General features: G+C 41.1%; 1 protein-coding gene and 1 pseudogene across 1 annotated transcript; both read right to left on the bottom strand.

The window, feature by feature from the left end:
• Window positions 1–9587: 9587 nt before the first annotated feature.
• LOC101957574 (MORN repeat-containing protein 4-like) lies at window positions 9588–10563 on the bottom strand (annotated as a pseudogene).
• A 28912-nt stretch (window positions 10564–39475) lies between these two features.
• On the bottom strand, window positions 39476–60854 carry Gja3 (gap junction protein alpha 3). The gene is made up of 2 exons (XM_005338621.5): window positions 60706–60854; window positions 39476–42035 (listed from the first exon to the last, which is right to left on the bottom strand). Exon 2 carries the CDS (start codon window positions 42016–42018, stop codon window positions 40702–40704), a length of 1317 nt encoding a protein of 438 aa, XP_005338678.1. The 5' UTR covers window positions 42019–42035; window positions 60706–60854; the 3' UTR covers window positions 39476–40701.
• Window positions 60855–72089: the final 11235 nt, after the last annotated feature.

The following is a 72089-nucleotide window of genomic DNA, read 5'->3' as shown; positions in this document are numbered from 1 at the left end:
GTTTTGAAATATTCTGAGTAGTTTTGTTCAAGCTGACTGAATAGGGGTCATCTGCAGCAGAGAGTACAGTTAAAAGACCAGAGTGGCAGAAGTAGGAAGTAGGGTTTGCCAGAAGAGGTATTGGGACAGAGGAACAGATGGCATTCAGGATTGAAAGTAAGGGAGAAGTGACTGATTATTCTTAAAATTTAAGTTTAGGGTGATGAAAGTTTCCACAAACTGCAAGAGGATCATCAGGAGGAAGACCAACTTGGAGGTAAATCTTAAATCCAGCTGTTGCATGTTGAGTTTGGGATCTGGGGTGCAATAGTGACACTCTAGGGAAAGACAGGAAGAGGTTGAAGTTGGTCACAGTGAGATGCAGACTTAGAAATGGATGAGACTTCAGAAAGATAATGTTTACAGTAAAAAAAAAAAACAACAACAACAAAGGACATAACTTTGGGGAATGCCCCAAAATACGTTTCTGAGAGCCTCAGAAGAGCACTTAGAAAGCAGGGGTGGGGTGGGGGTGGGGGGAAACTGATACCAGATGTCCGGTGGACAGTATGAACTTGGAGTTGAAAACACAGACAGGAGCTTGAGAAAGTCCCAGTAAAAAGTGGAGGAGTGAGAAAAGCTCGGTTTCTCTTTTGAGACTTTTATGGAAGTTGGTGCTTCAGAGTCTCTTATTTCCTTTAAATGAATTCATGAAGAGGTAGGGACCAGTAATGTGATTAAGAGTTGGACTCTTATATTTTTGTCCCGTGCTTGTCCCCAGAAGTGGGGATGGGTCCACTGGCTGCCTCTCATCACAGCATGGTGTAGAAACAAGTGCACTCCATCTGTGGATCTGCAAGATTTATCTCAATTACAGAAAGTTAACAGGAATAGAGTGAGGAAAAATTTGGATGTTAACAGACAAGCCATAAGAGAGGAGGAAAGAAACTTGAGTTTCCCTTCCTCCAACTGGTGCATTTCACTGACCCTGTTTGCCTTCGGCCATTGGCAGATTCCCCTTTCCCTCTACCTTCAGCTCTACCATCAGTCAATACCAGGTAACAGAAATCCAAAATACCACATGCTCCCATGGGCCAAGCCTAGAAACAGATTCAGAGTTAGATTACAAAGAGGATTGGCAAAACAACTACCTGCAAGCCAAATTCCACCATTGCCTTCTCTGGGTAAAGATATGTTGATACCCGTCATACCCCATTTATCTACATATGATCTATAGCTGCTTCCTATGACAGGCAGAATTGAGTAGTTGCTGAAGACACCATTTGGCTCACAACATCTAGAATATCTACCATCTAGCTCTTTACAAAAAGGCTTGTGGAATTGGGGTCATCAGCCAACTAGCCAGTTGTGTGCTCTTACTGTGAGCAGATGAGTCTTTCTCTTTCAACCTGAGCTAATTGTGGTAAAAAAAAAAAAAGAAAAGAAAAGAAAAGAAAAGAAAAAAAGAAAAAAGAAAAAGAAAAAGAAAAAAAAAAAAGCACCAGGAATACTTTTTAGAAGTCAGAGTTTTCCATCAAGTGGCTTTGGCTGGATTCCAGATAGTTTCTATTCATTTAGCAGCAGAGCTTGACAGGGCACATGGTATAAAAACAATTCTCAGACCTCACTTTTGTTTCTGCTCAATCCCTTGTCCTTTTAGCCAGCACAATAAAAGTGCTTGGGTCAGCAGGGTCAAGCAGGATAACCAGAGAGAAATGTAAAAAACGAGATTATAGGCTGTGATTACAGGCTGGGATGTGTGCTGAATCCCTTTTATCACGTGATCTAAACTAAGGCCACCATTTATCATAAAACAAACTGTCGGGCTCTCAGAGGCATGGAATAGATGACAACTGCATTTTGAAACGTTTTGTTCAAGTAAATGAAGCACAGTCATTTTGGAAAATAGAAAAGCAAAGCTGTGAAACTGTTGAAAGCATTTTCACATTTTCATATTTTTTTATTTCTGAGTGAATTGGGTTACTTTCGTTCTTCAGTGAGATGTGAAGTAGGGCTCTCTTACTAGTTTATAAACATCAAAGTCTTTTTATTTTGGGGATGGATGCATGGATGAAAGCCAATTAACATTTAGAGCGTAAGTCCACCAACCTATTGCAAATTTACTTGAGTAAAGTTAGGTAAGAGCAGTCCTTCCATGAGTGAGATATACCCTTGTGGGGTCCTGATGGCAGGGGTTAGAGGTGGGGGATTCCATATAGTCTTTTTGGAAAGTAGTTTGGCAATGTGCATTCAAATGTGTTAGAGATTATATCCTTTACTTCAGAGATCCCACTTTTATAAATCTGTCCTAAAGAAATAATCAGTGATATGGAAAGTATTTTTAAAAAACATTTATTTAAAATAGTCAAAAATTGAAAATAACTTAAATGCCTAACAATGAGATTCTGCTTTAAAAAATTGTGTATGGGCTATCATGAAACCTTTAGGATTATGGTTTTGAAGAAAATATATTAATACGGAAAGATATTCCTAATATAATAAGTAAAATGTAGAAGAGACAGATCTAATTTTGTATCATATACACGTAAAAATACTTCAAAGAAAATAAATCAAAGTGTTAGCAGAGCCTACTTCTGAGAAATAAGAATCGCTTTTATATTTTTTCTTCATATTTTGGTGTTTGTACTTTCATGATAATGTGTCTTTTTATGTTTCTTTTTTGTTTTGCTTTGTTTTTAACCTGGAATTTGTTGGGCTTGTAAATCTATGATTAGAATTTTTCATGAATCCTGGCAAATTATCAGTTGTAATCTTTCAAATACTGTCTCTGCTCCCTTTCTCCTTCCTTTCTTGTATATTGATTACACATATGTGAAGTTTTCTCTCCCTACTAGTCTTCATGTCCCTGAACCTCTTTTTTTCATATATTTAATGCTACATTCTGGATAATTTCTTCAGCTATATTTTTTTTTAGTTCATCAATCCCCTTTTTTAGCTGTACGTCAAGTCTGAGTTTTAAATTTCGATTATTATTATTTAATCTCTATAACTTCTATTCAGCAATTATAATTTCTTGCTCTCTGCACATACTTTCAATCTTGTCTTTTAATTCTTTAAATATATTATTTTCTGCATCTGATAATTCTCAAATCAGAACTTTTTGCAGGTCTGTTTCCCCTGTTTCTTGTTTCTATTTATTTTCACCCATGGAGCCTCATTTCTTTGTGCAGGTAACGAGTTTTATCTGTGAGCTGTATAAGGATAAATAAAAAATGAATTTTCTTGTCGATGAAAAAGAAAGACCATTACTTCTTCCACAGCTGTTCATTGGAAAATTCTTTGTGGGCTTCTTCGAGATGAAAGATGAAGGGAATTCATCCAGAAAAGATTTACAGATTCCTCTCCCAGTTTGGAAACAACTTAAAGGCAACTAAGCTTGAAAGGATCTGTCCATCTAGTGGTGTGAATTTAGTGAGCAAATCTGAGTGAGAATCAGCTTATAATTATAAAACTTATCTATTTGCCAAGACTTGGGCAGCTCTACCTGAAACTCTCCTGCTCTTAACCACTTGGGCAAACAGTTCACAGGATCTTTAAAAAATGAAAATATGCTCACTATTCAGCACAGCCATTGCATCTTGAGAACTAACAACATATGTCTCCACAAAGATTGTACACAAACATTCATTTATTTCTGTCCAAACTGGAAAACACATAATTGTATGTGTTAATTTGACTGGGCCCTGGGGTGCATTTGTTCAAACATTACTCTGGGTGTTTCTGTGAAGATGTTTACTATAGTTTAGAGGCTGTTTGTTCACTGAAGGTTCTCCTGTTGGACATTGGTGGTAATGATGGGAGGTAGAACTTTAATAAGAGGTGAGTATTTACCTTGGGCATTGTCCTCAGAAGGGATTAAGGTAGTCCTTGTTGAACCCTGAGGTAGTTCTCTCTCTCTCTCTCTTTTTTTATTTTAGTTGTAGTTGGGCCCAATACCTTTATTTTATTTTTACGTGGTGCTGAGGATTGAATCCAGGGCCTCACGCGTCCTAGACAAGTGCTTTACTGCTGAGCCACAACTCCAGCCCCCTGAGGTAGTTCTCATGAGAGCAAGTTGTTATGAGTGAGCCTGATCCCTGAGTCACTCTCTGGCTTCCTGTTTTAGCATATGATCTCTTCCTTCCATAGCTGCTTCTACGTCATGTTCCTACATACAATCCTGCCATGAGGGCCACATCAGAGCCCAGCTGATGCCATGTCATTGTACCTCCAGAACTATGACATAAATAAATCTTTTTTTCCTTGTAAAGTTATTCAGCCTCAGATATTTCATTATAGGAATGGAAAAGTACTAATGTAGTGTTTTGGGATGAAAGTAACATTTGACTAAATAAAGCAGATTGCCTTCACTAGTGTGAGTGGGCCCCATCCAATCAATTAAAAGCTTGACTAGTACAAAAAGCTCACCCTCCTCCCAGGAAAAGAGAATTTCTTCTATTCCACTGCCTTTTTTTTTTTTTTTTGTACCAGGAATTAAACTCAGGGGCACTTGACCACTGAGCCACATCCCCAGCCCACTTTTGAATTTTATTTAGAGATAGGATCTTACTGAGATGTTTAGTGCCTCACCATTGCTGAAGCTGGCTTTGAACTTGTGATCCTCTTGTCTCAGCCTCCCTAGTTGCTGGGATTACAGTGTGTGCCACTGTGTCCAGCTACTTCCCTACCTTTTAGCTGGGCCATTGGTTTTTTCTTAACCTCAAACTCAAACTGAAATACAACCAATTTCTGGTCCCGAGCCTACTGAAACTACAAAATTGGCTCTACTGGACCTTCAGTTTGTTTCAGCCTCAGTAAGTTTATGAGCCAGTTCCTATATGATAAATTTGTCCTTCCTTCCTCCGTGTCTATCTCTCTGTCTCTCTTTCTTCCCGCTTCATCCTGTTGATTCTTTTTCTCTGGAGAATTCTGACTGATACACTACACAAAAAATCATTAACAGGTGAATGAACAATGGGATTCTCAGCAGTTAAAAAGAGACAAACTACTAAAACTTGCAACAACCGAGATGAATCTTGAAAACAGTGAAAAATGACAGAATTCATAGAATGATCCAAATGGTAAACACATGAAATTCTAAAACATACTGATCTACAGTGTCAGAAAGTAGATTAGTTATTGCCTGGGGTTGTTGGTAAGGGAGAATTGATGAGAAGAAGCACAAGGGAAATTTTGGGATGATGGAAATGTTCTTGATTGTGGCAATGGCTACATAATACATTTGGCAAAAATAATATCAGTATAGTGGATTGAAAAACATAAAAGAATTACCCAGACTTGGCAAGTGAATGAGTTTCTCTAATAGCATGTTCTTTGATGTTCCAATCTGTGTCACATGAGGTTCAGGTGGTGCTATGGTTTCGTATGGTTTGTCTGCTCTGAAACTCATATTGAGATTTAATTCCCATTATGAGAGACTCAGAGGACATTTAGGAGGTGATTAAGGCCCTGCCCTCTGAAATAGATTAATTAGTTTATGTGATTAATGGATTAATGATTTAATGGGTTATCCTGAGAGTGAGTTTTCTATAAAAACCAGCTTAGCTAAGTCTCTTACACATTCCCTGTCTCTTGCTGTGGGAAGCCCTGAATGGACTCAGGATTCTGCCTCCAAGATGGCCATTACTAGATGCAACTCTTTGATCTTGGTGTAGGACTATGAGCCAAAATAAACCTCATTTTTTTAATAATTTATTCAGTTTATGGTATTTTAGTTATTAGAAACAGAAAACAGACTACTGCATGCCTAGACATGGTCTAGACAACATTGGTCCCAGCCTACCTGAAGCAAAGAGGGGAAAGAATTAGTGGTCTTCAATATGTCCTCTTTCCAGTTTTAGGCACCAATACCAACAGTCTCCATCCTCTCACCTCCCCTCACTGCATAAAAGTATGGAACTGAGGTTAGAGGTGCTAAGTGGCTCACTCTGAAGGTGACAATGACAAGTCGGAGTTAAGGTTGGTATTAAGACTTGGGTATTATGATTTGGATCTGGAATGTCCCCCAAAGACTCATATATTGAAGGATTGGTCCCAGTGCAATATGTTCAGAGGTGGGAAAACTAGTCCATCACTTTTAAACTACACCTCCCACAAAGTCTCAGAGAAGGGACACAATGCAGTTAAATTCTTTTCCAGGATATAACATGGGTGAATTTTAATCATTCTATGAGATCAAAACCTCATCAGCTTGGTCTTTATCATTTATAGGTTAGAAGGAAGAGGACAGTCATGGAGAAAGGAAAGGAATGAAGAAATTGAGGATGAAAGAGTAGCAGGACTTCTGGCTGCATGGCTGCTGGATCCATCTTTGAGGAAGACAGTTCTCGTAAAACTTGTTTGCAGCAAGGGAAAAGAGACAGAGATGGCAGGATTCACATTTCTATTCCAAGAATGAGTAGGAATATGTGTCCAAAGCAGTTCGGACAATTAAAAGGGTTTAACATCTGTACTAAGAATGATAATACTTTCTATGCCTGCATGTAATTTCTCTGACATCTAATAATTCAGAACAGAGAGAAGAATCATACTGAAGTACAACAAAACAGAACAGAGAGTTGGCTATCTGAGAAGTGGCAGTGTCCAGTTTGAGGGCCTACAGAAATGAAGATTGCCTCCCTTACTACTTTTTATGCTTGCTTTGGGGATGAGATAGGTAGAATAATTTCCCCTCCACCTCCAGAGACATTCAAATCCCAACCTGCAGAACTGTCAATATGTTGGGTTACTTAGCAAAGCAGTAATTAAGGTCTTTGATAAACTGAAATTAAGATAGGAAGGTTACCACTATGCACCCAAGGTAATCACAAATGTTTTTCAAAATGATAAAGGGAGGCAGGATAGGAGGTTGAATGTATAATATGAGAAGGGCTCAGCCAGCCATTGCAGGTTTTCAAGATGGAAGAAGGACCCCATGTCAAGGAATTCAGTGGCTTCCAGGAGCAAGAAAATCAACGAAGTGGATGCTTCCCTTGTTGGGTGTGTGGGAGACTCCCCAATGAAGTTAAGTTTCCTTCTTGCCAGAACATCATGGAATCCCTTACCCCTCTCCCTCCTCTCTGAAGAGCACCAAATTCAAAATTTTTCTCAACTAATCCCCACTGGACACAGTGTCCGCTCACTGTTCCTGAGTCACCCTGCCAATCAGCACCCACCACGTTGTCGCCCTTCTTAAGCTGAAGCTTGCAAGCTCTCAGCTCTCTGCCCTCTTCCTCTTCTTCCTCTCCCCTCTCTGCTCTTTCTCTCTGCCCTCCTCCTCCTCTCCTCTCTCTGCCTCCCCTTTTTTCCCCTTTGGGCAGCCCCTCAATAAAATCTCTTGGTTGAATCTCTGTCTCGGGTGAGTCACTTGCCTTTCATTCCTCGAGTTTCCAGAAGGACCCAGCCCTGCAGACACTAGGCAGCCCAGTGAGGCTCAGTATGGGCTTCTGACCTCTAGAACTGTAAGATACATATTTGTATTGTTTTTGTGTCACCAAGTGTGTTAGTCTGCTTTCCATTAAGTGACAAAAGAGCTGAGATAATCAACTTATAAGGAGGAAAGGCTTATTTTGGATCACAGTTTCAGAGGTTTCAACCCATGGTCAATTGGCTCCACTGCCTTTGGGCCTGTGATGAGGTAGCACATTATAGTAGGAGTGCATGGTAGAGAAAAGCTGCTCACCTATGGCAACCAGGAAGCAAAGAGAAACAGACAGTAGGAAGTTGGGGTCCCAATTGCTGCAGTTAGGCTGGGCACGAATAACCGAGCCGCCACAAAGCCTTGTAGGTTCAAATAGCAACTACTTTATTTCAACTCTCGCTGGCACTGCATGCACGCTTTTCCGCCAAAGCCACCCACACGGCCCTTCCAGAAACCCCCACACCGGAAATCCCTCCTCCGGCACTTCCCCAACCAATGGGAACTCTCCGGGAATCCCCTCGAGATCTCCAAAGTAGCAATCAATCCAGCATCACAGCAATTATATACAGCTTAACTCAAATCATCATCTCAATGGTTCGCTGGGTCACCTTTCAAACATTCCCTCTGGCAAATGCCAGGCGTCATTCTGACCTGTGATGGCTCTCAACACCCAATATTCCCTTCAAGGGCATGAAACCAATGACCTAAGTGCCTTTCAGTAAGCCCCACCTCCTAAAGCTTCTACCACTTCCCAATAATGCCATGGGCTGGGGCCACACCTTTAAACATTTAGGTCTTTGGGGGACATTCAAGATCCAACCCATAGCACTAAATGTGTAGTGATTTATAACAGCAGCAACAGAAAACTCATACAGATGACAATTCTGTCTTCCCCTGCCATTCCATTTCACTCTCTCTTTATTGTGGTAGGACTATTGCCAAACAACAGCTGGATATTCTAGTCACCACTTTTTTTTTAATAGGCAGATCTGGTGATTTGTTTATTTCTATGAACACTTGATTCTACAATACAGTTCACAGAATAAATAGAAGCACACGGTTATAATTTCTACCACAGTCTGCTGTTGAGGGAGATTCGGTGTGAGGATGGGTGCTGGGGGTGTGTCTGGGTCCTGCAGTAACTGGAGGCCTCATGATGAACTGAACAGGGATTCCACCTGCCAAAATCTGACCAAGGCCTGAAGATCAAGGCTCTTGGTGGGAGAGTCATAACAAGCCAAATGGGAGGAACGATCAATGCTCTTAATTCACCGCAGTCCCAGGGTGGGTGTGAGTCTACCTACACCCAGGGGTGTAGGTGAGTCTGATCTACTACCTACAGGGGAGTGCAGGCCTTCCCCAGCACTCAGTCCACTCCCCAGGAAGGCCTCGAGGCTGGATATGTCTGCCCCTTGACCTGGAGTGAGTAACAAATACAACTTACAAGGTTACTATTACATCAGTTTCTTTCTTGACTATGCCACAAAGGGATTCTGTCTGATAGACTCTAAGGACAGAGAGACACAAATGGAGATTGGATTATATGCCCTAACTTAGGTAAGAAACATGACTTGTAAAGTCAAGAAAGAAGAAAACAACACTCTTACCAGATCCTTCACAGGGGAAATAAGCAGACACAAAGAGGAGTCTGATCAGACAAAGTGGGAGTCTGGAGCCAGGATTCAAACTGCACTGAATGAGGGTCTCATGTACAGAGAAGCTCTGGCCCGACCTTCACAGGGTCACTGTACTGTCTATCTTGTTCCTCATTCTGCCAGGGCAGCACACAGCATTGGCCCTAAGTGGGGGCTAGGGTCATGTGCCCCAAACATAGGCAGAATGAGGAGATTCTGAATCACTTGGCAGTAAATGGAGTGAAGGGTGCAGCCAGTCTGTACTGGGTAACCCCAGGTCTCAGGAACAGGAAATGTCGGCAAGTAAGAAAACACAGCTCCTGTCTTCAGCAAATAAGCATCAGGAAAAGACAGAACTGCTTAACCACTGCGGGGTCTTCGGGCCAAAATCCTTAGCACTTTCTGTGATCAAATTGCTGATTGGCAGGTGATGGGGCACATTACAGGCTTTGGCTCCGTGGTCATCCTCATCTCATCTGAGATCTGGTTTATTCTGTTTATCTCAGGTGGTCATGGGCTTTACTGACACTCTTCCAGCTGTGCCCACTGCCCCATCAAGCAGTGAGTTTTCTGGTGGACTTGGAGGCACTCTGGACCCGCTGAACCACCGCGGAACACTTCTCCCTCCGCAGCAGCTTATTGTTCTCAAATAGACTTTGGTTGCTGGGTATTCCATGAGAACCATCAGGGAAAGTCAGCAGGTCAAAACCATCCACTCTGCCATTTTAAAATTCCCCCTCAAAGGTCATGTAGTCATGCTGAATGAAGACTCCGATGCCATTAAACTTGCCCTGGGCAAACTCCCCCTCATACCCTGAACCATCTGAAAAGGTCAGTACCCCAAAGCCATTAAAGAGCCCATTCTCCAAAATGACCCAGTTAGGTGCCACCATCTGCAAACAGCAGTTGACCAAAACCATGCCTGCGGCCCTCCTTCCACTCACCACGGTATTCCTCCCCACTAGAGTAGGTGAAAGTGTAAGGGTCCGGCGAACGTCAGAGAAAGAGACCACCAAGAGACCGACTCATGCAACAGCAAAAGGGGGTTTATTGAGAATCCAGCGCGCTGGGGCTCCGTGCTCACTCAAGAAGGGAGAGCAGCCCAGAGCCCCGAGCAGGGGTTGAGCAGTGCTTAAGTACACTTTTTTAGGGAGGGCGGGGACTTTACATACATCACAGTCTCCTTTAACAAATCACCATACACCGTGGGAAAATCAAACAACAACTCTCATACATGATTAGGCCATTCATTGGCGGGAACAGGTCGGGTGGGGGTGATAGGTCAATCCTAAGGAGGGGATACATTGAAACTGATTGGTTTGGGCCCTGAATGCCTAAGTGCCAAACTGCACAGGGTCCAGGTTATTTAACAACTAAATGGTCAGTACCGGGCATTGTCTTAACTGCCTCAGGAATTTCAGGTTCTGTGTGCAGTTCAGAAACTTTACAATACCTAGTCCTTTACTTTTTAACTCAGGCTTTGCAGCTTAGAAACTTTACCCTTTCAAAAGAACCTTGGGTCAGGGTCATGGTGACAGCTTACAGTAGAAAAAGATGAAATCTGGGTTTGCTCTCCAGGCCTGCAGGTTCTTCCGTTCACACAGTTCTGTCCTTCCCTCCAGACGCAGCCCCTCATGCTCTGACCGCTAACCCAGGTGCTCGCGCTCTCCCGAGACTCGAGTGGTCTAAACTTGAGTGCTGGGCTTGGTACCCTCCCCAGGCAGCCGCCCTCAGGTCAGGGCATCAGGATGAAGCTGCGCTGCCCAGCCCGGGTCACCTGCTTGGCTCCTCTCTCCCTACCTGGCTCACCATTCTCTCGCGGCCCCCTCTCACCGGTGCTGCCAGCAGAAAGGGGCTTGACGTTTCGGGACTACTGTCACGCCCCGACGTGGGGCTTCGGCGGCCGAGACCTCTAGTCACCACTTTTGACCTTTTGCCAACTGTAGGTTCTTAAAACCTGAGCAGTTCTGGACTCAGCTCTGACCCAAAGGCTTGTCTGCCATGGAGTAGATCCAGAGGGGCCACTCTGTCCAGATCGTTAGAGCCAACTTGGAGACAGTCTTATTAAAGAGATTGTGTCGTCAGAGGGAGCCTGGCTTGTGGTGCTTGAAGGTCTTTAAGAAAAATAATGCACCAGCACAAATATAATATCAGGAATAAAGATAAATATTTATTTGGAAATTAATGTAGTGAGGAGTGATAATGATTTAGGATGCCTCTGGTACTCCACCTGCAGGAAGGGAAGTGTGAATGGGGAGTCAAGTGAAAAATTTGAGTTGAACCCCTTGCTGTTAAATATTTTTATTTTTATTTTTTTGAAAAATTAAAAAAAAAAAAAAAACATCTGACTGTTGAATATATTGCTACCACCCCCTTGAAGGCCAGGAAAGAGCCCAGGTAAGTGAGATACTTGAAACTCAAGCTTATTAGCTTTCAGGTAAACCCTTCTAGGAGAGGGCAGAAGGGAAGTGGGTGGGAGGCAGAGGTACCGTGGACATTGCCAATCATAACAGACAATCCTTTGGTGGGTAGAGTTGAAAAAAACTTTCTCATATCTGTAAGTGACTCCTCAGTACCCACAGGTTTGGTTCCAGGAAACTCCCTCCCCATGACACCAAATTTTCAGGATGCTCAAGTCCCTTGTATAAAATAGGATAGTATTTATAGAACCTATGTGTTGGGAAAAGTATAAAGGGCAGCCGTACCCCAGAGAAAAAACCCCAACATGGCGCCTAAGGACCTCTTCTTCCTACCTTCCTCTTTTCTGCAGTGGCGCGAAAAGTTCCCGCCCATGTGAACTCTCCTGCCGGTGCCAATTTCAAATCTTGCTGGCGGGGAACTTTATCCCAATGAAAACTAATTCCTGGGCTCTGGAGCTGATATCTGGAAGAACTTGCCAATAAACGGGAGGCCTGCCATTTATCTAAGCCCTACCATCTCCCCCTTAGTTCTATATAAGCACATAGCTTTTTGCAATAAAATTGGAATTCTCCCGGCAAAGTGTCTTTGCGTGGGAAATTCTTTCACTATGCACATCCTTCGGTATATGAAAAATCATTTCTAGGTGGCATGTAATGTTTAGTGAAATGTAAATGCTATGGATATAGTTGTTATATTGTATTGTTTGGGAAATAATGACAAGAAAAAAGTTTACAAATGTTTAGTATAGATATAATTTTTGGAAGTGGGTTTTCTAAGCAAAAGCAAATTTAAGCAGGAGATGTGCAATGATAAAAGTTCCATGTCAATGTAAATATCAACACATCTCTTCTTCAATAGGCCCAGAGCCCTGAGGTTGAGTTTCTTAAGAATAGCCAATAGTGTTTGGAGTCTGTCACCCTGTTTACTTCTCTTGAAAAATGGGGACATCATAACTTGGTTGAGCTGGAGGTGTAAGGGTCCGGCGGAGCGTCGGAGAAAGAGACCACACAAGAGACTGGCTCCATGCAATTAGCAAAAGGGGATTTATTGGGGATCCATTCCAGCGCGCTGGGGCTCCGTGCTCACTCAAGAAGGGAGAGCAGCCCAGAGCCCAGAGCAGAGGTCAAGCAGAGCTTAAGTACACTTTTTGGAGAGGGCGGTGGGCTTTGCATACATCAGAACAAATCATCATGAGGCGCGGGAAAATTGAACAACAACTCTGAGACAGGATTAGTACATTCATTGGTGGGAACAGTCTGGGCAGGGGTGATTGGTCATTCGTAAGCGGGGTACACATTTAAACTGATTGGTTTTGGAGCCTAGATGCTTACGTGCCAAGCTACTTGGAGCCTTTAGCTATTAAACAACCAGGGAATCAATGGAGATATTTACTGGGCAGTTCCCGAATTGTCCTAACCACTACAGAGATTACAGGTTGGGGGGGGGGGTAGCAGAGGAATTGTAACAATACCTTATCTTTTACTTTTTAGCCCAGGCCTTGTAATTTAGAAGCTTTACAATGCCCAGTCTTTTACACTTTAACTCAGACTTTTGCAGCTTAGAATCAGCTTAGAAATTTTACCTTTACAGAAGTTCAAGGTCCTATTTAGGTTGTAACAATATCCATGCACTAATCTCACACTCTTGTCCAACAGACACTCCCTCCAGACGACTCCTTGTGACTTAATTTTTTATTATCAATGTATCGCTAGGACTCCTGGAGGCCAGGGGTTCTAAAGTATAACATGGAAGAATGAACATGGGGCTGGGGATGTAGCTCAGTGGTAGAGTACTCAGTACTACAAAAAAAAAAAAAAAAAGAAAGAAAGAAAAAAGAAAAAAAGAATGAACATTTCACCAGAAGTCCAGACCTTAGAGGGGGCAGCAAAGCACAAATCCCATGACACCAGTTGGCCTGGAGGTACATTTTCCTAGAGAGAGGCCACGCCTGTAATTCCATTGCTTTGGGGACTCAGGCTCAAGGTTGTCAAGCCTTTTGTCTTTCAAGAGTAGGGTAAATCCTTTTTCTTTTTTTTTTTTTCTTTTTGTGATGCTGGGGATTGAACTCAGAGCCTTGTGCATTCGAGGCAAGCACTCTACCAACTGAGCCATACAAATAACCCAATCAATAAATGGGCCAAGGACCTGAACAGACACTTCTCAGAAGATGATATATAATCAATCAACAAATATATGAAAAAGTGTTCATTATCGCTAGCAATTGGAGAAATGCAAATCAAAACTACTCTAAGATTTCATCTCACTCCAGTCAAAATGGCAGCTATTATGAAGACAAACAACAATAAGTATAGGCGAGGAAGTGGGGGAAAAGGTTCACTCATACATTGCAAGTGGGACTGCAAATTGGTGTAGCCAATAGGGAAAGCAGTATGGAGATTTCTTGGAAAATTGGGAATGGAACCACCATTTGACCCAGCTATCCCTCTTCTTGTTCTATACCCAAAGGACTTAAAAACAGCACAGTACAGGGACACAGCCACATCAATGTTTATAGCAGCACAATTCACAATAGCTAAACTGTGGAACCAACATAGATGCCCTTTAGTAGATGAATGGATAAAAAAATGTGGCATATATACACAATAGAATATCACTCATCACTAAAAGAGAATAAAATCATGGCATTTGCAGGTAAATGGATGGAGTTAGAGAAGATAATGCTAAGTGAAATTAGCCAATCCCAAAAAACCAAATGCCAAATGTTTTCTCTGATATGAGGAGGCTGATTCATAGTGGTGTAGGGAGCGGGATCATGGGAGGAATAGATGAACTCTAGATAGGGCAGAGGTGTGGGAGGGGAAGGGAGGGGGCATGGGGTTAGAAATGATGGTGGAACGTGATGGACATTATTATCCAAAATACATGTATGAAGACACAAATTGGTGTGAATATACTGTGTATACAACCAGAGATATGAAAAATTGTGCTCTATACATGTAATAAGAATTGTAATGCATTCCGCTGTCATATATAAATTTTAAAAATTAATTTAAAAAATGAGTAGGGTAAATCCAGGGCTGGAGCTGTGGCTCAGTGGTAGAGTGCTTGCCCAGCATGTGAGGCACTGGGTTGTATTCTCAGCACTCCATATAAATAAATAAAATAAAGGTCTATTGACAACTAAACAATAATAAAAAAAAAGAAAGAAAGAAAAAATTTGCTTTAAAAAAAGAGTTGGGTAAATTCTCAGACCTTGAGAAATCTGTGTTCTTTGAGGTCCTGGCAGCAATATTTTTTTTTCAGACAGGTATCCATATGTTACCCAGGCTCAGAGAGGTCATCTTAGGCATATAGCTGTCTTTTCCTTCCTTTCAGCAGTCACTTATGGTGGTGGTGGTGGGGAAGCAATTTTGGTGCTGACAGAGCTGAGAGCTGTCTCTGGAATGGAGATCTCCACTAATATATAGGTAAGTACTCTGTTCTGGGGGGCATCCTACAGCTATAGCTAAGCCTTAGGATGACTGCAATGCTGACCAACAACCCAACTTCTAACATAGTGCACCCCAGCAAGAACCACCCAGGGAAGTGCCTCCATTCCCATGAAAATGATATGGGATAATACATATTCATTATGATTGAAAGGCACTAAGTTTTCAGTAATTAGTTATGCAGCAATAGATAACCATAAACCATGGAAAAGTCAACATGGCATCAGAGGTAGACAATACCTGGAAGGGTACAAAGTGACCCTTTTCTTGGGAGATCAGGTTGATCAGGGAGTGGAAACAAGAAAACCTCTTGCAACCAGATCAAGCAGATCCTTCTGCTGGAAGGAGTTCCATTCCCTTCTCCAGGGCTTTGGTGTCATGCTGTTCTTTTTCCTTTGGTCAGAGGAGTCTCCCAAAGTGCTGAAGTCAACAGAATTGGCTTCCAGCTCCTCTAGCCTGGGAGCAGAGGTGGACTGAGATGGGCAAACCAGTTTAGTCCCAGAGAGCCTCTGGGGGCACCAGTTCTTGCCCTTCCCCCAGTTGTCTCCTCCTCCCTGACATGTCTGTTCCCCGGCTCTGGATCCACCACAAGGCCCCAGCCCCCAGTTTGGTGAGGAAGGGAGGAGGCAGGTCCAGGACAGTTGAAATTGTCAGGAGAGCGGTGGCTGCTCTATCTGCCAACATTTACCACACTGACTTCGTGTCTTTTAGCCCCATTCACGCTTCTTCCATTCTTGGGTGCAAAAAGACGTTTCTTTCAATTGGGTGCGGCGGCGCACGCCTGTAATCCCAGAGGATTGGGAGGCTGAGGCAGGAGGATCATGAGTTCAAAGCCAGCTTCAGCAAAAATGAGGCACTAAGCAACTCAGTGAGACCCTGTCTGTAAATAAAATACAAAATAGGGCTGGGGATGTGGCTCAGTGGTTGAGTGCTTCTGAGTTCAATCCCCAGTACCCCCCAAACAAACAAAACATTCCTTTCAAGTTTGCAGCAGCTTTGGGTATGGTTCAAAAGAACAGCTTGGTGCATTTTCTGTTGGGGACACTAGGGATGAGGTGGGTGAGAGTGACACAAATGGTTACTTCCATGGCTTCTCTGTAGAATCATTCACAAGGAAGAGTGTGTTATTGGGATATACGAGGTGAGAGTGATCTTTTTCTTGTGAGCTCAGGTTGACTAGGGAATGGAAAAAAGAAACTTCATGAACCAGACTGAGAGATTCCTCTGCTAGAAGGAGCTTGCCCCCTTATTTTGCTCATCTTTCACTTGGCTTCTGGGATGTCACATTCTCTTGGTTTTCCTCTTAGATCATGACTGCTTCTTAATTACCTTTGCTGGGTGGTCTTCATGGTAACCTTTTGGGCCACATGCCCGAATGTAGCATCCTTCTGCATCAAATCAGGGTTACTTCTGTGAAATCCATAGAAAGGATATAGCAGATATAATGGTGAGTGGCTCTTAAGGCTAGGTCAAGAAAGGGTTTGCAGCCTTATTCTCTTGGTTTGGTGCTTTAGGGAAAACCAGCTACATGTAGCCCTATGGAGATGCCTTCGTGAAGGGGATCCAACCACCAACAGCTAGCACCAACTTGTTAGTCACAAAAGTGAGACACTTTTTGGCCCATGGTGGTGCCCAACCTGCAGGTGGAGCCAGACTCACTAATCTTGCAGCTGCTCAGAGACCTGGAGGAGCTGGAAGTGAATGCCTGAGTGGAGAAGGGCTGGCTCTCCCTGGAAAAGACTCGCTATGCAATAGGTGCCAAGTCAGTAGGGCCCTTGCAGTTGCCTCTCTCATGGAGTCCCAGGTCTGTGTGTGTGTATGCTAGTAAGACCCTGGAAGGACTTCAGACATTCAAGGTGGTGAGAGTCGATGCCCTTCACAGTCTGTGGCAGGCCGAAGCCTGCTCCCAGGAATTGACTGGGGTGAAAGCCAGCTCCCATGCCCCAGGAGAAACTTCAGCACCTGGAGCCTGGGGCTGCCTTATCTGTGTCCATGGAGGCAGGAACTCAGCACAGCTGTTCATGGATTTGGCTGCCTTTTCTCAGGCATTCTTCCTTCACAATTAGCCCCTGTTTCAACCTCCCCTCCAGCTAATGCCCCCTCCTTAAAATGTCCTTGGTCTTCATGTTTTCGATTTTGTTAGATGTGAAGTTCAAAGTTTTTAATCCTATATTCATAATATGAGCTATAGATATTTCTTCCTAAACTGAATAATACTGAAAGCCACTTTCTTTGGAACCACTTCTAGGCCCATGTTCTCATAGGACACCCTTTCCCAGGGGACAGGTTCAAGGCTGTTTATGTTAATGAACAATTAAACAGCCTCATAGATTAGCCAACTATAGTGCCATTCCTGGATGATGAAACACTGCAGTGAAAGACAAAAGATAGGGCTTCAGGGTCACCAGATACACAAAACTGATTGGATAGAGAAAAAGATAATACATGGCCAATACAATATGATTACAATATGATTCCAGTCAATAAAAATAAAAACACCTACCTGGGTGTGATGTGTGCCCGCCTGTTGTCCCAATTACTCAGGAGGCTGAGGCAGGAGGATCACTTGAGGCCTTGAGTTTGAGACCAGCCTGGCAACATATTGAGATTCTGTCTCAAAGACAAAACAAACACCTGAATAGATGGGTAGCCCTTAGCAGGTTCTAAACCAGGAAGTAAAAAGAGGTTTGACCTTGATTTTCAAGGGATCTTTAGGAAGAGACTGACTGTGTTTCAAAAACCTGCCTTTATCTTACCAGGAGTGAGACAAAGACTTTCTACATTTGTTGAAGGGCCAGTTGTTTTTCCTGTTCAGAAACTTTTGTATTTCACTTTTCTACTGGGTGATTTATCTTTTTAGCAATTTCTAGGGACTCTTTCTGGTCCCTCCTGCCATTGGCGGGGGGGGGGGGGAATGCAATCCTTTGTTCATAATATGAAATTAAATATTTCTCCCCAGTTTGTCTTTTAACTTTGCTTCTAGTGTTTTTTTTAATTTTTATCTTTGTAGTTGTAGATGGACAGCATGCCTTTATTTTATTTGTTCATTTTTATGTGGTGATAAGGATTGAACCCAGTGCCTCGCAGGTGGTAGGCAAGAGCTCTGCCACTGAGCAACAGCCTCAGCCCCTGTAAAGTTGTTTTTTTTAAAAAAACTTTTTCATTGTAAAATAAAACTACATCAACTGCACAGAATAATAATGAATGACTAAAATGAAAGCTATAGTAACCTTGAAAAAAAAATGAGACACTTAGAAATGAATCCTTCATCCTGGTGGAAGCTTTGGGTAATTACACTTCCAACTGATTTGCAGCTGCCACTTAGTGAGAGCCAGAGTTGCCCTGCCAAGTGATCCCCAACCCAGAAAACTAGAAGAGGTGATAATTATCATGGTTTTAAGCCACTAAATTAGGGATGATTTGTTATGCTGGAGATGTTGTAATTCTGGATAACTAATGGATAACTAATATGCTGTATTTCTTGTTCTCTGACTGTTAAAATGCAATAGAGCTCCATCATTTATTGCATCTGGTTGCTGAGGCTTCTCAAATTTTATCAGAAGTTCTAATGTCTCCCCAGAACTACAGATGATATATCCAAATTAGATGGATATAGATGTTTGGATGTCTAATAAGCATCTCAGATTTAATACCTTTGAAGTCATGCATTGATCTAGTTTTTCAGGCCAAAGCCCTTAGAGTTATCCTGGACTTCTCTGATACTCCATATTTCTTTTTTTTTTTTTTTTTTTTTTGAGAGAGAGAGAGAGAGAGAGAGAGAGAGAGAGAGAATTTCAATATTTATTTTTCAGTTTTCTGCGGACACAACATCTTTGTTTGTATGTGGTGCTGAGGATCGAACCCGGGCCGCACGCATGCCAGGCGAGCGTGCTACCACTTGAGCCACATCCCCAGCCCGCCACATCCCCAGCCCGCCACATCCCCAGCCCACCCCATATTTCTTTTATATATATATATATATATTTCATATATATATATATCTTTTAGTTATAGGTGGACACAATATCTTTATTTTATTTTTATGTGGGGGCTGAGGATCAAACCCAGTGCCTCACATGCAAGCTGTGCACTCTCCCTCTGAGCTACAATCGCAGCCCTCTGATACCCAACATTTTTGTTAGCAAATCCCATTGACTATTTCCAGAGAATATCCAGAATCTCTTCATTTCTCATCATTTCCATACTAGTCAAACCATCATTGTCTTTTTTTGTTCTCTTTGCTTTCGTCCTTATTCCCATACACTCTAGTCCTCATATAGCAGCCTGTATGACTCTTTTCAATGTAAATAGGCATATTCGCTCTCCTACTAAGAAGTCCATGGACTGCAGTATTAAAAAAAAAAAAGATGCAAACTCTGTATACGCATCAACCTTTGGCTCCCTTCCAACTTCATCATGGCACATTCCTACCCTCATGGGATGGCCCAGCCACAAAAGCCCCCTTGCTATTCTTCAGGAATGCTGAGCACATTCCTGTTTCAGTCTGGAATGTTCCTCTTGTAGATACTCACCCAACTCTCAGATCTTACCTCCTGGTCTTGCTGTAATTATCTCACCCAACTACTGACATCTCCTGACAGTGTATATTCATCAGTTTATTGTCTGTATTCAGTAGAATGTAAACTACTTCAAAAAGTGGGATTTTTTTTGTTATTGTGGTAAAATATACCTAACATAAAATTTATCATCATTACCTTTTTTAGGTGTGTGAGCCAGTGGTGTTAGCCATTTCACAACATTGTACAACTGTCTCCAGCATCCACTCCCAGAACTTTTCCCATCTTCCCAAACTGAAACTCTGTACCCATTAGATATTAACTTCCCAATCCCCTGTCCTAGTACCTGTCAATAATTTTAAATTTTTTATCTCTACCTTATCTACTTTAGACACTTCATATAAGAAAAAATCATACAGTATTTGTCTTTTTGTGTTTTTTTTTTTCCCACTTAGCATTGTTAGGGAACAGACCAATGAGGACAGTGTGAACATGAGGTTAAGACAATAATTCTATAAAATGGGCCCACTGTGATGACCCCCCTATGCTTTCTCTTCCAAGAAGCAATTTACCTGTAGCCCTGCCTGACTTGAGCAAACAGGATATGTCACATTCCTCAGCAAACTACCTGTTCACTGCAAAAGTGCAGGCCCCCAAATAATGTTGATGGGAGGAACCCAGGAGACTTTTGTAAGGTCCTGAAACTATGGGAGACTAGGATAGTTCCTCTTAATCATAAAATCTGTCACAATGTATGGTTAAGAATCCAATTATAACCAGCTGGCACGGGCCAAGGTGACCTACAGTTGCCATGACAACGGGGACTTGAAAATCTGATGTTACCCTACTGTCAGTCCAAAGTCAAGAGGTGGACCTGAGTGGGACTCTGGAAACTTCTCTGGGATCCCCAATAAAACTCAAGTGCAGGCACAACGTGCCTCTCCTCTCCAAGAGGACCCACTCTCTTCCTCCAGAGTGTCCCCTTTCCCTTTTCCTATCCCTTCAATAAACTCATGCCTATTACTCTAAGCGACATGTCTAAAATCTTTCTGACTTGGTCACGAGAATTGGGGCTGGAAGTGGATCTTCACATTGCCTCAGTTCTCAAAAGACCCCAGTTGTCTAACAACATAATGTCCCCAAGGCCCATCCATGTTGTAGCATGTGTCAGGATTTCCTTCATTTATAAGGCTAAAGAATATTCCACTGTTTGTTCATACCACATTTTATTTATCTATTGACCCACTGATGGACACTTTGCTTCCACTTTTTGGCTATTGTGAATAATGCTGCTATGAAAGTGAGTGTACAGACATCTGTTTAAGACCCACTGTTAATTATTTTGGTTATATGTCCAGAAGTTGAATTGCTGGATCCTATGGGAATTTTGTTTAATTTTTTGAGGAACCATCATGTTGTTTTCCATAGAAGATCTATCACTTTTTATTCCCACCAACAAACACTTGTTGTTTTGTTAATTTTTAATTTTTTTTTACAGTAGTCATCTTTGGGAAAAACACACTCAACACTGACACCAGAGGTGTGGGCTTATCCACACCCAGCAATTCTCTAATTGGCCAGGCTCAAGCTGAATGTCTGTTGGGGCAAACACTAATCAGTGCTTAAGAAGTCTTGTTGTTTCTAAAGGTGAGATAAGGACTCCAGAGAATATGATAATGAAAGAAACAGAGGGAAAACTGACCACTTCCCTTGTCTCCAATCTTTAGGTGGGCATCAAAGCAGAGTGACCTTGCTTGCAAAGTTAAAGAACGTACTCATAACATTTGAAGAAATTCATCCATGCAGTGAGCATTCAACCTACCCCATATATTACCTCTGTTCACAGGCATGGCCCTATATTTTGTCCTATTATATATGAGGAACACAAATATAATAAAATGTCCAAACCCTCTACTGAGTCCTCCAAATGTTTTACAATTCAATTCAGTTCTGACACTAATTATCCCAAGTGAGCATATAGGCCTAATGTGTTTAAGGGCTCGGTCCCACAGACTGCCCCTGATTCAGAGGCGGCCAATTGTGTTTTGGGGTCTCCCATACTCTTGACCAATTGGCTATAAGTCAATAGTTTTCACAGCTTCTCTTTGTTTAATTGTATGCTGGAGTGACTCAGGAAAATATTTTACTTACCTTTAACCCATTTATTATAAAGGATACAACTCAGGAATAACCAGATGGAAAAGATGCAGAGGGCAAAATATGGGGTGGTGGTGGGAGTGCTTTCTTAAAGTGTTCCACCCTACCAGCACCTCCTTGTGTTTAATAACCTGGAAGCTCATCAAATATCCTTGTTCGAGAGTTTTTATAAAATTTAATCTCTAGTGCTCCCCTCCTTATCAGAGACCAGTGGATGGACTTGAAAGTTCTGAGCCTCTAACCACTTCTTTCTAGTGACCAGCCCCATCCTGGGTTACTCAGGGACCCCCACTCTAAGTCACCTCATCAGTGAAAACTCAGAGGTGATTTTGAAAGGGGAAGTGCTTGTTATAATTAAAGTAAGAATCTCCTTTCATTCAAGAAATTCCAAAGATCTTGGGAGTTCTGTGCCAGGCACTGGGAACAAAGATCAAACATTTCTTATTATAGCACATCATCCTAATGAGTTGTTTTTTTTTTGTTTTTGTTTTGTTTTAATACTTTTCAGTTGCAGATGGACAATACCTTTATTTTACTTACTTATTTTTATGTGGTGCTGAGGATGGAACCCAGTGCCTTACATATGCTAGGTGAGCTCTTTATCACTGAACCAAAACCTAGCCCCAAGTGTGAGTTTGTTTTGATTTGCATTTTCCCTGATGGTCAGTGACACTGAGCAATTTTTTCATGTGATTATTGGTCATTTGTATCTCATCTTTGGAGAAATGTCTAGTCTAGTCCTTTGCCCATTTTATTTAGCTAATTTTTTTATTGGTGAATTGTAGGAGTTTTCTATAGGAGTTGAGTTATTCTGTTGCTGTTGAATTCTTTATCTATTCTGGATATTAGCTTCATGTTAGATGTTTGCATATATATATATATTTTATTCTGCGGGCTGCCTTTTCTCTATGTTGGCAGTGTTTTTGATATACAAAATTATTAATTTTAATGAAGTCCAGTTTATCTTTTTTTTTCTTTTGTTGCCTGAGATTTTGGTGTCATAGACAAGAAATTATTGCCAAATCCAGTCATGAAGAACTCCTGTTTTCTTCTAGTTTTAGATATTTTGTTTAGGTCCTGGATCCACTTTGAGTTAATTTTTGCATTGGGTGTGCAGAATTCCCCCCCCCCCTTTTTTTTGGCATGTGAATATATAATTTTTCCAATACAATTTGTTGAAAAGACAGTGCTTTTCCTAGAGACTTTGTTTTGTTTACTCCCATATCTCCACAGTCCAGTGCAATCCATGACAAGTAGTAGATTCTTAGTGTTTGTTGAATTAGGAACAGATAAAAAGTTTTGGTCTTTGTGAACCTCTGCCTCTCCCATTCCACAAAGTCAGATGACTGGATGAAGCTGACTCCCAGTCTCTTTCTAGAGCTATGTGATTTTAAACCTATGAAATTCTTTTCAGACTAGAGAGAAATATTTGAAGAACCTGCTGGAGGTGGTGGAGAACTGAAACATTTAAATTGATTTTCATGATATTCTATGTTGCAAGAGGGATATTGTGGGACAGGTCCTTCCTGTCCTGTTCTCAGTAGGTTTAATTAACTCAGATCCCTAGGAAGGAATCATAACAGGGAACTTCTCTGTTCTTTATCCAGAGAATATCCCAGGAGGAGGAATTTTAAAAAGAACATTAGGAAGATGCACATTTTAATCATTTATCCCCCAAAATCTTGGTTCTCAAGGTGGTGCTTCTGGGAGGCAGTGAGATCTTTCAAGAGGTGGGGTTTTGTGGGAGGTTCTTAGGTCCCTGGGGGCATTCCCTCAAAGGGAATCATGGAACTCCAGCCCCGTCTGCTTCCCTCTTCTTTTCTGTTCTCCTTCTTTTCTACTTTTTGGTCATGACATGAGTGGTTTTGACCACCATGTACTTTCACCATTACGTGCTGCCTCTGCACTGGCCCAGAAGTCATGGGGCCAATTGATTATGGACTGGAAGCTCCAAAAGTATAAGCCAAGATAAAACTTTTCTCTTTATAAGTTCATTATCTCAGGTGTTTTTTTTTATAGTAATGGAAAACTAACACAAGTTTTCTTTTTGAAAAAGTCATTCATCTGTTGGAGATATCTCTGTAGAAAAAATAATGACATCCAACAGGGAAAAAAATGGAAAAATTAAATGGAAAATAGAAGTCTTGTGTAAGCAAAGTCCTTATTTCAAAATAGATGTTTAATCTGTTTTGGCTGAGTCCAAGACTAGATGAGATAACTTTTAGTATTTCCAATCTAAGGACCTCCAAAATATTTTATAAATATGAAAACGTATGGTTCGTTGATTCATTTATTCAATGCGTGCTTATTGAGAGCTTGTTATGTGCCAGCCCTATGCTAGTCTACGTGAAGTGCTGGGAAAAGAGTAGTTAAACAAAGTAGATCAGAATTCCTGCTCTCTGAGAGGGAATAAGTATTGGGAAAAAAAAGGCACTAATCAATATAAATCAGATATGCAGTGCGCTGGATGGTGACAAGTGTGGTGGAAAAACATTTTTGAGAAGAGGTGGGAGAGGAGCTACAATTTAAAATTGGGTGATCAGGGAAGGCCCCCTTGAGAAGGTGACATTGAATCAGAGACCTGGAGGGGAGACACGGGTGTCTTGGGGAGAAGAATGGTCCAAGCTGAGGACCTGCGATTGCAATGGAGGGACAGTAGGGCTCAAAGAAGCCTGGGACTTCCGACCAGAGTGCCTGATAGACCTTTGTGAATTCTGTCAGCTTTTACTCTGAGCGAGTAGGAAGTGCCTGGGGGAGGTTTTATTGAAAGAGAGTTGTGATTTGACTATTTGCTGCTGTAATCGCAGTAGACGTTCAGGAGACCAGGATGTGAGCAGGATCCCAGTTGAGTGAAAATAGTGCTTGGAGCAGTTCCTTAATATTGAAGGTAGCAGGAAGGGACTGCATCCTGGATGCAGTGGGCAAACAGACTGAGAGGGTGGCATTGGTTTTCCGGCTCAGCAGATGTTTTTCTCAACATCAAGATGGGTTTACTGCCTGGACATTTTTACGCAATAACCCTATTCATTTAATTGTCATCCCATTGGCTATATGTTGCCTGAAAATGAATGAAAATAGACCTGTGTTTTTAAGCCTCTTACTGTTTATGTTTTGCTATGGTTTTAACGTGCCCCACACGGTTCACGGGCCGCCAACTTCATCTCCAATGCAATGGTGTTGAGAGGTGGGGTCTGAGAGGTTCTGAGACTCGCCCCCATGAATAGATTAATGCCAATTATGAAAAGGCTTGAGGCTTTTGAATCCTGCCCCCTTTATCTTTTGTAGGAGTCAAATAAAGTTCTTTTATTTATAAATTACCTGGTCTCAGTTATTCTGTTATAGCCAACAGAATAAGCTACATTTATATTCATTCATTAGCTTTCACACTTATTCACCCATCCATTTATTAATTCAGCAGATATTTATTAATCCCCACTGTTTGTCAGGCACACAGTATACTAAAATCACCCTGAGGGATAAGATAATGCAGACTGACTGTACACTTCCATACTAAAGATGGTGCAGCATACATATTTTTAACAAGATTTTTGTTTCATTTATCACTTGGTAGCTATTATGGATGCCAGAGAAACTAACTGAAATCATACAGTTCTGTATAGGTAGAAAATTATCATCGGTTGCAGATGTATGTGGTTTGGACTACAGAATTGCAAAAGTTGACTAGGAAATGCTATGTATAAAATTCATTAAGTATTAATTAGGTAGTCCAATTAATAGTAAATGTGCTATTGAAATTAAAAAAATCACAGGTTCATGGTTCTATTCTGTTCAACATATTTTACCAATGACTTGAATAAGGACTGAGAAAGTCTCTTTACTTCATATTCCGAGGATACCAGCTTGATACAATGCATGATGTTTTCGAGTTTCCAAACTTAACTAGCCAGTGGGGGCTGGTACCTATTTAACAAGATGATTTAGTGACAATAATGTGGGATTTTCATTTAGGTTGAGTGATTAAAGCCCATTGAAGGGGTCCTGGAATGCAGAGGCCTCTCTGCTTAGCTGTTCATGTGAGAAAATCAAATGAGGCAGTAGAAGTGAAAGCATGTGTAAACTGTGAATTTACAAAAGCTAAGTATTTTGTCAGCAAAAGTCCTGGGATTTTGTTGTCTGAAAGACTACCATAGGACAACATTGAGACTATGGCAGTTGGAAAGCAGTGACCAGTACTTCACAGATGTAGAGGGAACAAAAGAAAATCAGTACTAGGTAAACCCCATGAGTAATTATTGCAGTGATGGATGCCAAAATCAGGGTGAATGTTAAAATCAGGCTTTATATTATCTCAGAGTATTTCCTCAAGTTGTTAATTTTACAGTGGCAGGTGCTCCCTTAACCAATTTTAAGTCAGATCCATATCATGCACCACTTGGTGCAGTGTACTGAGAAAGGTACATGTCATTTCTGCAGGCGACTTGTCAAAAATGTCAGAGTGACAATACCCTAAAAAGGAGGCATGGTAAGTAGCCCGGAATTATCTAGGTTGCAGGAACAGGCATGACTCATTTTATTGTGCTTTACCTTATTATACTTCTCAGATGTTGCATTTTTTTTTTTTTTTTTTTACAAATTGAAGGTTTGTGGCGACTCTGTTGAGTAAGTCTATTGGCAACATGCTTACAAAAGCTCAGATGATTGTTAGCAGTTTTTAGTAATGTAATATTTTAAAGTTAAGGTCTGTACTTTGTTTTTTAGAAATAATGTTGTTGCACTCTTAATAGATTGCAGCATAGTGTTTACACGAATAATGCATAATTACATAATTTTTATATGCACTGGGAAATCAGAAAACTTTGTGTGATTTAGTTTATTGCAATATTTACTTTATTGTAGTGGTCTGAAATCAAATCTGTCATTAGTCTGAGGTGTGCCTGTACATCTGTGTCTGTCCCTGACTAATGGATAATGGACATTATTCACTGTCATTTTTTCAGTTTGGCTCTTCTCCCAAATGCAGGCCTGAAAGCTGTTTTTAAAGAGAACTTTTATGGTAAGTAGGGACTCTGTGTATGGTTGTGCAGGTTGTTTACTGTGAATCTCTGGAGTGACAATGGTTCTCTGATTATGGTACTTATACCAGTAGCATTGTCATTACTTGTAAGCTTGTTAGAAATACAGATTCCTGGGTACCATCCTGATCTGCTGAACAGAGACTGTAGGGATGGGGCCTACAAACCTGTTTTTAATAAGACTTCCAGGTGATTCTTGTACAAACTGAAATTGAACAACCACTAGATACTATGCAATGGAGTCTTTAGCTTTGCAAGTGTTGGTGCACATAAATGTAGGTAGTAACGCCACTTAGGGTCATCCCTTCAGGCTACAATCACCATCCAGTGATTTTAGATTTCCTGGTGTGGCTGTTTTCAGAAGGACTGCACCATAGTGAGGTCCAACCATGCCAAGCTCTTTCTGCTTGGCTTCCATGATTTCACTTAGGGTCTATCATTGAGGAGTGACAGATCTTCCTGCTACAACCTTACTGGTCTCCGCTCATCTCCCTCCTCTGCTTCTTCCCACCCACAAACTGCCTTTCTCTGTAGCAGGAACTGCTTCTGCAGCCTTTGTAGCCCCAGGAGGCTCTGACAATAACTACCATGTAGTGAAGGATCCCTGAGTTTGCATCCAAGGGCCTGAACCTCCATCTGGAGCCTGCTCCTTATCAACTGTACTTATTAACTAAAAACACTGCCTTACTGATGACATATTCCACATACTGTTGTGAACTAAAATAAATGTTTAGGTCAGATCTTGAATTTCTTTGATCTTTCAACTGAAATATCAGGATGCTACCCTTTGTTTCTGTGGGTTCTAAATTGGGCATGGCTGGAGGCTGCAGTCGAGTCCAGTCTGGGTCCTGGGGAAGCCAAGTGGGTTGGGTCCCTTGAAGGGCATCTCCTGAACGGGCAGCAAGGCCTGCTGACCTGTCCATCATGGTCAACTGGGAGGCCAAGTGGGTGAGGATATCTGTAAAGTGACTTGGGGAAAGGCAGCATGCTCCTCTTCAGGCCAGCAGAATGGACCCTCTGGAAGCAAGAGCTTCCCAACTGGGTGGGGGTTTACTACCACTGAGGTATTTTCTTTTTAGATAGCTATTGTGGGTACCAGGACCTTCCTTTCTGATTTTCTAAAGACTTTGCCAACTTGGAGCCCAGCGGGCATTGGGCATCTTCTCTTGGATATGGATGATATAGGGCAGCCATATACAATATGGATGGTACAGGACAGCCATAGGCTCTCTCCTTGACAGCCCAATGTTGCTAGCTCCTTCTGCAGCGTCCCCTGGGTTGTCAGGCCTTCAACTAGAGTGGTTCTAGCATGTGAATCATTCTTGAAAAATGTGGCTCCTTATCCTTGTCACAATCAAGTGGGTCAGACTTGGGTGCAGGAAGAGTGGGAGGGCCTCTGGTTCCTTAGTCCTGCTTGGAGACCTGGCCTCTATCTTGCCAGCTGCATGATCTCTGGGTTTATGAACCCCCATCGAGGCTTTGCCCATGTGAGTCCTGTACTAATGCAGCTTGATTTTTTTGTACTCAAGGACAGGTTTAAACTTTGATCTCCATGTCGACTCCATAGTTGGATTCAGCCTAATAATCCAAATGGCAAGGTATGTGGACTTAAGAGTCTCCCATTCAGCAAGTCCCTTCTACCTTAGTGGTACCTGTCTATTTAATAAACTGACTTTCATTATCTTCCTTCACATTATGGACACGACATTGAGGAAGGACGGAGCCAAGCACACTGCCTTAAGGCAGGTCATGAACAGTGCCTATCTAGCCTGAATTAAGGATCACCACTGTTCAGGGCTAATTAACTGCTCTTGATTGTGTCCACATCCTAGTCCCTGGAATTTGGAAGTATCACTTCCTCTGACAAAAGGGACTTTGACAATATGACCAAGTTAAGAAGCTGGAGGTGGGGGGGGAGCATATCCTGGAATACTGAGGTAATTACAAATCTCCTCCTCAGAGGAAACAGGGAACTTTGATAGTGAGGTGAAATGAACTTGGAGACAGAGACTGGAGTGGTGAGGTAGGAGTGGAGGTACGCTCAGCTCTGCAGGGAAGACTCAGGGAGCCAGCCAATTCTTCCTGAGACCTCTGGAAGGAACCAGAGTGATCACAACTTGACTTTAGCTCTATGAAGCTGATGTTGGAACTTTACCTCCGGAACTAATGGAGAATATATTTGTGGTGTTTTAAGCCACTTACATTGGTGGTCTTTTGTTATAGCAGCCACGAGAAATGAATCCGCCACACCCCTAACTATCATTTATTAAGGGATGGTCCACCCAGGCATGTGGGTGTGGTGACATATTTGTCTACCAGGATGTCTTATTGGACAGGTGGTCCCAAACCTGCTGCAATTCAAGGGCTTTCTTCTGTCTTTTCCACAGTTGTGTTTCTGTTTGTTGTGTTTCGTGGTGCTGGGGATGGAATCCAGGGTTTTGTGAATGTTAGGCAAATATTCTATCATTGATCTATATCCCCAGCCCCCCTTTTCACACTTTGATGTAAGATAATTGGCTCCTAATGGCTCCTCAGCTTCAGATTCCCCCAAACCTTGTTTCTCAGACTGAGCCACAACCATTAAAAAAGACTATTTAAAATTAAACATTGAAATGATAAATAAATGAAATTAAAGAATCAATATTTTGTGTGAACTTTAGGGTTTGTATTGACTGAGAATATATATATACATATACACAAATATGCACAGTTCCTTTGAAATCAACTTTATTGGCCCATAAGTTTATTGGCAAATAAGTTAAGGGTGCAGTTGGATGAAATGAAGTTTTGATTTTTTGTTTTTCAGGTACTGGGTATTGAACGCAGGGTTGCTTTACCCCTGAGCTACATCCCTGGCCCTTTTTAATGTTAAGACAGTTTCACTAAGTTGCCAAGGCTGGCCTCAAACTTGGGATCCTCCTTCTTTAATCTCCAGAATCTTTGGGGTTATATCCACACACCACTGCTTCAGGTAAATGCAGTTTCGAAAAATGTCTATGCCTATATCTCCACTACTGTCTTTGTGGTGAGGACCGAAGCATCTCTGAAGGTAAATCTTGAGTACACATGGTAAGAGAAACTTTCAGACCTCAACATGGATCTCTGTTATTACTTATTGACTTTTCTGAAGAAGAGAAAAATGGATCTTTCTTTTCATTCCACACTGCCATTCTCTGAACATTTAAATCTGGGTGCAGAACCCATGACCCCAATCTCCCATCATCTAACAAACGCCCTAAGACAGATCAGATCTATCTTCATGGTGCTTTTGAACAATAGATTTGGAACACATCCAACGCTGGCAGCAGTGACATTCTTAGCCAGCAGCTTCAACCTTCTGCAAATGTGGAAGCATGTTTGGTTTTGTATCTTCCGATGTTTTGTCTGGCTTAGGCTCTAAATATTTTAAGAGCAAACCTGAAAGTACAAGGAAGAGGATTAGAGTACACCACACACACACACACACACACACACACACACACACACACACACCACACCACACACACACGGGCGGTAAATGCTAAAATGCAGGTGAAAATGTGTTTTCTGTTTTTGGTCCTGGGGATTGAATCCACTGAGTGACATCCCAACTCTTTTTGTTTTTATTTTGACACAGGGTCTTACTATGTAGTCCAGGTCAGCCTCAAACTTGCCATTCTCCTGCTTCAGCTTCCTAAGTAGCTGGGATTATAGATGTGCGCCACCAAGCCTGGCTCCAATGTGTTTTCTGATGATTGCACCTTTCTGGATGATTTCTAAGGGATATGGAAATGAAAATCCATAGCTCAGGGATGCTCGTAAGACCACTCTGCTTCCATTTGTCCAAGCAGCCAGTAGCACACGTGCTTGGTCAGTCCTTACACTCTGCCTTTCAGCGCCCATTCACACTGGACAGGGTGGAAGGCCCCAGAGCTGTGCCTCCTACTTTCCTGTTCCCACCTCCCTCTTCTCTCTTTCAACTGATGCTGGCCTCCAGGCACTGCTAGTGCACCTGTCTGCCAGGCTGGGGCTTGGATCAAGAAAATCCTTCAGCTCCCTGAGCTTTTGTGTAAGAGATTTACTTTACTTTGGGGATGATTTTTCACCTGACCCACATTTGTTTTGCTTTAAACTTTCAGGGAAAATTAGAAGGAAGGGTACCTCCTATATTTTGTAAAGAGTACTTTCATATCTGGAGGCCAGAGGAAGCCCTTTCCTATATTACTAGACCACATAGTTTGTGATTCTGAGGGGAAGCAGGAAATCCCAGATCTCCTTTTGTGTGCACCATCCATGGTATTGCTACTCATAGGTAGATGAATAAGTTCCAAGTTTTCTGGGAAAGGTAGGCTCATTTGTGCCTATAGCCTATTTGTGGTGTGATTGACAGACCTGTTACAAACTAGGAGAGCTGAAGTTGCTAGTCACCAATGGTCCACAGTATTCACAGGGTAGGCATTCATTCATAACATTTATTGAAAACCCACTGTGTGCCAGGCATTGCTCTATAGTCTGGGCAAACAAAAATGTCATGAGATAGAGATGGGGGAAATAGACAATACATAAAATAAGTAAATTCTATAGTTCATGAGATAAAAATTTGTGTGCTTGCTATAAAGGAGAGAAAGGGGCAGGGCCTGAGAAGGTTTGGAGAAATTTGTTCTCCCATATCAAAATCTTGCATTACTACTTAATGTGTTGAGAGAGTAAGGCACATGGTCAGCAAGACCTTGGAGGACACTGCTGGCTGCAGGCTGAGAGTCACCTTCTCTGTCTCTGGCCCATGAGGGATAGAAGTGCAGGTAGCCAGCTGGGGTTCTTGCCTTTCTAGAAGGAGGTCTGCCAGATCCTGTCAAATCCTGAGTCACACCTTACCAAGACTCTTGCACTGTTTTCCTGTAGCTGCTGTAATAAATCACCACAAACTTATTGATCTGAAATCCGGTATCAGCATTGGGTCCAAATCAAAGTGTCAGCCAGAATGCATTCTTTCTGAAGATTCCAGGTGAGAATCCTTTTCCCTCCCTTTTCCAGCTTAGTGGCTACCTGTGTCCCCTGACTCTCAGAAGCTCTTCCTTCATCATCCAAGCATGTCACTTCAATCTCTGCTTCTAACATCACATTGCCTTCTCCTCTGCTGTATGCAAATCTCTCTCTTCTTTTTTTAAGGACTATGTGATTCTGTGTCCTGCCCACTCAAATAACCCAGGATAATCTCTTCATCTAGGATCTTTAGAGTAATTATATCTGCAACGTCCCTTTGGGAATGTAAGGTAACATTTACGGTTTCCAGGGATTAGGACGTGGATATGATCAGTGGTCATTATTTAGCCTGTCACATCTTTTATACTTTCTAAAAAGTCCCCCTGAAACTTGAGGATACCTTATAAAACTGCAAAAGCTGCCCTAAGCAAGCTTGTAACCAGGATCTAACTCCCAGCTTTGGGTACAATTTCTTACTATTTTGGTGCCATGTTGCTACCTTGTTCACAGAGTGGGTCATACTGGCAGCACTTCCACAGGTACAGTGCTGTGGCACTTAGGAGATGGTGACCAGTGGGCAGGTGACCCAAAGTGCAGCCCAACCCATTAGCTCATGAGTCTTCAGTAATGAGCGGTCCACACATCAGAGAAACAATTCCTTCCTGAATTGAAAAATGACATACATATAGACATCCAAGGGAAAATAATGTTACAGTAAGTCCTCTAAGGTGTCACATACATAATGTGTGTATGTGTGTGTGTGTGTGTGTGTGTGTGTGTGTGTGTGTGTGGCAGGGGTCAGACATTCACTCTGGTTCAGAGATACAAAGTGTAGTGCATTTCCTTTTAAAAAATACTTTATTTTAAAAAATTTTGATTGTGTAAAATACACATAACATAAAATTTACCAGCTTTTTTTTTAGGTGTACAATTCAGTGGCATTAGTACATTCACATTCTTTTGCAACCATCACTACCATCCATGTCCAGAACTTTTTCATCTTCCCACGTGGAAACTGTGTACCATAAATGTTAACTCCCATTGCTCCCTCCTCCCAGCACTCCCTGCTTTTTGTCTCTATGTTTGACTACTTTGTGTGAGTGAAAGCACATAGAATCTGTCCTTTTGTGTCTGGTTTACTTCACTTAGCATTATGTCCTCAAGGTTCATCTATGTTGCAGCATGTGTCAGAATTGCCTTCCTCTTTAAGACTGAGTAAAATTCATAATATAGATACACATGTCCTTTATCCATTTATCCACGGATGAACTCTTGGTTGCTTCCCTCTCATGGCTACTGTGATTAATGCTGCAGTGACTATGGGTGATCGTAGCTTATTTTCTTTCACCACTCTGGTTTCCCTGGTGTGTGTGTGAGTGGGGACAAACTGTAAACCTGTCAATCGGAGGTATCTCCAACCTACCAGCATCTTCCTTTAGGGACTCAGGGGACTCTGGGACCCTCTCTTACTTGGTCTGACTATGGAATAATATCAATTTGATTCTGATATCACAAAGTATCCTGGCCATCATCTCCATTTTATGGAGGGAAAACAAACTCATAGAAAGCAACAGGCCAGCAGTCACTCAGTTTGTGTGGGACAGACCTAGGTCCAGGCCTTCATGGTTCCAAAGTTTGGGACCCTTTCAACATTTACAACGCAGTGCTTTTTTTGATTTTACAATCTTTAGTAGTTATTTTTAGAATTGGATAGGCCTGAAATTCTGAAAATGCAATGAACATATTCATTGAACATATTCACACCAATGAACATATTCATTACTATTCTGTCTCCTGATGGCAACCCTCTGCTATGGTTTTTGGTCATATTAAATGGTGACAACAGCTGAGAGTGACAGATAGGTGCCTTAGGATCTACCTTGATGACAACCCCAATATTGGTTGGCAGAGAAGCTGAGGGAAGTGGGCATATGTGTTCTTTAAGGAAACAAGCCTGTTTCTTTTCTTAGCAAACAGACAAATCTATGGATGTGGATGACTTCCAGGTAAGTAGGAGCCTTCGAGGGTGGCCCAGGGGCGGAAACACCCTCCTATCCCAGGGCCTTGCCTAGCCCAAAACTTTCAGGAATACCCTCTGGCACTGCTTTGGGAGGCCAAAGGAATTTCTTTTGAAAATTACTTAGAAACAGCCTTTGGGTAGACTTTTTTTTTTTTTTATCTATAGACCTTTTAATTTTTCCCACTAAAAATGATAATAAAAAATCATAAAATGACTCAAAAGAAAATTTCAATGAGGGCCAATAGCAGTATTCTGGGGCAAATTTAGGGCTTTTGAGCTGTTTTCTTTATAGGAGCAGCACCCAGCTGGACGCCTTCCTCAAGCCCACCTGGAGGCGGCAGCTCCTGGGAGTTAGCGGCCCCTATCCACCTGCTCCCCGCTCCACCTGCCCTCCCAATAGTCTGCTTGATTTCCCTACAGAATTTTAGAGTGAATGAAAATAAGAAAGGGGGTATTCATGGGAATTCATGATATGAAATAAAAAGAGAAGGAGGCTTTTGAGATGAAGAAATGATTTGCCTTTTGCTCTGTGTGTTCGGATTCATTAAGCTGTATACTTGGATGTTGGCCCATCATAAGTGTGTATTTTAGTTCAATTTGAAATTATTTTTGCCTTTGAATATATGTATCTTGATATTCTAACTGTGGTAAAATTACATATAAAATAAAAATAAGAAACTTACATATAGAACTTACCACTTAACTCTTGTTAAATGTGCAGTTCATGTACAGAGTAACTATCAGCACCCTATATCTCTGGAACTTTTCCATTTTCCCAAACTGGAACTCTGTACCCCGTAGACACTAACTCCCCACTTTTCCCTTCCTCTCAATTCTCGGTGGCTTCCATTTTACTTTGTGTCTGTGGATTTGACCCCCCTAGGTGACTCATAGATATGAAATCATATACTATGTGTCCTTTTGTGACTAGTTTCTCAGCAATATCCTCAAGGTCCATTCATATTGTAGCATGTGTCAGAATTTTCTTTCTTTTAGAAGTGACACATTATTCCATTGAATGTTTACAACAGTTTTAAAATAAAGTGTAAAAATGTGTGGACATAAGAAAATTTGGGGCAGACTGATGATTATTCTACTTTATCTATACCAGGGCTCCTGTTTATTAAGCATTGCTATGGGTCAGGCACAGAAAGAAACTGTTTAAGTTCATTCTCATTTATTCCTGGCAACTTTGTTTTTCAGATGAGAAAATTTGCCTATAAAGTCAAAGAGATGAAATAACTTGCCCAAATCCCACAGCTGAAGAGGAGGGATGGAGAACTCAGCTCCTTGTCTAGGATCCGAGAGGTCCTGCCTGACTCGGGGTGGAATGGTCTATCATACAGGATAATTAGGATCCCCAGAGAGAGGATGCCTTTGAATGGGAGGACCATGGTCATGATAAAGTCATATTCACACCTACATGTGCACCCAGCGATGTCACTCTATTTTTAGGCCATTTTGTTCTCCTTATCTGTACTTGATGCTGCATTGTACTATCTTTGGTTCCCTTGCAGCAGTTTGGCATGTGTGGGAAGTATAGGGTTCACTTCCTCTCTGCCTGTGCATGAAACACCTTCTTTCACTGCCCAGTAGTTACCCCTAAACCAACCCCAAGGAGGTCCTTCTTCCTCCCCTTTCCATCTTCCCCTTGTGTTTTGTTTTTGGACTGGGAATTGAACCCAGGGGTACTTAACAACTGAGCCATGTCCCCAGAACTTTTTTTTTTTTAATTTGAGGCAGGGTCTCTTTAAATTACTTAGAGTCTTGCTGAATTACTTAGGGCCTCACTAAGTTGCTGAGGCTAGCCTCAAATTTGTGATTTGCCTGCCTCAGCCTGCCAAGTTGCTGGGATTATAGGCATGTGCCACCATGTCTAGCTACCATCTTCTCCTTGGAGAAACCATCTAGACCTGTTACTCCTACAGGTAGAGCCTATATCACCACAACTCTTTTCACTCTGGTCTGTCTCATCTAGGTGTGATGTAGTGTTTGGACATTCGTCCTGAGCATTGTCACTAAGCCAAGCCACTCTGACCACTGAGATCTGACCAGGCCCACCAAGCAGGGCTTAGGGCTCACTGTTTAACTTACCACCACAAAGTGAAGTCTGCCTTTCCTAAGCTGTCCATTACAACTGTTTTTTTTTTTCATTTCTTGTCTGAAATATGAGAAATACTACCAGTTTTTGTTTGGTGGAGCTGAGTTTCTGAGAACCTTCAAAGTAGTTAGCTGGTATTTTTTGGTTACTTTGTATCTCTGGAAATCAGTGCACACATAGCAAAAACAATGTTCAGTGGGAACTGTATTTCAATGATCAATATGGGAAATCAGACACATTTCAGGTATTTCCCATAGTGTCCTCAAGGCAAAGATATAGCTATACAAATATTTATAATTATATATAGAAAAACTTTCTCAGGTACCACGAACTCCTACTTTGCTAAAGAGACCTCTTACTCATAAGCCCCATAGAGCTCAGTAGTACCATGAGTGAAGGGGGACTTTAAGGATCAGAGAGAAGGTGAACTTTTTAATATTATTTCTTCAGATTAACACACTATAATAGTGATGCTAGAAGAACCCTTGGAAGATCCAAATTTCAAGTTGGTAACAGCCTGCAAAACCACAGAACAGTCATAGCAGCAATTTATTAAGCTTCTACAGGAAAAGGCTCCTTGTCCTAAGAAAATAAAAACTATTATTTTGAAAATCTTCTCAGGGAATCTATCAATAAAAACAGTTGACCAACTCCAGAACTAGAGATTTAAATTTACCCACTTTTTATTACTTATTTTAGAAAATGCTTATTTCAGTTACAAATTAATCTGGGAAAGACATGGTTATGGCACAAAAATCAAGTTTTAAGTATTAGTAAAGAGTTTTGTAAATATAGGAGCTAAGTTAATATTTGCACAACAAATATCTTCAGATATAATACTTTCTAAAAAACAGTTCACTGCTTTTAGTGCCATTTAAATCCCTAACTGGCCATGAAAAAGCCTTGTTATGACAGTTGATAATGTAAAGGGGAACAACAACAAAAAAAGCTTGAGGCTTTAGGATTCATAGAGTGAACAGACACAATGTAATGCAGAATTAAGAAGAGAAATAAATTCCCTTTTTTCTTCTGCAATGCTAGTGATGCAATCCAGGGCCGTACACATGCTAAGCAAGTGCTTTACCATTGAGCTACATTCCTAGCCTCCATTCCCTAATTCTGAATGTACATTATATTTAAAAGATATTTAAAATACCCTGAACTCATGGTAGGAATCTGTTGATCTCTGCAAAAAAACAGTAACCTTCTTAAATCATGCAATACTCACTACAAGTATTTATTATGGTAGAGATCAGTGTATTAATGTTATAAATATCAGAATGAAAAGGTCAATAAGAATTAAAAAAAAAACTTCATTCAGTAATACTTAAAGTTTAAAGGAAGTGTTAGTAATCATCATCAGCATCAGCCCAAACTGAAAAAAGACCTAAACCCCATTATTTTATCATCATCATCATCATCATCATCATCATCATCATCATCACTGGGGATGGGCCTTGCACATGCTAGGCAAGTGTACCACCATTGAGCTATATCCTAGCCCACAGGTTATATTTAATAAAGAGATGCTCGAATTATATTCATAGTTCTTATTCTAGGTATTCTTATGTAAGAATCCTATGATTTATTCACTTAGTTATCCAGTAAAGACAGGGTATATCAGGAACATGCTGGCTTAGCCAGGCATGTCAGAACACTCCAGTACAGTAACTCCAGAGTCTGAGACAGAAGGATCACAAATTCGAGACCAGCTTTGGGCAACTTTGTCTCAAAATTAAAAACAAAAAGGGTTGGGGATATAGCTAATCTCCCATACTGCAAAAAAAATAGAAATAAAAATAATCAAAGAAATATGTTAGCTTGGTCTCCCCCCACCACCCCTTTTTCTTTTCTTTTGAAACTTAAACTATCTTTTTTTCTTTATCAATTTTTTGAGGAAAAAATACCAAGAATAATTCAGTATGATAATAATAGAGGGGCTGGGATTGTGGTTCAGTGGTAGAGCACTTGCCTAGCACATGTGAGGTTTGATCCTCAGCACCACATAAAAATAAATAAATAATATAAAGGTAAAAAAAGATAATATAAAACTTAGAAAGGAGAAAGTAATCATAGGAAATCTTTCAGAATTAAAAAAAAATGGATTTGAGTCCTTTGACAATAGTGAGGTTTAACATTTTGTAACCACCATAGTTGTGCTTAGGGTTAACTGATGACTGTGCTTCTAAAAACAGGGATGTAAGGAGTAACTGTGTTGTAATACTGCAGATTAAAAATCATTTGTATGTAAATATGATAGGTATAGCATCTGAATTTTAAAATAAGTTTAGAAATTTTAGAGTTTTTCTATTAAATCAAAGGAAAATTAGTGTCAGTGAAATTTCCAAACTAGTATAGAAAAAAATGTCCAGAATCTTGGCCACAGGGAGAGGCAATTTCTATTTTTATTGCACATTTCAATGCTTAAAATGATTGGTTAAATAGAGAGCAATTCCACACTGTCAAGACTCACTAGGATCATGGATACTGTATTCTCAAATAAGAACACAATATAAGACACACTTTCATTTCTTTATAGGAATTGAAATTAGTACACTAACTTGAAAAAATATCATAGGCAATGTTCTACTGCAAAATTCCACTTCTTTACAAATTAGTGTTTTTAAAGTAGGTGAATCTAATTTTACATCCTATCCATGAACTAATGGGCCAATTAGACTATGATCAATTAAACAATACTGGCATTTGCATGAACATATTGCAAACAGAATTCAGTTTCAAAATGTAAATAAACAGTTTGAGTTCTTACTCTCTTCTCCACTCCCACCTGAAATCAAACTGTGGATAAATAAGACACTTATTATTAACATTTTTATGGTAGAACTTTACTAAATAAGCATTTGCATCTACCCTGAGTCATACCTATGGTCTCTGATGACTGCAATTGCATTTTTTTTTTTTTGGTGTGTGTGTTGGAGGCAGTGCTGGGGATCAAACCCAGGGTCTTGTCAACCACCTAGTTACATCCCCAGCTGTATTACTGCATTTTCTAAAAGGAGCAAAGATTTTTATCAGAATGCTTTTCACATTAGGATTTTCTAGCAGCCCTTCACTCAGGATAGCTAAGTCCTGTTGCCCTAAAGCTAAGGTACTCACTGCAACGTGATGAGTTAGAACTTATGCATCTAGAATGGCCCTAGATATTCACCAGGCTAGGAGAATTGCGAAGAATGATTTAAATAATTTTCCAAAGGGCTGAGCTCTGCTTTCAGTATATATATGGAAATCTAGCATTTTCCAAACCTAGGCAATTAATTGTCCAGGGCATTCTAGGGCAATAAAAACACACTAATAAATCGTGTTGATTCCTATGCAAACGAGTTGCAAACATGAATCAGAGTGTTAAAAAAAATCATACTCTTTTCATCAGATTGTTAGTGGATCACCCTTTATGATATAAAACAAAGTATGTTGTAGAGTATGGCTTCACATGAATCACCAGGAAATTGGTTTATAAAAAGAAATGAATTATATGGAAAAATATATGAACTTCTGCTGAACAGGGCTAAAGATACTTGCTAACAATACTCAGTGGAAGTTGGAAGTGAAAAGTGTGAGTAGAGAAAGGCTCAAATGACCATTGCTCATCAGTTTATAAACATATTGTGATCAAGACTCTATAGCAGTGTGTGCCGTACAAAAATTCTGACATCTTCAAGCTGGGCCCACACACATAAATAGCTTCCCTGTCAGGACAGCTCTCGTATGGGTGGGAAATAAGATGTATACCCCACAATCAGCACACACTTTTACACAGGCAGTAAAACCCAGACACTTTTATTTAAACTTTAGAAAGCAAACAGGCTACCCACAAAGAATAGTTAGGAAACTCAAAATGTTTTATTTTGTACTGTTTTCTTTAAAAAAAAAAAGTGTAGATCTTCATTGATTCATCTGTATAAATATTTTTCCTGGCAACAGTAGTTAACTTTTAACCTCCCATTCAAAAACTTCACAACTTCAAGTATTTGAAATGCACTTAAATTCCCCCCTGCTTTTTATTTTCTATATTACGTTCTCATCATGATTAACTGACTCTTGAAGTTGAAGAATTTCTTTTAAAAGGAAGTTCAAAAATCTTTACTAGTATGTACTAGGACAAATTAGCATTCTCTGTGTCAGTACCCATTTTAACAGTACTATTTTTCCTAAAAGATAGAAAGTGGGGGGAAAATAGGCATACCTGTTCCATCCAGAGCAAAGCACAAAATATCATTTAAAAAATAAATACCTAAGACATTCCTGCCACACTTCCATGTCCATTTCCTCAGCTGTTGAAAAATTTTCTCAAGTGGCGCTGCATCTCCACCTGCCTTCTACCAGCAACCTCTGTGGCTCTGTCTCACTGAATCTGACTCTGGAGGGTAACTGCTCTTTGTCACTTGTCATGAAGCTTGTAGTTTGATATCCTGGGCTTCACATCCAATTTCAGAAACTCAAATGACACTATATGGACTCACTCTAAATCTTTTTTTAGTGCAGTTTGGCAAATATCCCAAATGAAATTCAACTCTAAGTTAAAAGTATCAAGCAGAGATAGAGCTAAGTGTGTCTGTGACTTGCTGGGCTGCCCAAAGGCTCTGGTGAGGTTAGGAATAGAAAACCTAATTGTCCCTAGCTGAAGGGCTGCAGACACCTGTTGCTTTGTCACAACCGAACAGTTAACCACAGAGACAGCAGGAACCCAGAGGCCTAACAGCAACCAGGCTGCTGGGCTGCTGTGAATATCTTTAAAGGCCAACAACTGCCCTCAGCTTTGCCCCACCTCACAAACTCAGAAACGTTGGAATCATCTCCACTATAACTCAGGGTTAAGAACAGCAAGCATTAAACACGAACACCTGATAGATTCTGCTCCACATCTCCCTTCTGGGACTCCAGCGCGCTCTTATTTTCAGGCTCTTTCTACCTGCTGATTTGAACTTTGGCTTTGGTTTTGGTTTCTAGAAAAAAAAATGTATTATAAAGCTGTCTGGAGAGACCACCGCTAGATGGCCAAGTCACCTGGCCTGGCCCGCCCACTGCTGGCCTTGCTGGACCTTCCTGGGTCTGTAAGGAGCAAGGGAGGCTCATGCATCTCTGCTGTGGTGGTCAAGGCCTGCTCCTCTTCTTCGGGGGTCACAGCCAAGGCACTCTCTTCCAAGCTGCTGCCGCTCCGGTCCTCCAGCAGCTGGGGTGCGGTGCCCCCTTGCCCAGCCTCCGGTGGGAGCCGCTGGCTGTTGCTGCCTGCGGGGCTTGGGGCTGCGGGACTGGACGCTGCGGAGGAGGCTTTCCGCGCCGGAGTCTGATGCTCAGCCGCTTGGTTGGCCCAATTCTGCTCTGTCATCAGCAGGTGTTGGTTATTGTAGAGCTTGGCAGGGTGGCCCTTCCCTTGTGACTCATTCAATGCTACCATTTTGAAGTCTGCTGCTGGTGGCGGGGCTCCGGGGTACCCTGCTTCGCCGGCCTGTCCCAGGGGAGAGGCATAATGCGTGTACAAAGGTGGGAATCCAATAGTGACCGTGGGTGGGCGGGAAGCGAGTGGCAATGGCTCTGCGGCCACCAGCTTGGATTCGGAGGTGTCTGGGCCGAAATGATCAGTCACTCCTTGTTTGAATTTTTTCCAGCCCAAGTGGTAAATCTCCAGCATGTTGAGTACGAGAGAGGCACAGGCCACCGCTAGCATGAAGATGATGAAGATGGTCTTCTCGGTGGGTCTGGAGATGAAGCAATCCACCATGTTGGGGCAGGGCCACCGGTCACATCGGTAGAGCGGCTGCAGTTGGAAGCCATACAGAAAGTACTGCCCAGCGATGAAGCCCACCTCGAAGAGCGTCTTAAAGATGATGTTGAAGACGTAGGTCCGCAGCAGCGCCCCAGCGATGCGCACCTTGCCCCGGTCGTCACGCACCACAGTCTTATCCTGAGAGCCAGCCCCATCTAGAGACTCCTGACCCCGCTCCAGGTGCGGGTTTTCTCTCCTCAGCAGCTCCTCCTCCCTCTCTTTCTTCTTCTCTTCCATGCGCACAATGTGCAGTACGTGGCCCAGGTAGATGAGGGTGGGCGTGGACACGAAGATAATCTGCAGCACCCAGAAGCGGATGTGCGAGATGGGGAAGGCCCTGTCGTAGCACACGTTCTCGCAGCCAGGCTGCTGGGTGTTGCAGGTGAAGTCGGACTGCTCGTCACCCCACACCTCCTCCGCTGCGGCCCCCAGCACCAGGATTCTGAAGATGAACAGCACCGTCAGCCAAACCTTGCCGATGACCGTGGAGTGCTCCTGTGCGTTCTCTAGTAGTCGCCCCAGAAAGCTCCAGTCACCCATTGCTTCAGATGGCTAACCTGTAAGGGAACATGGCGCATTAATACGCGGGTTAGAGTAGTTGAGCTGCAGAGGTCAATCACCCCAGGGCAGTCACGATGAGTACTAGAATTGAGTCGTATCAGCTGTACTCCCACTTCCAAACACGGGTAGCGCTGGGGAACTCTCCTTAAGGATGTAGGTACACATGTGCATAGTCAGCTCTTCACATCCTTAGGTTCAACCAACCTCAGATGAAAAAATAATGGGGGTGGGTGGCGGGGGGGAAGGTAATTGCATCTGTCCTCAACAAGTACAAACTTCCATTCATTCATTTTTTTTTTTTTGGTACCTGAGATTGAACCCAGGGGCAATTAATCACTGAGCTACTTCCCCAGCCCTTTTTAATATTTTAACTACAGACAGGTCCTTGTTGAGTTACGTCTCTCTCTCTAAATTGCTGAGTCTGGCTTTGAACTGGAGATTCTCCTGCCTCAGCCGCTGGGATTATAGGCATGTGCCACTGTACCTGGCTGTCATTATTTCTTAATACAGTATAACAACCATTTCCACAGTATTTACACCACATCAGGTCTTCTAGAGATGGTTTAAGTATACAAAATGGAATGTGTAGATTCTATGCAATACTAAGCCATTTTATATAAGGGACATGAGTTTCTGTGGAAGATAGCATCCATAGGGGTCCTGGATTCAATGGACACTGAAGTACTGGATGTTATTTCCCTATTAACATGTGGAACAGAATTGAATTAATATCTACAGCACTGTGCAGTGGTCACAAGTAGTAACTGCTGGCATAAACAAGATAACCACGTGTTCCATTCCTTATTTCAGAGATGAGGAAAGGAACGCTAGAAAGAGAAATGATTCACCTGACCTTTAACTCCCCACATCTTCCTCCACAGAAGCATGGTATCCCCACAGGAGCTCTGGACTCTACCTGCAACTCAGACCAGCTTCAAATTTTCACCTTTGTTTGTGTGAATTAGAGCAAAATTTTCCCAAATTGTTGTTATTCCCATGTCACCTTCAATAATGTGTCATGTACTGGTATTATAAGTCATGTGTCATATGTCACCTTGCCATATTAATCTACTACCACTCTTATTATTTACTTTTTTTCTTAATAGCAACTTTCTTTTTATGCTTAAATTTAGCTTAAATAGGAAACTCTACATCACTTCTCTAAAAGGAGGTACTGATACCATAAATGGAAGGTAGCTTTAAATACATTGTTGACAATTGTTTGCTCTAACTTCCCCTCACAAACAACCCCTGAGTATAAACTCTTTATTTATTTAAAGAGGGAGGTTAGAAGTATTAGAGGTGTGTTAAAGATACAAAGGGGATTGGTTCCAGGATCCTGAAAGATACCAAAATCTGTGGATGCTCAAGTTTTGTATATAAAATGGCACAGTTTTTGCACTGAACCTGTACTCATCCTCTTATATACCTTAAAACATATCTAGATGACTTATAATACCTAATAGGTGTAAATGCTATGTAAATAGTTGTTGTACTGTTTAGGGAGTAATAACAAGAAAAAAGTCTGTACATGTTCAGTATAGACCCATTTTTTTTCCCCCTGAAATATTTCTGATCCTTGATTGGTTGAATTCACAGATGTGAAGCGCTGACTGTACTATAATCAAACTGAGACCTTCAAGACCGCTGTTAGGATGAAAACAGAATTAAGGGATGGAGTTTCTCATATTTGATTCCATATCAATGAATACACCACCTAAAATCACCTCTCCTATTAAGTGTAATCTTTTTTTTTTCTATTTTCAATCTTTTTTTTTAAATTTTTTTTATTGGTTGTTCACAACATTACAAAGCTCTTGACATATCATACTTCAAACAATAGTTTCAAGTGAGTTATGAACTCCCATTTTTACCCCAAATACAGATTGCAGAATCACATAGGTTACACATTCACATTTTTACATAATGCCATACTAGTGACTGATGTATTCTGCTACCTTTTCTATCCTCTACTATCCCCCTCCCCCCCAACTTCTCTTTCTATCCCATCTACTGTAATTCATTTCTCTCCTTATTTTTCTTCCAATTCCCCTCACAACCTCTTTTATGTAGTTTTTTATAACAATGAGGGTCTCTTTCCATTTCCATGCAATTCCACTTTTCTCTCTCTTTCCCTCCCATCTCGTGCCTCTGTTTAATGTCAATCTTTTCTTCCTGCTCTTCCTCCCTACTCTATTCTTAGTTGCTCTCATTATATCAAAGAAGACATTTGGTATTTGTTTTTTAGGGATTGGCTAGCTTCACTGAGCATAATCTGCTCTAATGCCATCCATTTCCCTGCAAATTCCATGATTTTGTCATTTTTTAGTGCTGTGTAATACTCCATAGTGTATAAATGCCACTATGGAGTATTACACAGCACTAAAAGTGTAATCTTTGTGGTCCCTACAGAAACTCAAGTTAGACACTTGGGCAAAGATGGATGGAGTGGTGGCTGGGTGCCAGAGGAGGTACCAGGGATGACAGGTCGTGATGATCCTTCCAGGACCAGGGCTGCAGTCCTTCAGCAGGAAGTCACCCAATAGCACTAATAGGCATCCAATGTGTCCCTCGTGCTGTGCTGGGAACTAGGGAAACACCTCCAAATGCAGCCAAGGTGCTAGAATGGAGCCAAATAAACAGGGGAGAAGCCACTAGGCCTAGGTCTTCTGGGCTGGAAAGCCAAGGGTGCTGGGTAGGGCTCATAGGTGTGACTACACCTGAGGACAGGAGAGCTGCAGGCACACTCTAGACCCCCTCAGCAAGAGTTAAGTATGTGTCTGGGAGCAGGAGCTGCCTCTCTCTGAGCCTGCGGAAAATAGGTGACAGTCATGAAGGGAGGTAAGACATGGACTCTGTTTTAGAAGGCAGTAGCACTCTTCAGACACAGGGGATACATATTAGGTGTCCCATGTCATTGCTGCTCAAATAGTCTGGGCATTGTGACTGGAACTAAAGAAGAGCTTCAGCGTTCTCAAAGCCACTCTTGGCAGTAAGGAAAGCCATTTCAGCTGTACGAGTACGCCTAGGTTGCCAATGGAACACATTTTAAATTTTAAAATGTTCAAAATATTAATTTTTATGATTAGGATTGAAGGCAAATAAAACTTGCTAGAAATCTGATGAATACCTGTCTTTGAATACATTTTCAACTCTTTGCTTATTCAGTCGAGATCTTTAGAGAAATCTTACTCTTCATAGACTCTACAGTCTCCTTGTCCCATATTGTGACTGGTATAACTGGCATCTTCTTCTTATTCTTCTTCTTCTTTTTTTAAAAAAATATATTTTTAGTTGTCAATGGACTTTATTTATTTATTTATATGTGGTGCTGAGAATCGAACCCACAACCCCATCACCTTAATTTAATTAAAAATGCAAAAGAGAAGGCTGACAATGACATAGACTTGTCTCACCATAAAAGGTGCTTTAGACAGGAACCTGAATGTCAAAGCAGGCCTCTTGATCACTTAATGATATCAAGATTTCTCTTTGTATATTTTCCTTAGTGATATCCACATGGGGTGATTTCAGTTAACAGAAAGTTGACTCTTCCAAGAGCCTGCTGATGTTTGGATTTCTACTGTGAGAGTTTTGTCTCTAGTTAAAAATGTAAATACGCCAGGATAAGTCTCAGTTTGATCCTGATAAATGGGTTTGGGACTATAAGATGGGTAGCTGCCACTGGATCAAGAATGATGACTATTAATGTATATGTGGTCATGGCAGTTAACACATGACTAATTTGAGAAAAATTAATATATTGTATAAATTCTATTCAATTCGTAACTGGTATCATTTTGCACATTCTTAGAAGGTGAAATGTTTTACTTCTGAAACTTAATTATTGTATACGAAACAACCCACTTTTGCCCATGAGGTATGTCAGGGAACCATTCTAGGTGACCTCCTGCTTCTCCTCCAAGCTACAATTCTCTTAATCAGTCCTCACAGGCATCCCTAGAAGGACAGTCACTCAGCGCCCTTAAGATGATCATGAAGGCTCCTTGCTGTGGTTTTTATGTGGTACCAAGTGTCCCCCCAAAGTACATGTGTTGGAATCTTGGTCCCCAGGATGGTGCTACTGGAAGGTCATGGTTCTTTTAAGGGGTGGAGCCTAGTGGGAAGTCCTCTGAAGGAGGATTGTGGGTCTCCCCCCTCTCTCTTCCTCCCCCCCCTGACTTCCTTTTAGCCATGTAAGATCCTCCTTTCACACAGATATCTTTTATTTGGTGAAAGAATCACCAGAATTGAGCTAATGCCAGTGCCATGTCCAAAACAGTGAGTTAAATTAACTACTTCATAAGTAGCCTGTGTCAGATCCTTCAATATGGTGACAAAAAGCTCACTAAGAAGCCCCCAGTGGTACCTCTGCCCATAGCCCTTCTTTCTCCGCAGTCTGCTGAGCTCTTTTAACACATAGCCCTGAGCAAAGAACTGTCAAGTCTCTGACCAACACTGCATAGGACAAAACCCTGGTAGCATGCAAGACCCATCAGGACTGGCCACAGCCCTAGGCACATCAAACTCCTGCAACCTCTGAAACACCACAGTTATGGCTTCTGCACATGATGTTTCTCTAGCCATACCCATCTAGAGCCCAGCCTGCTGAATTGTCCTGATTTCACATTCCCCTTAAAGGTGGCCAATGCAGACCTACACCACTGCCCTGGGCACTCTCTTCTCCTGACCATGCTCTCCTCTGTTTCAGGAAGTTCCCTCCATCTCCTACCCATTCAGGCTAACATCACAGGTGTCTCCTTTCTTTGCTGTCCAAGGATAGCAGGGTCTCTGGTCTCCAAAGATCCCTTGACTGCTGCAGGCTTGTCTTCCTTAACTCTGGTCCTGAGGGTGGAACTGGCTCATGCACACCTCCCTCTTGACATCTGCAGCCAAACTGGAAGATGTGCATTTCTGGAGGTGTGTGAGGAGAAGCCAGTGTGGGTATCTAATGCTTCCAGCCACCCTCAGATGCACAAGCAGTTTTGCACTGTTTGCCACGGTGTCACCTGTTTGTTGATGGGCTCAATCCAGGGGCTGATGGGCTCCCCACCCAGCATTGGTGGCACACAGGAAGGAAGGAGACTTTGCTGTTCGTCACAGACTGGACAGAGCTGCTGGCATTTCCCTGTGGAGTCAGAGAGGCAAAAATATTCTGCAACGTTCAGAGTGACCTCACAGCCAGTAACTATCTCAGCCAAAATGTTCATTGTGTGTGCACCTGTTAAGGAACACAGGGCCACAATCTACTTATTTCGTTGGTAAATCAGAAGAGGAAGGAGAAGCTGACGACTTCTACAGTGTCTTATTACTCTAGTGTCTTGTTACTCAGCTATTCTGGCTTCACCCTTTCCAGGCTTTTTTCGGTCCAAGTGTTCATAGTATCCAAATATATGCCGCTGGAATTGCACTGTGACCTTCTGGTGCAGCCTGTAAGAATGATGCTATCTGGATGATCTGCCTGTGCTTTGGCAGTGGTTACAGCTCATTAAATGTGAGAGACGAACAATTAAGAACATGTCTTAAGTGGGAGCATCCAGCAATATACTCTGTATGGTAATGTACAGTGGTAAGATTTTTCTGGAAAAGAATTTAGTAACATGGATGAGAGATGTAAAGTTATAATACCTTTGACCTTGGATTCTACTTGTAGGGCCCAAGACTAAGAAAATCACCAGTTATGTATATAAATGTTTGTTCATGATTTCTTGTAAATGTTACTTACAAGAAGGAAGAGCTGGAAACAGAAATCTCCCCTAAAAGATGACAGTCAAATAAATCATTGTGGCTGGCGGTGGCTGACCCAATGGTTGACAACCCAGGTCCCAGTCATCTCTTCTCCTTTGCCTGCCTATAATGTGACTAGGAAGAGAAGTCCTTGCTTCCCTATCCTCCCTTCTGGCTAGAAGTGACTATAAAATGCATTTTGTCCACTGAGATATAAGAATCCTGCTGGAAAACTGGTTTTCAAAGAAAAAGGCAGATGCTATTTGCACTGTTTCTGTATCGAGTACATATGTGATACCTGGAACTGGGCAGCCATCTTGCAAACTTGAGTCAATAAGCTTGAGGGAAGAGTCAAGAAAGTCCCAAGGCATCTGCTGGGACAATGTGGAGGTGTTGAATCAACTCTACCAGCCACTTTCAGACTTTTTTATGTTAGGAGGAAAAACTACATTTATTTTAGTTAGATATTTTTGTGTTACTTGCAGACAAAATAATTCCTAATTGATATACCACCTTAAATTTCTTACAGAATAAGACTGGGCATACAAGAAAATATATGGTTGACTCATAATTACTAAGATATAATATGATTCATAACTATTGAAATATATTGATATCTTGTTATAGTAAACATAATTTCAAAGCACATTAATAATTTGAAGAAATACTGATGCTACAATGATAAATGACAAAAGACTCATACAGTACTATGGTCTAATATCAGCTGTTTTACACATACTCACACACGCATGTAGAGAAAGGAAGAATGATACTGAAATGTTAACAGTGGTGTTTTTGAGAATGGGGTGATTTTTATTTTCTTTTCATATATATCTACATTTTCCATCACTACATATCACATCATCATAAAAGTTTCATGACCATGGCTTATATTTTTTGAAGTTCTAGGTTTTGAAAAAATCAGCTGATTCCTTTTTCATTGTTCATCATGGTTTCTACTTCTTTCTGCTCTTTAATTGTGTCAATAGTAAGTACACAAAAGACAAATACAATACACTGTGCACAATTAGCCCAGTATTAGAAGATAATGCTTCTGGGATTGCTGAGGCACATAACTAGCCCTGACAGGACAGCAGCTATGATTGATGACACAGAGCTTAAAGTGAACTCCATCCTCCTGCCTGACAGTCTACACATTGGGAGCAGTATTGGGGGGGGGGATGCAGTTTCCCCCACAGAACCTAAGTGTGTCCCCTTATACTCACTGGTGAGCCTCACTGCTGCACTTCACAGGTTGGGTTTGGTTTTGTAAAATGCATATGCACATGAATGACAAATTTAACCAGAGCACTATTTGGATTATTAACAATCTGGATAGAAGTCAGATTAAATGGGCACCTCCAAAGCAGAAGTGGCATCCACCTCCCTGCACAGTATCAGATTTCAGGTGGTTCCAGATGACAAGTAGAGGTTCTAGAGTTTTCTTTTTTTTTAATTAATACCACTTTCAAATCTTAGCCTTCCAATGAATCCCACCATCATGTACATCTATAATGCACCAATAAAAATGTGGGAAAAATAAAGAAATCACATCTCTAGTATTAGTCAGATAGAAAAATCAGTACAGCTATGATTCACAGTGGCTCAGCAAGAATACTTTAGACAGGATCTTCAGAAATTGAGATCAAGGGGAACTAGCACAGAGGTTGGGTGAAGGGAATGCCTAGCACCCACTTGGAGGAGAGGGTGCTATGATTTGGATGTGGTTTGTCCCCCAAAGTTGTGTTGGGAGTTTCGTCCCCAGGACGGCAATGTTGGAAGATGAAGTGAGGCCTGGTGGGAGGTTCTTAGGTCAACTGGGGGTATGCTTTTGGAAGTGACTATGAGATCCTAGCTGCCAAACATGTTTTGCAGCCAACAGGGTCCTTGAACCTCCAAAACTATGAGCTGAATAAACTTCTTTCTAAGTAGTCTACCTCAGGCATTTCATCACAGTAATGCAAAATGGACTAGTACAGGTTTATTTTCATCTTGAATGGAAAACCTCAAAGTGTGACTGCTAACTTTGTAAGGTTCATGTGATCTAACAACAGAATACTGCATCCTGCATTATTGAGCGTTTTTAAGATAAGGTCATGTGCTGCCATAACCTTTCAGGCAACAATGGATTACATATATGATGAGGTTCCATAAGCTTATACCACAGTGATACACTTGATGATGTTCATACGATGGTGGAAAAAAAAACCCCAATAACATTGTCAGAATGCAGGAAGTAGTTAGGAGGAGGGTCTGTCTGTCTGTGGTTGGGGCTTCATGGGAGGGGGTGTGAAGAGCAGAGAAAAAGTCCTTTGGACGAAATTGGCAGAAAACAAAAAAACAATGAATCAAGATATCAGAAAGGACTCATGACTTGGATATGCAAAGGTGGGACTTCAGGGAACAGTCCCACAGCCAGGCACCGTGGGAAGGGACCAAGGTGAATGAAGACCAAGCCCACTGGTGCCAGATGGTGCCAACAAAATGGTCTCCTTCCGTGTGGGCCAGATGAGCTTCCTCAAAGTCACAAAGTTTGGATTTTGTTAGGTTCTTGGAAAATATGCTCTGTGAAATTATTTTTTTATTTTTGGCATCATCATTTCCTCTTTTTCAGTCATTGTAGGAAAGTTAGTTAAAATTTTTTTTTCAACAGAACGGGGAAATAGGCTTTTTAAATTTAGAATAATTTTAGAATTAAAAAATTTTCAAAAATATCATACAGTTTCTACATACTCTTCATCCAGCTTCCCCAAATACAAACAACTTGATAACTGCCATAATATTATTAAAATCTATGACATTAACATTGGTGAAATACTTTTTTTTTTTGTAGTTGTCTTTTTCTGTGTGGTGCTAGGGATCAAACCCAGGGCAAGTGCTCAATGCACTGAGATACACTCCCATCCTGACAAAATACTCTTAAAGACATGATTTAAATTTTGGCAATTGTCTGAATAATGTCTTTTTCTGGTTCACCATACCACATTGAAATTTAGGTTTCCTATCTCCCAAGACTTCTCTAGTCTGAGAAATTTCACCTTTTTCTTAACCTTGAAAAGTCTGAAGAATATTGAACAGTTGTTTTATAGAAACATCTCTCTTTTTAAAAAAAAAAAAAAGAGACAAGAGTGTTGCCCAGGCTGGCCTCAAGAGATCCTCTTGCCTCAGCCTCTTAAGTAGATGGGAAGTTCAGAAACTTCTAATCTTAGAAGAAACGGTCAGGTAACTCCTGCAGCTTCTCAAATCAATAGGGAGCCAGAAAACCAGCGATGGGCTCAAGGGCAAAAGGGCACCAAGGACAGGAGAGCCAGCATACCTGTGAGTCACATTTTACGTATCGGAAGGCAGCCTTGAGAGCTGTGAAGAGGGGTGACTAAGAGTGTCAACATTCTCTGCAGTGTTCAAGAATGAAAACAAATAAAAGGCCCTTTGATCTCACAAGAGGGAGACCACTGTTGGTCCTCAAGTGACCAGTCTCATGGGAGGGTAGGGACAAAAAATATAGGAGAAGAGTTAAAGAGGAGGAGATGGGGGGAGTAAAATTATATCCAGAAAACTTGCTCAATAAATCTAGAACTCAAAGGAAGAACAGTCCACGTGGATTAAAGGAAGGTGCAGGGCCTAAGACAGGGGAGTTATGGGTATTAGACATCAGAGAGTGAAATCACAAGAGAAGATGAGGATAGGGAGACACAGCAGCTTCCTTCCAATGACAGGAGGGAGGTGGGAGGGCGGCTGTGGGATGCAACCTCCTCCAGAGTGCTAACAAGACTTCTATCAGCGAGGTCAAAAAGGAGGTCACCTCCAGCCAGGGCAAGACTCAAGCCCCTGAGAAGACAGAATGTCCCATGATGGGGGCCAGAGAAGATGAGAGTATAGTTCCACCTCCATTCCCTTCACGGCCAGACACCGATCCACAGGCAACATGCAGTCCTTCGACATGCGCAACCCAAAGGATTCTCTGAGGACTTGGTATTGAATTAAACAAGGGCTCTGTCCCTTGCCACTGAACACTTAGGTGTGTGTATGGGGTGGGGGAGGCAGACACACAACCCATACCTTGTCCGATATGCCAGTGCCGTCTCTGGGGACACAGAAAGGAGCGGGGTACAGATGAGGGCATATGGTCAGAGAGGAGCAGGGGAGGCTCCCTAGGGCAGTGGGCAGGGGGTGAGGACACGAAGACAAAGGAAAAGGGAAGCCTCAGCTAAGGAGGCAGAGTATTCCAGGCAGGAAAGGGGCGAGGGTGAGCACAAAGCCTCCGTGAAGGGACCACGCTGGTATCCAGAGAAGCAGAAAAAGTGGTGAGAAACAGCAGAACATGCACGAAGGGTGCCCCCTCGGAGAAATGCCCACGGGTAGGGTGGGGTGGGGAGGGGAGACCAAAGAGAACTGTGTTCATGCCTCCCTTTAGAGAAATGGAACTGTCTTTTTCCAAGATGGGGAAGGCAGAGGAGGGTCAGGTTGGGGAAGGGCATGGCTATCAAGGGTTTAATTGGGATGTGTGAAGTTTAAATGCCTCATAGACATGGAAGTGTGGGGGCTGAAGGTTCACATCTGGGATCTGTTGTCAAGCAGATGGTATTTTAAACCCTCAGACTGCATGGAGATCATCTAGGGCAGCAGAGAATAAGAGGGGCTGGGGTCAGAGACCTGGGGTTCTGGATCATCTGCAAGGAAAGCACAGAGGGGCTTATGAGGAGCGGCTCATCAGGAAAGCAAGTTTGCGTTAAGACTAGAGTAGAAACAGAATCAAAAGATTTAATCTGTATTATACTCAATATCTTTTTATAACAATATCTTTTTAAAAAACATTTATTTTTTAGTATAGGTGAACACAATACCTTTATTTTTTAATTTTTTTTAATGTGGCGCTGAGAATCGAACCCAGTGCCTCACTCGTGCTAGGCAAACACCCTTCCTCTGAGCCACCCAATACAACAATATCTTGACAAAACACTGTTACTGGGTTTACAAATTAGGTAAATAGAGTATAATGTAATATAATGAAGTAGTATAATGTGGAGTAGGGCTGGGTAGATTAATTTTGTATTGACTGTGTGTGATTGTCTGGAATATTGTTGAGTGGAATTGTGAGGCTTAGCCAGAAAGAGTTCTATGTTCAGTTAGTAATGTCTGCTCAGGTTTGGAGTGGAGGCAGCGGTGACTAATTTTTGCTATCTAAAAGGACACAGTGGGCTGAACTAGTCATAAATAATATATGTGGATAAATGGGCTGCCCTAGTTATCTTTTCAGCAGTGGAAAGACTTTTCCATTAGCTTATTTCATCTTTCACACTTAAGACAGTATAGTTGACCCTCCAAAACCAACCAGGAATTCAACCAACCTCAGATCAAAAATATGAATTAAAAAAAATTGCATCTGAACTGAACATGTATAAACATTTTTCTTCCTTTGATTCTCTTATACATTTGATAACTACGTACATAAAATTACACTGTATTAGGTATTAATAAGTCACCTAGAGATGACTTAATGTATATATAGGAGGTTGTGTACAGACAGGTTCTATTCAAATACTATGCCATTTCACATAAGGTACTTGAGCATTCATAGATTTTACTTTCTGCATGGGATGGTGTGTATGTTGGGCAGGAGGTTCCTGGGACCAATTCCCAGTGGATACTCAGGAATAACTTTACTTGATATATGGTAGGGCGAGTCCCTCAACCTTGTTCTGCATATGACATTTGGTTTCAGTTTATCAAGTTACACAAAAATCCAAGGTACAATTTTAATTAGAAATGCATTAAATTAATAGACAAGTCAAATTTACCTCTTTACAATCTAATTTCCCCAGCAAGGGGCACAACTATGTCACCGGTGAGGAACTTTTTAATATCATTCAATTGTACTTTGGATCTTGACCTTGAAAACCTTATACATCTTTTGTAAGGTTTATTCCCAGATGCTTTAGAGTTGTTCTAAAGAGTTTTTCAAATTTTATGATTGGTTATCATTGATACCCAGAAACATTATTTTTGTTTTTGAAAGCGCTGAGAATGGAACCCAGAGTCTCATGCATGTTAGGCACTACTTTACCACTAAGCTATACCCTCAGCCTGATCATTATTTTTATACATTAATCTTGTATCCAGCAACCTGTTAGAAGGCACTTAATATTTACAGTGGAATATTCCTTTGAATGTTCTATGTAGACACACAATTATAACATCTGCTATTAAGCATAAATGTATCTCTTCCTTTTCTAACATTAATTCCTGTTATTGCTTTTTCTTGTCTTCCAGAGCCAGCCAAGACTTCTACTGCCTGTAGATGACATACTTTCTTGTTTCTGGTTTTAACACAAATAATTCTAAAATTTTATCATTGACCATGATGATGTTTTAACATATATCTAGCTAAGGAAATTTCTGTCGTCTTTTCTATAGACTTTGTGCTATTTTTGTTTTCTAAACCATGAATGAGTACTGGATTTAGTAGAGCACTATTTCCTAGTATCTATTGTGAGTTGATCACCTTAGCTTTGCTGGTATAAGTTCTTATCATGATTTAATTCTTAATACTACTAGAATATTTAATTTGCTAAAACTCCATTTTGGATTCTTGTTTGTTCATACCTAAGATTGAGCTCAACTTTTTTTTTTTTTAATTTAATGCTCTGGCAGGAAATTCCCATTCAGAATCAACTGATTTTTTTAAACTATCATCAGATTTTGGCATGCAAGTTATTTAAGACTGAAAATTTTTAAATTCTTTAAAGAAGCTCATATAAGAATCCTATAAAACAGTTTGGGACATTTTTAATAGGGCTAGGAAGATGATTTGTTTACAAACTCAATTTCATGAACCATAACTGATATACATAAGGTTTGCTATTTTTCAAGTTAATTTTGATGATTTGTATCTTTTAGAAAATTTTCCATTTCATCTATTTCAAATTTATTAACTAAAATTCCTTGGCATTTTCTTATGCTCTTTAAAACCTATATCTGTACTAGATTCCTTTGTTTGGTTCCAAATATTACTTGGGGCTTTAAAAATATTAGTCTTGTTAGAAGTTATTCTTTTCTTTCTTTTTGGTACTGGGGAACAAACCCAGGGCCTTGCACATGATGGGTAAGTGCTCTATTACTGAACTGAATATCCCCCAGCACAGTTTTTCTTTTTTTAATTTTTTAAAAGAACAAACTTTGATATGTTTAAAAAGGAATGACAGTTTACTTTGTTGGTTTTTTCCCCCAGTGTCTTACCATGTATGCTATATTCATGGCATAGAATAAGTCTGCGAAAAATTCCTATGGATCTTTTAAACAGATAATGCCAATTTTAGTATTTCCCAGGATTACTATAAAATACCCATATATAATTTAAGGGCCTCCTTTACCTTAGTGTAAAATTTTTATTATTATATAGTCACAGGGGTTTCTATCCCCACTTTAAAAGGTAAAATGCAAGGGCTGGGGATGTAGCTCAAGCGGTAGCGTGCTCACCTGGCATGCGTGTGGTGCTGAGTTCGATCCTCAGCACTACATACATACAAAGAAAGATGTTGTGTCTGCCGAAAATATTAAAAAATTATCTCTCTCTTTTTTAAAAAAAAAGGTAAAACACAGGTCATTCTTAATTATTTTTGAACAATTTTCTATCCACAATGGATCCCATGTCTTTATTCTTTGCTGTTGAATAAATATGGTAAACATTGTATGAGACTTTTTTCATTAACTTAATAATTTAATGCTCTGGCAGGAAATTCCCATTCAGAATCAACTGATTTTAGTAAAATTATAAAACATTAATTTTTCCAACTTCTTTACTCACAGTTCTAAAGTACTGCTAGGAGTACATTTTTTTTTTATAGTCACAGAATAAGTCTCCAGAAACACCAAATTGTTTTTTTTTCTTTGTAATATTTGCATTTACAAAATTCATTTTTAAATTACACTTTTAATTTTACTTATATTACTTATGAAATAAGAATGTATGGGGAGTACTTGTAATAATGCATGCCATGCATTATTATCATCTTATTTTCTCTTTCATGTGGGGATTTTAATCATTTATGAGTACCTGAAAAGCTGACTGCTCTTGAGCCTTAATTTGGCTAAGTAAGGCATATACAATGAACACTTTTCATCTCTATTCAAAGGAAAGAATGAATCAGTTTTTATTTCTTGACCTATTGCAATTAAAAGCCTAGTGAGAGCTAATTTTATTTTTTGAGACAGGGTCTTGCAGTGTTCCAGGATCACCTTGAACTTGTGTGCTAAAGTAATCCTCCTGACTCAGCCTCCCGAGTAGCTGGGGTAACAGGTACATGCCACCACACCTTGTTGCAATGACAGCTAATTTTAATTTGGAAGTAATTTTAAAAAATGTGTTTATTTAAAAACCAAAGGTTTTTAATGTTTTATATTCAAGAGGGCAAAATTAACTTTTTAATCCATATTTTCTTCTTGAAACACTTGACTAAAATAAAGACTCCTTTTGGAAATATTAAGTCACTATTTCCACAATTAGAGTTCTAACATTAAGTTAGAAACTTAACAGCTGGCCAAGCTTCAGTTCAACTAAAAGAAAGATGGAGACAGTGCGGAGCATAATTAGAAACACAACTGCCCTCCAGGACTATTCATGTCACACAGGGTTCCTCTTAAGCCCTCCAGATACCCTCCCTTTCCATTACCCTGGCCAAGTCCTCTGGTTTCTTCTGCCAATTATTAAATGGCATTATAAGTTTTTAAATAACTTCTGTGAAAGAACTGTGAATTCCACTAGAATTCTTCACTTACCCAACATTTTATTTAGATATTTAATGGTATGTTAACTCTAATGGACTTACTTCAACATTGATACTCCAAGTTTTAATAATTAAGTAATGAAAAAAGTCACTACTCAAAGTAAAATGGAATGCAACAGTATCCCACTTTCTGAGGGGCTGCTTAGAATAATAAATAAAATCACAGGGGTGGTGGTTTAGCATACCAGTGATCTGAACAGGTTCTTGTCTAAAACGCCGCCGAGTCACAAAGACTGATCAGTGTTTCAAACACTGACTTCATAAATACAGTCAAAAGGTAATTTCCCTCTACAAACCCAATGACATCATGCAGGAACCTTACTCATTATCCATGGAAGAAATATGGGATCATAACATTGCAGTACTGGAAAAAATTTCAAGGCACTCTAGTTTATCTTCTTTTTTATAAACAAGGTAATGGAGGCACAGAGAGGGCACTGAGAATTGCCTAAGGTTGCACATCCCAAAGTGGTGAACTCCTGACTTCCAACTCCTGGTACAACTTACCTTCCCCTCCTTCCGCATGACTTCATGCACCAGGCGGACGGTTCAGGTTACAGCAGTTGTCTTTTGTATTATACCAAATTCTAACACATTTCCCAATATACATATTTAGAAACACAGGTTAGAGTACATTTTAAGCTTTCACTCTTCCAGTGAGAATCTAAAGAGGGCATTTTCACCTTTTATAAAAATTGTGAAATAATCATTGACATGCTAAGGACAGTCCAGTTACTTCATCATATAAATTAGAATCATAATTTCAAAGCAAATTCAGATGATTTTACTCTTACTTAGTGAACAAAACCTCACAACTTGATAATTTTTATATTTTATTATCCATTTATATTACAAATTATACATTTGAATGTTTTCTTTGTTGCAGAAAAATTCCTACAGTATAAATATAATTTCACTTTTCTTACTCAAACCTACTCTATTAGTATATAATAGAGATCTCTTCTGTGTCCCAGAACAAAAAGATTTATTTCAAATCTAAGAGGAATTGGAGTATCATGAATAAATGAACAGTTTATGGAGATCATCAGGTGGACTAAGTGAAAAACACTGATTTATATATTTAGTATCATTAGTTTGTTAACAGTAAATTTAAAGTAGATCACTAATTCTTCAAATTAAAGAAAAATGCAAGAGTGCGGAAACTATTCATACCAACCATTACTAGGCCATATTTCTGGAGCTTTAGTACAGTTTAAAAAGCAAGCAATAGGGCACCAACCTAATTACCATGATGAAGAACTTCCCATCACTGTAAGAACAGAATTTAAGATGCAACTTTATTTCATTGCCTTTAAGCATTATATTAAAATTGCAAAACATACAGTTTACATACATATGCTGGTATAGTTACATGTACAATTTTGTATTTCTTTTCTCTCTTCAATTCAGTGAATATTTATAAAATAGCTTGTATATGTGTGGCACTATACTGTGCACTGAGGATATTTAAATAACTAAGATATAGTCCTTATCCTAAGGAGATTCATTTGTAATCCATGGAAGAGGCAGATTTGTTTAAAAAAATAAAAAAAGAGGACCAAAATACTGGGACTAGGCATTATACAATGGCAGAAAGGAGATCGAGACTATAGGTTTATCAAGCCACTAAGTGAATTTGGCTATTTCTTTAGGCTTTCTACACAGGATAAAATGCTTCTCAGTGTATTCTGGAATGTTTTGACGCTATTTTAGCAAATTACAAAAGCTCTGCATTTATTAAGTTATTACATAATTATGTGAAACACTTAAGATCCTAAAAATATATCTATCCTATTTAACCTTAGGTGCATGTTCCAGAAATGACCACATTTGAAAAACCATAGTTTAAATTCTTTACATGCATGAGGCTTTCTGGAATTCACATTATTTTAAGTTTCAAACTCATGTGCAAAAATTATTTTAATTAAGAAAAATAAATGCAATAACTTAAAATGTAAGTTAACATTCAGAAAACTGGATAATATGATTATGCCAAAATGAAACCTAATATCATCTATAGCTATAATGCACTAACAAAAACAGAAAGACAAAAAAGAAATAATATATTATAAGGTACAAATGAGACATTTACATTGAAGAAATCATTACAGTGGTTGCCTCTGAGGAGGGGAATTGGGGTTGGAGGGGGACTTTTCCTTTCATCTCTACTTCTTTAAAATATATATTTTAAGATGTTGATGGATCTTTATTTTATTCATTTATTTATATATAGTGCTGAGAATCAAACCCAGTGCCTCACACATGCTAGGCAAGCACTCTACTGCTGAGCCACAACCCCAGCCCTTCTTTTTACCTATGCTAAAAAAAAAAAAAGAAAAACAAAAAAAACCCTTTATTTTAGTTGTAGATGGGCACAATACTTTTATTTTATTTATTTATTTTTATATGGTGCTGAGGATCAAACCCAGTACCTCACACATGTTAGTCAAGCACTCTCTCTCTCTGAGTTACAACCACAGCCCATTTTACCTATACTTTTGTGAACTTTGAAATTTTCATGTACTTGGATTGTCTCCAAATAAAATAATTAAAAAAAAGAAAATTGGGTCAAAATTCCTTTTCTTATTGGCAAAGAATTAAAATATTACCTGCTATTTTTTATTATTATTGCTACTAATACTATTATTATTACTAATAATACTAGTAGCAGTAGTAGGAACTAAATCCAGGGTCCTGGGCATGCTAAGTAGGTGCTCTACCACTGAGCTACATCGCCCAACCCTTTTAAAATTTATTTCACTTCTTGCTAAATTGCCCAGGCTGTCCTCCAACTCAAAATCCTCTTGCTTGAGCCTCTTGAGTAGCTGGGTTTACAGGCATGCACCACCAGACCTGACTTCCTGCCATTATATTTAAAGACAAGTTTCAGCCATGCCGTGGTTAACAAACAGCACTAATTTGTTACCAATACTAAATTTTATGAATTACTTCACCCTAAAAGGACACGTGCATTGCCCTTATTTGATGCTTATCTCAACAGGATCCAAACTGCTGAGCTGGTGGATTCTGTGCCAAATTAGCTGATGTTTACTTTGAACACACTGGTATTTGGAAAATAAATCCCCCCTTTTTCCTTTCTTATCTTTTAACGTTTGTTTTGCAATACATTCCATAGCACTGTGGATGATCTGCCAGTGGTGATGCACCATTGTTTTGAATTTTTAGGTGAGAGCCAATACATAACTCATTTCTCAGCTGTTTGTATATATAATCACTTTTTTTTTCCCTTCCCAGATGCTGGGCATTGACCCCGCGGCCTGGGTTTGTTGGGCAAGTGTTCTACAATGAGTTACAACTCCAGTCCTATAATCATTTTTAAATGGCATATTTTGCAAGCACCTTGATAAAATAAAAACGGGTTTTGAAGCCCCAGTCACAAAATTTCACGAACTGTGCATAGTGGGATGAATCTGTTCAGTAAAGTGTGGAGTAGTAGGCAGCAAAGTAATAGAGTCCCCGGATCGCTATGATTTAAGTCTCTAAGGGAAAGGATTACTGTAGAGTGCAGATAAGGTTTTTCCCCCTGTTCCGTAAATTCTTAACACTTACATTATCACAAGCATACAGATCAGGAAATTACGTCGTAGCACTAATCTCTTATGTAATTCTTTCAAAAGAAAAAAAGAAACTTTAAAAAAGTTTCTTAAAGGCAAGTCAACTTCGTTTCCAAACCTTCCCAGCACAACTTCAGAGACCATGGCGATGGTATTGCCCGCACAGTTGCACTCCACTCTCTGCAGCTGTTAGCTGTGAGAGTTTTCAAGTATTCCTTACGCTCCCTAATGTTCTGGGGCAGCCCCTGATTACCCCCAAGCCAGAGGGAAAACATTCCCAAGAAAACGACTTCAGCCTTAGCCACCCATCAAGGAGAACTGGAGCTCCGTTGAAACTTCTAGGAGCAAATGGAAACTTTTATGCCAAAAGTTTCTCTAGGGCCCAGCTCCCCAGCCCTGCGGTTCTCCTCAACTCTTCCAAGTATCCCGAAAGAACTCCAGGGAGCTGGGAGCCGCCCACGCGCGGGCCCAGACTTCCGGAGCTGTCCCAGGAGAGTAGCGACGTCGTGTCCCGCCCGTCCCTTGCCGGGCGCTGCCCTCGGCCCCGGCGCCGGCCTCCTGAGCGCCCCAGCCCGCCTTACCCCGCTCTACTGCGGCGGTGACCAGACGCGCTCCTTCCCGAGCAGGGCTCTCCAACGCTTTGAAAACGAGAATTCCTTTCACACGTGCGGTGCAACTTCACGCGTGCGCCCCACACCAGGGCACGGCCTCCCCGCCCCGGCCGCCATCCCCGCCGCCCCAGCGCGCTCCGCGTTGGGCGCCCCCGTGCCGCAGCCCCCGGCCGCCGCGCCACGCCCCTGCCGCCTCCCCCCTGCCCGGGCCGCGCGGGGGCGGTGCCAGGGTCCAAGCGCACCTCCATCCGGCGCGCATACCACACACCCGCGCACCACATCCCCACCCTGCAAGCGCCGCGTACCCGGCATTCACCATCCCATCTCGCATCGGCGCCCATATCACGCACTTGCACCTGACCTCGCACCTATAGCCTCATCTCGCAGGCGCACCCATACTCCACTTTCACATCCCACTGCGAACCTACACCTGCACCCCGCACCTGGACCCATACCAGGCATCCGCATCCCCAAACCCGGCACTTCGCATCCGCGCCTGCAGGACTGCCTGCCAGCTCCGAGCGTGGAAACCCGGACTCTCCCCTGCCGACCCACACCCACCAACGCACGTTAATGCGGGGTTGGAGGGCAGAGCTGAGCGCGCGCGGACCCGACCCGCCTGGGGGAGCACCCTCAGCGTGGACGTGCGCTCCTCTGCCCGGGCCACGCTCGCCCTCCGTTCGGCGGGTCCGGGCCTGCAGTTACTCTCAGGGAGTTACACTCCCTGATCCTGGATTGTGTGGGCGTCGGGCACCTCGGCCCCTCCCGCGTGCCGCCGCCTGGGGACTTGGGCCCTGGACCGACAGCGCAGGGTGGGGCTGGAGCCCTGAGCCCACCGAGTCCCGGCTTAGCCTAACGAGTCCTGGGCAGAAGAGCAGACTTGGCCAGCGTGGGCACTGTCGAGGAGGCGCCCCGGGCAGGGGAGAAGGCTATAAATAGCGGGCCGGGAGCCTGCTTCCTGTCACACACACTTAATTTAGCCTGCAGGCATATGGATTCTTCTTAATATTTATTTATTTTTTAAAATAACTTGTTGGAGGAGCATGATACTTGGCGGGGCCTGAGGTGATGGGAAGGTGTCCCTATGGATCATCTTCCTGCGGGTCATTATTTGGAACCCGTCTTGGGACGGAATACCAGTGTGCAGCCTAAACAGCTTCTCTGTACAGGGACGAAGGTTTTAACATTTTTTTTAAAAAAATATTTTGTTTTAGTTGTAGTTGGACACAATACCTTCATTTTATTTTTATGTGGTGCTGAGGATCGTACCCAATGCCCCACACGTGCTAGACGAGCGTTCTACCTCTGAGCCACAACCCCAGCCAGTTTTTGACATCTTTAACCCTCAGGATTGGATTTACCCACACTTGAAAGGGACACGTAGGACAAAAGGTCACTGAACACAGCATCTGGTCCACGTTAATCATCGTTTCAAATCAGGCAGGCCGTGTGTTCCTTTAAACTCCCTAAATTGAGGTATCATGCTTGGTCGACAGACGATATTTAATAAATAATAATGGAATTTTGGTGGCCATTCTAAAGGCTGAAAATGATTTCAAAGTTTCCTTTATGAGTGATGGATTGATTGCAGGAATGTTGCATAAGTTGAGATTCTGGGTGTTTTCAAATCTCCATGGAGCAGCCTGCTTTTATTAGAGTTTAGATCTCAGATTAGCAATCAGCTTGTCTTAAAGAATTTGCTTGTTTTATTGAGTTCTGAGTTAAAGGTTGTTCTAGAGAGAAACAGCACAAAATTTGTAAAGGCACATCTAAAGTTCTTTTCCCCCTTTTGAACTTGAGAATGTATATATGTAGTAATTATGTAAACTCGGGTTTGTTTTAGGAAAAAAATGAGAAATATGATTCTAGAAGGTTTTTTTTAAAAAAAACGCTTTGAACATTTCTTATTCTAGAAGGTTTCTAAAATGCTTTGAACATTTTCTTATTCTAAGTAGCATATGAGTGGTTTCTATTTTTCTTCATTACAGGGGCATTTACAGTTCTCAATGTTTGTAGTCTCTTTGGCAAATATTGTATTACAAGGTAAACTGCATTTTTAATACTTTTCATTAAAACATTTTCATAAAAACTATAGATTTAAAATGATACGAAACTCAAACAAATAATTGAACAACCATGTTCTTAACATTATTCACAATAACCCAAAAGGGGAAGCAACCTAAGTGTCAATGGATGGGTGAGTGGACACGCAAAATGTGGTATACATATACAATGAAATATTGTTTAACCTTAAAAAGCAAAAATAATTCTGACATATTTACAATATTCTGGACTTTGAAGATAGGCTAACTGAAATAAGCCAGTCACAACTGTAACAAATTTTGTATGATTCCACTTGCATGAGATTCTTAGAATAGTCAAACCCATCAATACAGAAAGCTGAATAGTGGTTGCCAGGGAGTGGGGGAATGGGCACCAGGGGTTAGTGTTTAGTTGGTATGGAATTTTAGTCTGAGTAGATGAAAAGAGTTTCTGGAAATAGGTGGTAGTGATGGTTGCAAAACACAATGTGAGTGCACTTAATGCCTCAAGAACTGTACATAAGAATGGTTAAGATGATCAGTTATGTATTATGTATATCTTACTGCCATTTATTTAAAAAATGCTATTGTATAAAGACTAGCAAAACTAAGAAGATATATATATATATATATATATATATATATATATATATATAGACAACTAAGATGGTAATCATGTGGTATAGCTTTTAGTTGTGAAGGTTTTTTTGCTTCCCCTTTGATTTCAAAACGTTGTATTTATGATAATTGGCGGGGAGGATATATGTATATATATACATATACAAATATACCAAAGTGACTACAGCTGAATTCCAATTTATGGATCATATTTTATGTTTTAATGAAATTTCTGGCAAAGAAGGTACACAGTGAAGAGGAAGTGGCTAAGACTGTCACTCTGAGCTAGAATATCTAAGTTTAGGTGTGGAGAGGCACTGCCTCTCTTTACTTTCACCAGTCATTGAGATGTGCTTGCCTCTGGCGCCCCCTGGTGGTCATGGAGGGACCTGCTTTTCATAGCCCAAATCATCTGAATGAATCTTGGTACTTTTGTAAACCTAATGGAGATTCAACAAATATTTGTTGAATGTAGCTGTCTTTCTTCAATGTGGCAGCCCAGAATAAGCACAATAATATTGTGAGTGATTATATCAGAGAAAAATTTAATGGCACTTTTCTATAAAAATCGATTGCTTGATTTTTTCCCCTTCTTAATGTAAAATTAGCATAGATGATAGTGTTCATTAGCTACTTCATACTAATTGGCAGTGTGTAGCATTTCAGTTACTTTGTGGCTATTATAGCACTTTTGTATTTCACCCAGCCATTTATTGAACATCTGCTCATACAAGGCCTTGGGCTAAATGTTGGCATAGACCAGAAGTTCCCACTTTCTCTGCTCAAATAATTTATTGTACTTAGTTCTGTTGCTAATCTCTGCCCATAGGAGGATATGTTCATTCTGATTACTAATAATTGATCCAACATAAAGACTTTAAATACATCTCTTTCTTGATAAGACAATGGTAGTCAATAAAAAAAACAGTCATTTATTTTTTTTGCAGGCTGGGGATGGAACCCAGGGACTAATGCATTCTAAGCAAGTGCTCTATCATTGAGCTACGTACCCAGCACTAAAAGATAGCAATTTAAATTGCTTCTGATACTACTGTAAATGTTCTGTATATGTCTTAAAATGTGTAATGTAGTAAGGAAAGATACATGCCTTTTGGGAAGCAAGACTTTTTCCTTTTTGGAGGGATTACATCTGTGTAATTCTCTTCTGAATTTTATAGCGACATGGTTTTAATTCCTTGATTTTAGAATACTTTTATGTTTACAAACAAATCTGCTTCTATGAAGTGATATTCATGGTAAGAATTTACAGGTGATTCAGGAGGCTGTGGCAGGAGGATTGCAGGTTCAAAGCCAGCCTCAGCACTTTGCTTTTGCTGAGTGCTAAGAAACTCAGTGAGACCCTGTCTCTAAATAAAATACAGTTTTGAGCTGGGGATGTGGCTTAGTGGGCGAGTGCCCTGAGTTTAATCCTTGGTACTCCTCTCCCCACACACAAAAAAAGAATTTACAGGTTATATCCATGTTTTAATTCTACCTTAGACTAGCATTTTCTCAAGGGGGTTAAGAGTCCATTGCCTTTAACAATCTTATTATCAGTGGCCCTGGGAACCTTCCCCACTTGTCCCCAAATACTACAGGACTGCTTGGGAAGTAACAATATCTGTATTTACTACACAGGGTTACTGTTGACAGTTTAGTCTTCCTTAAGGATTTCTTAGGAAAGAGTCAAGATCATATTTGGAATAAGTGTCTTGAATAAACTCTTATCTCAAGGTCTTCAAACTAGTGTGAAGAGTTGTAGGTACTGTGCACATACCTGTAATCCTAGCTACTTGGGAGACTTGCTTGAACCAGGAGTTTGATACCAGCTTGGGCAACATAGTGAGACCCAAGTCTCAAATATAAAGAGCTGTCATGTTGACCTTGTTCTGCCTTTGGCCCCCATCTCCTCTGCCCCACCCATCCATGGGGCTCCTCTTATTAAAGTACTCTCTACTGCACAGCTGAAGCAAGAGTAGGGTGGGGAGAGCTTAGAACTTGTTTTCTTGATTCTGATAATGGTTTAGTAGTTTACAGGTCCAGTCTCTAGTGAATATTTACAGCATAGATTGCACTTCAAAAAGGAAAGAATCCAGAAAGAAGGTTTTGCCTTTGAATTGAGGATTGGAGCTATTTTAGTTTTATAATTTGCCATCAAACTGAAAAGACCTAACTTAATGACTCAATAACATTTTGTTCTGTTTTACCATGAGTTAGTTCTTCAGATTCTCTAGCACCTTGTTGTGCTTTGAAAATGGTTTGTCTCCCAAAATTCAATTAGAGTCTACTATCCATTGTGAGGCGTTAAGAAGGTGGAAATTTAATCGAACTAGAAAGTGGGGCCTGTGGGAAGTGATTGGAAGATAAAGTTATCAGAATGGAGCCCTCAGGATTGCTCCCTGTTTCATGTCATATGGCAGTAAAGCCTTGAGACCGTGTCATCAAGAAGGCCATCGCCAGATGTGACCTCTTGACTTGGACCTTCTGAACCATGAATCAAGATAGACCTCTTTCCTGTGTTTCTGGTATTAGAAGATGGACTAAGACACATTTATTTTCTTTTCTAGTTCTTGCAAGATTATAAAAATTCCTGACATAATTCCTATGAAGTGATTGCAGTTGGGATAAAAGTATGATGCAGTGTTTGATTTCTTGTTTTGCAAGTGAAAAATTATATTTGTTGGTCACATATGGGCTCTGCAGGCCTTGGGAATATGCACTGTGGAAAGTCTCTGGTTTGTGCAGTTACATGACCTGCATATTTTCCAGAAAATTGGGTGGATGGTAAAAATGGAAGGGTGGCAAAGATGCCATTGCCAGCAGAGTCAGTAGAATTACAGACTTTCTAGAACTACTAGGCTGAATAAAAGATTCTGCTGGTATATAACTTTGGCTGAAATTTTTGGTAGCAAAAAATTTTCAAACCTGAACACTAGAACAACAATGTTTATTTAGCAGCTAGCTATTGCATTATAAAGTTTCTTATATCTTTCTTGCAGAGAATTAAATCCAATAATTTGACCTATCTCCTATCATGGGAGTCTGCTTTGTAAATGCAGTGATGGTAAGCTTGATCAATCTTGTTCCAGTAGCAATTTTATGAATTCTTAAGAATTTCGTTGTTCTTGCTGTGGGGAGAAGGAACACTTATACAATCTTGGTGGGATTGTAAATTAGTATAGTCGTGATAGAAATCAGTATGGAAGTTTCTCAAAAACTAGGAATGGAACTGCATTATGACCCAACTATACTACTCCATAGCATTTATCCAAAAGAGCTAAAGTCATCATCATACTAAAGCAATACATGTGTAGCCATCTTTATAACAATGCAATTCACAAGAGCCAAGTTAGGGAACCAGCCTAGGTGTCTACCAACAGATGAATTGATAAAGAAAATTATATATATATATATAATTTTGTGGGGTTTTTTTGTGGGGTTTTTTTAAGAACCCAAGGGTTCTTAACCACTGAGCCACATCCTCAGCCTTTTAAACAATATTTTATTTAGAAACAGGGTCTCATTGAGTTGTTGAAGGCCTTGCTGAGTTGCTGAGGCTGGCCTTGAACTTGTGATTACAGGCATGTGCCACTGTGCTGGACCACAATGGAGTTTTATTGTGTCATACAGAAGAATGAAATTATGTTATGGATGCAACTGGAGAACATCATATTAAGTAAAGTAAGTCAGACTCAGAAAGTCAAGGGTCATATGTTTCCTCTCATATGTGGAAGCTAGAGAGAAAAAGGGGGACTTTATGAAAACAGAAGGAAGACAGGTCTGGGATCAGGGGAAGAGAAGAGGAAAGAAAAAGGGGGAGGTACTGGTTAATGAAATCGACCAAATTATGTCATGTGCATGTACAAATGAATATACCACAACAAATTCCACTGTTTTGTATAAACATAAATCACAAATTTGGAGATGTGAGTGCTAAAGAACTGAGGCAGCTCTGCCCCATGGCTTTGCCAGTTACAGTTCACATGGCCTCTCTCTTGACCTGGCTCTGTTTCTTGCCTGCGGCTTTTCTTGGTAGATGTTCCATAGTCCTGGTATCCCCAACTTCCTGGGGTCTCCAGTACAGCTTCAGATTCATTTGCACAGCTTCATGTGTCACCCTCTCAGGAGATGCCTATGGGGTGGGGGGTTCTGATCCTGACACACATTGCCTGGCTTCCAGGCCTTTCTGTGAAATCTGAGTGAAAACTTCCATGATGCTGTAACTCTTGCATTCGTCACCCCTGCAAAACCAGCACCATGTGGTCCGTGCCAAGGTCTGCCGTTCATAGGAGCAATAACAGGGCTCCCTTGGACCATGACTGTGATGGTCTCTGAGTGCCTGGGCAGCTGAGCACAATGCAATGAATTCTAAGAAAACAACTTCCTCCTAGGTGACTATGGGACCAGGGCACTCCAGCACTCCCTTCTCAAAGTCAAGTCTTTCAAACAAGGTTTTACTTTTATACACTTGAGTTTGTGATGGGTTGCGTCTTGCTGATTTCTGAGATGCTCTTGAGGCATCGTTTTAATTGAATATGTGTAGTGCCAGTCTCTTTGGCAATTATACTTTCCTTGCCTTCAATTCATATGCACTTTTCTGGTCAAACTGCAAGCTTTCAAATCTTTCTGCTCTGCTTTTTATTCATAATAATCACAGCAACCTACCAAAAAGCATCCAGCCATACCCATACCGTCTCCTGAATGCTGTGTTGCCTTGAAATTTCTTTTGCCAGATTATTTGGTCCATCACCTTTAAATTCAGCTTCACACAGAATCTCAGGGCATGAACAAAATGTAGACAAGTTCTTTGCCAGAAACAGTCTCTACTCCAGTTCCCAACAGAGTCCTTGTTCCCATCCAAAACCTCTGGAGCATAATCTTTACTATTCACATTCTCATCACATTCTGGTCTTTCAAGCTCCCACCAGAATTGACCGTTAAGCTCTACTTAAAACCTTTTAAGACTTTGCCAGCCTGCAACTCCACATTTCTCCCACCTGCCAGTTTCAAAAAACTTCCAAACCACATGGTGAAGTACAGTCATAGCATTGACCCCACTTCGTAGTACCAATTTCCTGTGAGTCAGGTTTTCAGTGCTGTGACAGATACCTGAGAAAAGGAAAAGTTTTTGTTTTTTGTTTTTTTTTGGCTTGTGGTTTCGGAAGTTTCAGTCCATGGTAGACTGGTAGTGAATTTCAGTCCATTGATTTGGGCCTCAGGTCAAGGACATTATGATAGAAAAGCCATGATGAAAGAAAGCCTCTCACTTCATGGTGGCCAGAAAGGGAAGAAGGGGGCAGGAATAAATCCCCATAGGCCTGTCCCAAGTGACATATTTCCTCTAATCATGTCCTACCTGCCCACAGTGTCCTCCCAGGACTCCATTCAAATTATTAATCAATCAAAGGATTAATACACTGATAAGGTTAGAGATCACATGATCCAATAATTTCCTCAAACAACACTTTTGAACTTTTCTATATTAAGAACTAAGCCTTCAAAACATGAGCCTTTTGTGGGATACTTCATATCCAAACCCTAACAACTAGGAAAAGAATTTGGTCACTCATAAATCAGAAAACACGACAATGTCTAGAGAAGACAAACACTGGTGATGTTAAGTCACCAGATTGCAGTTCTGAGATGGAGTTCCAGATATGACCATTGCCAAGTGCAAGATGACTTACCCCACTCCTTTCAGGGTACAAAGTGGCCCCTCACCTTCTGGTGATCTCAAAGGGTCCTGAGAATTTTTTTTTTCTTTAGGATTTGGAGCAATGAATTTAAACTTGGTGGTATTCAGAAACTGAAGCCCATTATTTTAGTGAAAACAGAGAGGAAAGTTGGTGCATCATCCTTTTGTACTTTTTGCAGAAAATATTTTTTCTCTTCTTTATAGTATTTTGTGGGAGACCATCCTCGCCCGTGATTTGAGTTACCTCCCTGGCTGGGTGAGAGGCGCTTAGGCACAGCTGTGTCAGAGCTTTCCCCACCCTTCTCCGGGTCTGAGGGCTTGTCAGTGCAGAGGCATGTCTGGCCACTACCCGGAAGACCCAATTGTCACCCCTGACCTTGGGATGCTGCCCTCATTAACCTTCATTGGATGGGATTTTCCCAGGAAGTTTTTGTTCCCCAATAAAAGTCCACTCCCTGGCGTGTCTCTCTCTCTCTCTCTCCCTCTCTCTCTCTCTCTCTCTCTCTCTCTCTCTCTCTCTCTCTCTCTCATCTCTTCACTAAACCTGGCTACCACAATAGGTGGCTGGAGGCTGGAGCTAGGAGAAGCTGTCCTGGAGCTGGTTTAAATGTAATTAGAGTCTTGTCTCTAATTCAAAACTCCCTAGAGGATTCTCACATCTCGAACCTTCATTCATGAAGCTGGTGCAGGTCACTGGCTGACGTATTCAAAGACAGTACTAACCTTATTAGGTTTATTTTGAAAGTTAAGAAAACTAGCCAGGCATGGGGGTGCATGCCTGTAATCCCAGTAACTCAGGAGGCTGAGAGAGGAGGATTGCAAGTTCAAGGCAAGCTTCAGTCAGTCAGCAAGATCCTCAGAAACTTGCTGAAACCCTATCTGAAAATAAAAATTGAAAAGGGTTGGGGATATAGCTCAGTGGTAAAGTGTCCCTGGGTTAGATCCCCAGTCTGATGAAAAGGCTAAATAAATAAATAAAGAAAGAAACAAATAAATGTTACCAAAACAGAGAAAGAATGAGTAACTAATTTAGGACCGTGGGAGGCTTTGATAGAAGGTGGTGGACATGTCCCAGAAGGAAGTCCTATGGTGAGGAGAAGACAGGCAGAGCAGCCTCTACGGTTCTTGTCCTGTCAGAGATATTTATTTTTCCGAGGTGTTTGGTTTGATTTGTCCTGTCTGAGATTTATTTTTCAGAGGTGTTTGATTTGATTTGGATCTGAGTTGTCTCCCCAAAGCTTCTGTGTTAGTGCAGGAATATTTGAAGGTGAAATAATAGGATTATGAGAGCTGTAACCTAATCAGTTCATTCTCGTTTGAATGGACTGAGTGGTAACTATCGGTAGGTGGGGCAGGCAGGAGGGGGTGGGTCTGGTGGCATATGCTGGAAGGTTCATCTTCTCTGTGGCCTCTTCTCATTCTTTCTGCTTCCTGGTTGAGCAGCTTTCCTCTGTCATACTTTTGGGCCATTATGTGCTGCCTCACCTTGGGCCCAGAGCAATAGTCAATGGTCTTTGGACTGAGACCTCTGAAACCATGAGCCTAAATAAGCTTTTCCTCCTCTAAGTAGTTCTTCTTTTTTTTTAATTAAAAAAATTTTTTTTGTAGTTGTAGATGGACATTTGTTTATTTTTTTTAAAATGTGGTGCTGAGGGTTGAACCCAATGCCTACTCATGCTAGGCAAGCACCCTGCCACTGAGCTACAGCCCCAGTCCCTTTAAGTTGTTCTTGTCAGGTATTTTAGTCATGGTGACACAAAGCGGATTAAAACAAAAGGGTGGTTTTCTGTTTGGGCTCTTCTGCTTTTCCTGGTGTCTAGTTTGATTTGAGCAGGTGTGTAACACCCCATGTGTTTTCAAAGGCATGTGTGAAGACACGCTCCTCACACTGGACCTGGTGGGTCTCAGCTAAGGGACACAGAGCTGCCTTGGCTGCACCGTCTTCTTCAGCTCTTGAGGTTCCTATAAAGGATTCTAAAGCTGGACTGCACATGCTCTCTGTTTCTTCTGAACCTTTGGCAATCATCCAGAGGAATTCAGGGCCTGCTCTTCACCTCTTCTTGTCTGCCTTGGCAGCCTTGGAGCCTGCATTGGGCACCCCTCACCATCTCTGCCATCTGGGTACCCAATTTCAATTCTTTCCCGTCTACCCCTCCCTTCACTGATGACACCCACCACGCACCCCTTCTAAGATGTTTTGTGATCCCCCATGAATGTGACCTCCCAAGCTTCTTGATTCCCAACACCTGCGGCTAGGAATAAGCCTGTTTTCCTCTTTCATGTTATATAAAAGCTCAGTTCCATGAATGATGAATCAAGGCAGCACATGTCCACATGTGTTAATATGATGGGGTTGATGGGAAAACCTCTGCCAGAAGAAACTCATTTACTAAAGGGCAATCTTCAGCACCAGAGAGGGGTGGTGTCTCCATTCAGTGCTGTGTGAACTGCATTTCAATGAGTGCATTTCATTTGGTATAGAATCCAATTAAAATACCATCTATTTAAACAGTGGGATATCACCCACTTAAAAGGATGGAGAGGGAACTGAAAACCATAAATGATGGAGAAGGGACTAGGGATACTTTCTTCAGAAAAATAACTTGGATGGAGGAGACTTAGTCCTTTTGATGAGCACTTGTCCTGTGCCAGGTCCTGGGTTTAGAAATTTACATATTTAATCCTTCCAGCCACCCATTGGAGCTCGTAGGTTCTTCAGCTTTACATGGAGGTTCAGAAAGGTGAATGAACTTTCCTAAGACCACAGTAAGTGGTACAGCCAGGATATTAATATGAATTTTCTAGCCCCAACTTCTGCTATTAACCAGGTGTGTGTGTGTGTGTGTGTGTGTGTGTGTGTGTGTGTGTGTGACTTCTTCATTGTGCAAATTTCATAGAGTGTACTTCCACAAGCTCAGATGATATAGCCTACTACATACCCAGGCTATATGGTATAGCTCATTGCTCCTAGATTACAAAATGTACAGTATGTTATACTA

Source organism: Ictidomys tridecemlineatus, chromosome 6 (assembly GCF_052094955.1).
Source record: "Ictidomys tridecemlineatus isolate mIctTri1 chromosome 6, mIctTri1.hap1, whole genome shotgun sequence".
Classification (NCBI taxonomy): domain Eukaryota; kingdom Metazoa; phylum Chordata; class Mammalia; order Rodentia; family Sciuridae; genus Ictidomys; species Ictidomys tridecemlineatus.
This window is presented reverse-complemented; position numbering and strand designations above follow the sequence as displayed.

Excerpts from the sequence above, each read along its gene's own strand:
- Gja3 (XM_005338621.5), bottom strand. The coding sequence starts at position 42,018 with ATGGGTGACTGGAGCTTTCTGGGGCGACTACTAGAGAACGCACAGGAG.